The sequence below is a fragment of the Parasteatoda tepidariorum genome, chromosome 4 (assembly GCF_043381705.1).
Source record: "Parasteatoda tepidariorum isolate YZ-2023 chromosome 4, CAS_Ptep_4.0, whole genome shotgun sequence".
Taxonomy (NCBI): domain Eukaryota; kingdom Metazoa; phylum Arthropoda; class Arachnida; order Araneae; family Theridiidae; genus Parasteatoda; species Parasteatoda tepidariorum.
In genome coordinates, this window is record NC_092207.1 from 27,911,129 (window position 1) to 27,977,032 (window position 65,904).

At 27.3% G+C, this 65,904-nt stretch overlaps 3 protein-coding genes across 5 annotated transcripts; 2 read left to right on the top strand and 1 right to left on the bottom strand.

Annotated features, from left to right (window-relative positions):
• The first annotated feature begins 6,905 nt into the window (after window positions 1-6,905).
• LOC107441817 (WD repeat-containing protein 55) lies at window positions 6,906-13,161 on the top strand. 2 transcript variants are annotated; one of them, XM_016055201.4, is made up of 2 exons: window positions 6,906-7,054; window positions 11,963-13,161. In XM_016055201.4, the coding sequence occupies exon 2, from the start codon at window positions 11,966-11,968 to the stop codon at window positions 13,094-13,096; it is 1,131 nt and encodes a 376-aa protein (XP_015910687.1). In that variant the 5' UTR covers window positions 6,906-7,054; window positions 11,963-11,965; the 3' UTR covers window positions 13,097-13,161. The 2 variants fall into 2 exon arrangements, with proteins under 2 accessions (XP_015910687.1, XP_015910693.1); XM_016055207.4 differs by having other exon boundaries at window positions 6,912-7,059.
• A 5,996-nt stretch (window positions 13,162-19,157) lies between these two features.
• Window positions 19,158-21,672, bottom strand: LOC107441739 (lethal (2) k10201). Its single transcript, XM_016055109.4, has one exon. It carries the CDS (start codon window positions 21,394-21,396, stop codon window positions 20,695-20,697), a length of 702 nt encoding a protein of 233 aa, XP_015910595.1. The 5' UTR covers window positions 21,397-21,672; the 3' UTR covers window positions 19,158-20,694.
• Window positions 21,673-21,905: 233 nt separating this feature from the next.
• Window positions 21,906-60,007, top strand: LOC107441714 (Phosphatidylinositol glycan anchor biosynthesis class N). 2 transcript variants are annotated; one of them, XM_071179579.1, is made up of 26 exons: window positions 21,906-22,324; window positions 24,329-24,549; window positions 25,351-25,454; window positions 27,914-28,038; window positions 29,363-29,490; window positions 30,557-30,673; window positions 31,576-31,676; window positions 32,530-32,678; window positions 35,357-35,378; window positions 35,456-35,512; window positions 36,952-37,031; window positions 39,247-39,434; window positions 39,929-40,001; window positions 41,007-41,109; window positions 42,314-42,406; window positions 45,156-45,247; window positions 47,391-47,441; window positions 47,525-47,603; window positions 47,681-47,789; window positions 48,673-48,775; window positions 49,989-50,076; window positions 50,180-50,278; window positions 51,871-51,926; window positions 52,048-52,123; window positions 54,626-54,742; window positions 59,852-60,007. In XM_071179579.1, the coding sequence occupies exons 1-26, from the start codon at window positions 22,104-22,106 to the stop codon at window positions 59,870-59,872; spliced, it is 2,673 nt and encodes an 890-aa protein (XP_071035680.1). In that variant the 5' UTR covers window positions 21,906-22,103; the 3' UTR covers window positions 59,873-60,007. The 2 variants fall into 2 exon arrangements, with proteins under 2 accessions (XP_071035680.1, XP_042903668.1); XM_043047734.2 differs by lacking the exon at window positions 59,852-60,007 and adding an exon at window positions 55,521-57,053.
• The last annotated feature ends 5,897 nt before the right edge of the window (window positions 60,008-65,904 follow it).

Consider the following 65,904-nt stretch of genomic DNA (forward strand, 5'->3'; position numbering starts at 1 on the left):
TGGCTTACTGCATTTTAAAGGTTCCTTTTTAATACCTACTACATACATAAATTCTGGTCTTTCTGAGAAATGTTCTGAAACGATTCATTAACAATAGGTTTATTACGTTAGGCATCTAAAGCATACCAAAATTCAAAAAAAAAAAATTTTTTCCAGCCCATATTGTGCTAAGAAAAAATAGTTTGCTTGAAAACTCCTGACATTCCATTTAAGCATAAGAAGTAAAATTTAAATAAAATCGTGAATTTAGATGAATGAGTTACCAAAACATCAATAAATTGCTTAAATTAAACTCAGTGGCACGACAGCTCATAGAGGGCCAAGGCCTACTGTTCCCATCTCAGTTTCTTGACCTTTGGGATCTGGAGTGCAAGAGCAGATGTTCCGATATGATGATCAACCCAACGCGGAACCCCCATTGTTCCCAAGCATGCTTGATACCCATTTTATCGACCCACTGAGAAAAAAAGAAAGGCTGAGACAAACTTGCCCTGTCCGAGGATCGAACCAAGGACTTGTGGCATAAATTGCCTATGAAACTATTTTTAAAAACACTTTCAGGGTCAGAAAATTCTTGTGATTTTCGTTAGAAAAAGCGAATTTAAAGGAAGGAGAAATCAAATGTGATGGAAGCTAGAATTTTGCGCGATTTCAAAAACTTATTTTGGAGAAGAACTGATTAAAGTTGAAATAAGATATCAATGGTGTAGGTTATGTAAAGTTTCATTCCTTATTATAACTCTTTTTCCCACCTACAAAACTTTTGTCTCCTTATTCTTTAAATCTTATTTAAGCAAAAACAATGAGATTAACACTTCGACAGAAAATTGTTTCTAATTAAAATTCATTTGATTTCTTGCATATCTTTCAACTTTTTTCATTTATTGCGTTGGAAACTATTCAATTAATGATGAAATTATAAGATTGTCTTACGATCGGAAATAAAGGAAAAGAAGACCATGGATTGAATAAAATTATTTATTGTGTTTATATAAATTAATTTAATTTAGAAATTGTTTGAGAATAACAGGAAATTAAAGCCATTTTTCTTAATAAAATATTATCGTTTTGATGTGCGTAGCGGACACAATTTTGTAATATTTCTATCTGTTGTTTTTGGATCCATGAATTATTCGGTGTCCATAAATAGAACAATCTAAATTAGTTCGAAACAATAAATCTATTTATCTTTATCAAATAATAATCGTTGCAATGAAAAAATTCGATTTCTATTTTTAGGAATGCAACGGCCTCTTTAAACACTATCTTGTTCATAAAAACAACCATCATTCGTAGAAATGAATCGGGCTGTGAAATTATGTCTGCCTGAAAACATATATCTCTTTCAACATATAATTAGATTAATTTTCTTAAAAGCTTCTTTGTAAGATAATTATCATTTTATCCATTTTTATGTTTAATATAATCAGAGTAAAAACAAAAAATGTTTTTTTTTTTTTTCGTTGGCAGATAAAAAATTTTTTATTCATCATTCTCAATTGGGAAATTCTTATCCATGCATGCAATGCTAGAAAAAATTGCTAAGACCACNCACACTGCAACCTCAGAAAAAATAAAAAAAAATTTTTTTTTTTTCGTTGGCAGATAAAATTTTTTTATTCATCATTCTCAATTGGGAAATTCTTATCCATGCATGCAATGCTAGAAAAAATTGCTACGACCACACCAAAAACTAATAACTTTTAGAAGGTAAGAATTTTGAAAAACTTGGCACAATGCAGAAAATTAACAAATTTTAACATTTTCTAAGAAAACTCAAACATAATTTGCAATTTTGTGTTAAAAAAAATTCCTCTTTCTTCTTTCTACGTGTAAAATACTTAAAAAAAATAAGAAGAAGACAAACATCAAAAACACATAATATTTTCTTTATAAGACTTCATAATACAAAAACTTTTTGTCCATCAAACTAATCATTAATATATAAACCAAACAGAAGGTGCAGCACAATAGTTTTAACAAAAAAAGATTACAAAATGAAACAGAAAACGGAAATTATATATATTTGTCATTACGTATATAATTTCCTTTACAAATATTTTATTTAAAAACCGTCGTTGAACAGGTAACCCAATTTTGAGTTTATGACTACCTATGTTCAACTCCGTACCCTTGTAATTTTGAACCCCATTCAGAAGACAAGGTAACTTCAGGATCAAATATTAGGAGAAATTCGCCATCAATGCAGTATTTGTAATGGATCTAAGTCATATTTGCGTTACATGGAGAGGGAAACCACAAAAACCTCCCAAGGCTAGCGTGACGGCAAGGGGATTCTAACCCATGATCTAACCCAGGATATTTTACATCAGCACTGTGGTCGGGGCAAGCCGGATGCGGAATTCCCTTTACAAATATAGTCGTATTTGAGCCATCCATAACATAGTTTGGTAAATTATAAGCTAATGAATAAAATAACAGCGTAAGCAAATAGAGGGCGCAGCCCGATAGTTTTAACAAAAAAATTATAAGCGTATTTTGAGATGCTTTATTTCCAATTATTTTGAGTATCAGCTTTACTATTATCCAATTATTTGAGTATCAGCCAATTACTTTGAGTATTTGAGCTTATAACAGTACAGCTACAATTTTGCCGCTGTTTTTTCCATAAACATCAAGCAAAAAGAAATGCTCGAAATTAATACAGCGCTTATTTTTAAATCATTTCGAGAATTTTAAAAATTACATTACATTATTTTTAAAGAATAGTTAATATATTGTTCTTCCAATTTTATTTTTCAGTTTTAGTAGAGCATTTTAGGGGTTTTTATACCTTTCTCAGTTTACGAACAGAAACGCTTTATATAGAAATGCATATCTAGTATATCTAACAAAATATTTTTCACTCAGTTGAGGGGAAGATAATGCACAGGGTGTTCTGTCTGTAATGACTACCCCCTATATATCAATATTGAAAATACTTGTCAAAAAATGTTTCAAGAAATTATTGGGGCGAGTGTCGAGCCTTAGATCATATCTTCTCGGAACCAGTACTGTTAGAGATGAATTTTTGCATTCATTTTTTATTGTTAAAGCCCCTACTATGGACTGAACAGGAACTATCTTCTGTGTTAGCCACCGTTTCAGATTTTTCCCGGTTTGTGTTAGAGAACTTTTATGATTTTCTATTTGCTGAGTAATTTTTTCCCATTCTGTTTGATTTGATAACAAAGCCAATTAAATGTTACATTTCATAACATGTCATTTATGTCAACATGTCTTTCTCTTTAAGATTTTTTTTCCAAATGCCCACCTGGATAATTACCTAGGTCATACAAGCATCTGAAGGCAGATTTGTTGGTCACTCTCGCAGGGACACCATATTAGGTGGGCCAAATTTGCTCCCACAGTAAGGACATATAGTACAGAGAACGAAAGAACATCCATGCCTTACTCAGGGATTCTAACCCAGAACCTTTCTGATGCAAGGGCAGTTCCCTAACCCCTACACAGGCCGGTCGGCAGTTTATATAATGTGAAAAATATCATTTTAAAATTCTCGTTGCTGGTAATATACGAAAACTAATTTAGAATGACATAGGATATTTTTAGATTATTGTAGATTTTTACCTCTGACTTCATTTTGTTTTTCAAATAGTGCAGACTTTTTAACTAAGTGAGTCGGACAGGCGAATCTGTAAGATAAAATATCAGTATATTTAGAGAGAAAAGGTTAATTTCTGTTAGGCTTCATAAAATCAAAAAGTGTATGGGTGTTGTACTTTGAACCAGTCTCAGTATTGTATTTTGGACCTGCGCAAGCTGTGTGCAGCACAAATATCTTTACCTGGTAAATGGCATTCACAATTCGCAAAAAACTTTAATATTCTTAAGAAAGCTGAACGTTTTTTAAATAATACAGTGATACATTTTTTCTTATTATTTATATAGTTAATTTGATTTGTTTCACTATACAAAATACCAGATAAGCAAATTTTCATTCCATGAATATCCAAATTCAATCAATTGCAGCATATCTGAGATAATGTTATGGTAATTCAAGTCATATTGTACCTTGAACCAATTTTTCTTCCTTCGAAAAAAACTTTTTTTGAAGTGTAAGAATTTTTTCACAGAATAAGTATACTGATAATACAAACGTATATTTTGTATTTCCCGCTTTAATCTCTAATTTTTTCTTTAAATTATTCATTTAATTTCGACATAAAAAATTTAAAACTGATCCAAGATGTAACAATTTCTCCCTTGAGCATAAAGAGTTGAAAATGTAAGCAATGTTATACAAAAAAACCAGGAAAGTCAGTGAATTTATACTAAGGAAGGTGGAACTAAAAATCTGTTCGAGTACTGGAAAAAACAGAGTAGTTGAAACGCGAGTCACCTACTTTATTTTTCTTCTGTTTTCGGTTCAGGTTTGATTGCTTTATGCTACAACTTGATTGCTACACCTTCAAATTTCATGAGGATATAAAACTAATTTTATATTTTCAGATCCATCTTCCTCAATAGAGATACGCTAGAGTATAAGAGTAGTTTTTTTCTATGAAATACTTGTTTTCAACCCTTTATATGTATACTTTTTTGGATTCATTTTTGACAATGATTCTGTAAGTATTGATTAAAGGGGATCAGAAGGAGACATGACTGTTCAGAACAGAAAAGTTTTATTGTTTTATTTTCTGTTGATGAAATTATTTTTTCTTTTTTTCTCACTCTTATATTGTTTATCAATGCTAGAACTACTAGTATAATCCAGCGGATCCCAATTTTTTTTCTACTATGTACCTTTAAATTATCAACCTTTTTTCAACGGAACCCCGACTTTATTAATAAAGTATATAGGGTCGTGGTGGCTCAGGGGATAGAGCCCTCACCTCCCAATGAGGTGATTCGAGTTCGAATACCATCGATAGTTGGTCAATTCAAATTTCTCATCCGTCTCACACCGACCACAGTGTTGACGTAAAATATCCTCTCCTTTCCAAGTAACGCAAATGCGGGTTATTTCCATCAAAAATGACCCTCCAAGAAGGCAAATTTCTCCCAATACTTGATCCTGGAGTTACCTTGTCTTCTGCATTGGATTCAAAATTACAAGGATACAGAGTGAACATTTCCGCCCAGCTAGTTGTGGGAGGTTTTCGTGGTTTTTCTCTCTATGTAACGCAAATGCGGGTTAGTTGCATCAAAAATGTCAATCAAGAAGGCAAATTTTCCCTCAATACTTGATCCAGGCAGAAAATCCAGGCTTGATCCAGGCCCTTGTCTTCTGGATTGGGTTCAAATTACAAGGCTACGGAGTTGAAAATCTGTAGTCGTAAATACAAAATTGGAAAAGCTGTTCAGCGACGGAGATAAATAAATAAATAAGAGGAATGAATGACAAGGTGGCTCAGAGGATAGAGCGGTACTGTTTACGATTGGTTGGTTAATTATGGTATTTTTATGGCATTAATATGGTATTCTTTGAAAGGAATTGCTATAAATTTTGAAAATGTTTGTTAGGGAACATATTTCTTTATTAACGAATATAGTTATTTTTATTTGAAAAGCACGAAAGAAAATACTTACAAATTTTTATAAACACAACTCCTTTTCATAATTTATTCTACAAATTGATAGTAAAAAATATACATATGTTTGTTTCATTAAAAAAAATTTTATCTAAATTTACTACTCCTTTTTCATTGGCATTTTACTTTAAGTTATTTCATAAGGGCGCCGGAAATATTAAATAAATAATGGATTATTCATTGAATCTAACAATAATTAAAGTTTTCCAAAAGCCATTATTGAGTATTTAAAAAAAATTCTTACTCTCAGAACCACTTCAACCCATTAATGATCACATAATTTTGAAGAAAATGAAGACAAAAGTAATTATCTTACTATCTATAACTTACAATCTAAGCCACAATAAAGAAGGGACGTTATCATGCTACACGAAGATTTCTCCAGTGTAGCATGTAACGTTCCTTCTTTATTGTGGCTTATTAAATTTGAAAAAGAAAAATGTTTGATATTCTTTCTCATACAAGATAATATTTTTTTTTTTTTTTTTTTTTTTTTTTTTTTTTTTTTTTTTTTTTTTTGAGAAGGAACATTTGAAACATATGAGAAAAAATATTTGTATATAAACAGAAACAGACAAAAATATTTATCTTATCATCTTATTAGAGTTAAAACCTTGTGCCTGAGAAATCGTTCTATATTTTCGCTAGATAATTGGTAAAATATATAACAAAATTTTTTAATTGTAAGATCTCGATATGAATTACAATATACAACTTAAAAACCGAATAGCTGATTTTTTGTTGAAATAAATCATTCAAACTTAAAAAATACTTACCAAGAAAACAATAAAAAATAATTATTTGTTATGATTCCTTATTGTTAGATTCCGAATTATATAGATACAGAAATATATGTCATTCTATGAACAAGACGAATATTCTATTACTATTACAGGTCTGCTCGCTCTGAAATCACATTTATTCATTGGAATGAAGAAAGCCATGTGGACTTTATTTCATAATGAATTGAAGACAACAAAAAAAGTTTTACCGTAATACACTTATCTGTAACAGTTTACAAATCTGAAGTTATCTATTGCAAGTTGGTTGTTAATAATAGTTGGTCGTTAAAACATTTAAGAAATTATTAATCAAATGTTTGGCGCGTTTTGTTTCAGAAGGATATACCAATGTTCTGAATCATCTTTTCATGTTCTTCTGCCCTTTCTTAGTCAAATTTTGCTTCATATTTGCTGCTGAATAAAAGCGTCCTACTCTGCCAATGATTCTGATAGCCTAATGAACCTAATAAATAGGTTTATCGCCTGAAAACCTAATAAATAGCCTGAAAATATCATCCCACTAGAGGGCAGATTCGAGCGTTAAGTTTGTAAATTGCAAAAGTTCCTGTGCCTTAGTGCATATGAGCTTTTAAATAAAAGAAATAGGCAGTCGGAAACGTTATCTGCCATTTCCAATTCATTTAATTATTGTTTACTATTGACGTCGTTCACCAAACAACGTGCCGTTAAAATATTAAAGTTGAAAATTGCTATTTAGTAAGGTTACATATATCATTCAATACATTATGTTTAATTTTATAACACTTTAGGGAAACTTTTTATATTCTTGAATAGCTTAACTAAATGCATATAATATGTGCCTACATTTGCTTAATAATATCTTGATTAAAATTTACTATGTATTTAATCGTATTTATAACTCGTTGTCAAACATGAGCAAATCTGTACAGGCTCTTTTTTGCAAGTTTAAAATCCATTTGGTGCCTTGGCAGTTATAGTGGATGCAACAGATCATGATATCCCCAAAATTTTAAGTATAAAACTATTGTTCTTACTGAATTCCATGCATTCTTCATTTTGGAGACATTTCCCGATCATGATCTGTTGCACCAACAACCCTCGCCAAACCGCCAAGTAGATTTTAAGCTTGTAAATGGTTTTAAAAAAATCATGATGAGGTTTTCCTGATAGTGTGTAAAGAGTTATTCCCTTTTAAGTTGTCCCCTTTTGGGATTTTTTTTGTTTCCTGTGGCCTGCTGGGGGAGATTTCCGTATCGTGATCTGTGGCAGAATAATCGCCAAGTCTTGGAAACTTCGGGCAGTGGCCCGCAAGAAACTAAAAAAACATCACAGAAAGGGACCAACTCGAATGGTCTAACTCGTAGTAACCCCCGGGCAAACATCTACATGATTTTTATAAAAAATCTTCAAGTTTAAAATCTATTTGGCACCTTGGCAATTGTAGTTGGCGCGACAGATCACAGTATGAAAATATCCCCGGGCGCTGCTCGGAAGTTACCAAGATTCGGCAATTATTCTTCTACAGATCATGATACGGAAATCTCTTTAATTTGTGAGTAGCCTTATACTAGCAAATATTTGTATGGGACATTCATAAATCTTCCCTATTAACTTATCCCAGGGGTGTTAAATCTTTTACACTTTTAGGAGAACTTTAAAGGAAGATTTACCGATCATGATCTAAATGAAAATAATCAATAAACCTCCAGGCAGTGGTCTGCCAGGGAAGAAAATATCACAGAAGGGGACCACCTTTAAGGGTATAGCTCGTAGCCAACCACATACCAACCTCTACATCATTTTTTTAAAGCAAAATGTGCAAATTCAATGTTTATTTGGTGATTGTAGTTGGCGAGACAGATCAAAATCTGTCATGCAAACTGCAATTACCAAGAAGTTATATGGATTTTAAAATTGCAAATTAAAAAAATATATATAGTGGTTTACCCAGGGAAACTTTGATCACAAAAATACCTCTTTTAGAAAATTTGATCACAAAAATACCTCTTTTAGAAAATTTGATCTCAAAATATCAAGATTAGATAATTTTTCCTTCCTTAGTTTGAAAGTTATAAATTTCCTAAGTTTTGAGAAATTATTAAGATGGTTTTGACTCCTTCCCACAAACTCTTTTCGACGTCTGTGGAAAGAAGATTCAGCATGAACAAGAACATTAAAGTTTTAAGAATTTTTAAGTTATGTATCCTATATTTTGTCGTGAAGTATTTACAATAATATAATAAAATGTAGGGGGCTCTGGGAAGTAAAAATAACCAGAGAAATGGTTATTTAATGTAGCAGTACACTTGCCCAGTATAAAGTGTATTTAGAATCTCAAAAGGCTAGAGAAAAAGAAAGGAGAAAAAAATATTGGGCTTAAAAAAGAGTAAAATAGATTTAGAGAAAGAAATCGAAAATTGTACAAAGAAACGAGCAAGCTGGTTCACCGAGCAGAAATAGAAAGTTCTCTATATTCTTATCCCTTATTGCAATAAAGTGTTCTCCTTATTTTTATACTTGTAATTATTCTTATCAAGCTACTGATTTATCTTATAAAAGCTGAATATGAAATTATTTGCTATGAAAATTTTCCGTTTTTAATGGCATACCTTTCTCTTACTGAAAAAAAAATGATCTGATGCTCAAATTAAAATTCAATTTAGTGTGTGCGCTACAAACTTTTTCATGAGCAGTGTATACATCAAATATTTTCAGTATCTATGTATTGAATTATATCAGTTAAGTGAGTAAATATCACACAGTTGTTATATGATTGAAATCAAAATACCATTTTATTATTTTAACAAGAGAAAAATATTATATCCTGCTTAATATACATTAAATATACTATTCATTCAACTAGAAGAAATTATATTCGTTTGGTTAAGTCATTTGTGATGTCATTCTATCATTTAAAATTATTTCAAGCATTTATGAAAAGCACAATAAAGTGTTGTCTTTCATAAAAGAATAATTCAACACAATCACTAAATGAAATATTGTCATTTTTATACCATATATTCCAGAGCTCATTCTAGGCAGGGTAAACAGGGTGCAGCACCCTGCTTTTCTTTAGTCAAAAGAATCCACCCTGTTGCCCCTGATGTAATAGACTCCATACCCTTTTTGCCCTTTCTTTCCTCAACCCTTCTTTATTTTCAACTCTTTTTATTTAGTTTGTCATTGCTGTCAATACATAGATTTATATGGGAGAGGGAAAATAGCTATCACACCCCCTTGTTGCACTTGTCTTTGAAAGTTTGCAGTTACTTCCACTATCATTAAATCATAATTNACAATATCAAATTATTTAAACAATCATTTAATTAGTTTTATTTAAAGATTTAAACATAAGGACTAATTTAGCTGCCTTTTCTACACCCAATTGATTCCGTAGTTTAGTATGTACAAGTCCAAAAGTGGAAAACATCCTCTCTATCCCTGCAGTTGTTCCTTTTGCAGTACATAACAACTGTATTGCATCAAACTCTTTTTGACCTACACAGTTCTTTAGAAGCGCAATTGATTTCCACCATTCCAAGATGTTTAAAGATTCTAGAGATTCTTTATCAAACAAAGTTCCATTAAACGGAGGAGAGCGTACAATGAATTTTAGCAAAATACTTAATAAGGAGGTTTCTCCATACTTTTCCTTAACAAAGTTTACAGCTTGATCTTTTTCATTTAGTGTTAATGTAGTTTAGTGCAATCATATGTAAACTGTTCAGTGAACTATAAATATAATATGTAAACTGTTTTTAAAAGCAAATGAGTCACATTGAAAGTAGAAATGTTGAATTATTTGAGTGAGATCTGAGAAATATATAGAACAGTCTACTTACTTGTTTATGTTTGAAACTTAGAAAAATATACAAAAAATGTTCAAGACTATACACAAAATTGTTTTTTTTTTAATTAAAATCAGTGATTTTTTTAAAAAAATCATGTGATTAAAATCATGATTTTAATCATTTGATTAAAATCATTTACACCCTGCTTCACAAAGTTGAAAAATGTGTGTGAAAGAGAGTATAAATTCAAAAACATTCCTTAAACCAGTGTGCTGGATTATCTTCTATTTCTTTTAATATCTAAGAAAAGTTTTAAATATAGATAATAATGTATTGTGTGTTCATCAAAAAAAAGTAATAAAAAATATTCGACGGCAAAGAAAAGTTCAGTGATTTTTTTTTCTATGCTTATTTCTTCATTAAGAGCACAGGCGGGACAAGAAGTCTACTCTTAACCAGTAAATCTTTAGTAAGGTAAAACATAAGTCCAATGACAATGGGAAAAGCAGACAGTTTAAGAAACTGTTGATCAAGGAAACTGGAGAGAATCATAAAATCATCCTAATAATGTTCTGATTTTTTTTTGTGTGTGTTGGAAAGCCATCTTTATTATCCATGTCTAGGCACCATGTATGTGAAAATAATTTTGTAGTTGGTGTTGATAAATATTTGAAGTAAAAAGATTTGTTAATTGTGGCAGAAATGACAAGTTGATGGATGATACTTCACATAGCAATTGTAAACAAAATATCATGAAAACAAAATAGTTAATGATGAAAATGGGATGTTACTTAGAAGGAAGCTTATTATTTGGAAGTAATAACAATGAGCTCAAGTTGCAATATTAAGAGGATGTCTTATCCAAATAACATTTTAAGTAAAAGAATACATTTTGATTGATGATATCATTAGGGGCAGGCCATGGGAGACAAATCCTCCATGATCATAATCCAATTCATAAAGTGAGTACTTAATTGGCACTTTGTAGTACATGAGAGTTCCATTACAGTGACGTTGTTGAAAAGGGATTCTGCCAAAACTTATAAGCTAATTCAGCTAACCATACAATATCTAATGTTAATATATAAATGAAGGCCAAAAAGTTTGTTAGAAATTAAAGTAAACCTAATTATGTATTACTAGTGTTTAATGTGGTTGAAGAAAGAAAGTTTAAAAATAATAGATTTTGATACTCAGTTGCGACATTAAATTATAATTTGTTGCTGTTGCATTTATTGAAGAATTAAAATATTTGCATTTGCTTTTTATAAAATTGAATAAAAATTAACTACTTCGTTCATTTAAAGAGGGATTAGGATTGATTAAATATGTATATGATTTTATGAAATGAGGGAAATTTTAAAGCTAGGAAATATATCTAACTATAAAGGTCTGTCATACCTATAATGGTGTGACAGACCCGCTATCACTCATAAGCAGAGTTGCTGCTCTTTCGAGAGGGTTGGTATTATTTTCAAATAGAATCTTCCAATTTTTCTTACAAATTTGAATTATCGAGAAAAAAAGTATATCAATTCTTGGTGGTTTTTTCATTTTAGTTTGCTAGCAATCTAGGCCTATAACCAGCAAACTAAAACTGTGCTAATTGTTTCAAATCTAAATAATTCAAGAAATGCTCATCAGAGCAAAAATATAAACACAAGCATATTCGATTTTCTTTTTTTAAAATTAAAAAAAGAGCCCAATTGCTCAAGAGTATATACTTCCCATTATTTTATGATCTAATTCTTAAAAGCCATGACCATTTATTCATAAAATTCTGTTTCTAAAAGTTAAAATGACGAAATATTTTTTTTGTCCCTTTTATCTCATGTTTCTATTTCTTTTATAGACAATGTCTTCTAACGATGATGAGCTTGCTGACAACCAGCCAGATGTCTCTGGTGATGACAGTTTTGATGACTCTGATTTATCGGATTCATCTGACGATGAAGAGGGTTTTCATTTTGATGAAGATGATACAGGAGATATAGAGCAAAAGAAAGAAGTTCCTAAAGATATTGATTTCAAATATATGGTAGTTGGCATTTGTTGTCATCCAAAGAAGGATTTGGTAGCCGTAGGTACAATTAGTGGTCCAGTCGATTTATACTCCTTCAGTCGAGAGAGTACTAACAAAGAAATCCTTTCATATGTACACCATAAACATTCTTGTAGGGCAGTTAAATTTTCTGAATCCGGTGAACATTTATTTACTGCCTCCAAGGATACCACTATATGTGTTGTAGACATGGAATCAAATTCAGTGTACCGTAAGTTTAGCAGAGTGAGTGGACTACCTATCTATTCTCTGCTTCCGATTGATAATTACCTTTTAGCAGCAGGAGAAGATGAAGGTCAAGTGGTGCTTTGGGATTTCCGAATGCAAAATCCTATTCAAGTATTTGAAGATTGTGAGGATTTTATCAGTAGCATGGCGATGAAGAAAGAAAAAAGGGTCGTACTTGCAGCCAGTGGTGATGGAAGAATTGTGTCTTACAATCTTCGGGCCATGAAAATGGATAAACAGTCCGAATATCTTGATGTTGAGTTGTTAAGTTTGGGAATTTTTAAAGATGGAAGTAAAGTTGCTGTTGGAGGAGGTGATGGAGCTATAAACATCTTCAATTTTGGTGAATTTGGAAACATCAGTGATAGATTTCCCGGTCATCCGGGCTCTGTAGATTCGATGGCTGTTCTTTCCGATGATGTTCTTTGTACAGGATGTGAAGATGGAAAAATCCGAGTGGTCCAGTTATTTCCTAACCGCTTTTTAGGAGTTTTAGGGGGACACAAAGGTTTTGCTGTTGAAGGACTCTCACTATCTCACGACTCTTCTTTACTTGCCAGTTGTTCTTATGATCAGAAAGTCAAATTTTGGGACTTGTCCAGTGTGAATGAACTAAAAGAGCAAGATGTAAAAGAAACTAAAAAGAAGCATCAACAGGTTAATAAACAAGTCAACAGCTTTTTTGATGATTTGTAATTATGTTTCATGGACACTGGACTCATTTGTAAAAATTAGAAATATTAAAAGAGTTTTAAAATATATTTTTTTGTTGTTATTGCCTTAATGTTTGATAAATTTTGTATAAGTGTGCAAGACAGTTATCAATCAATAAGCATATTTTTAACGACTACGATAATTCTTTTTCACTGACTTTAATTTTTTAGATTGCGAAAGATACCAAGTATTGATATAGCTTTTTCTTATAAATCAGTAAGTTTTGAAAAATGTAATTTTACAATGAAACTTAAAATGTTTTTCTTTTCTGCAGTATAATTTATACTAGTGACGCAAAGAGCTGTGGTTAAGCATAATAATGGACTGCTAAATATGATTCATATATTCTAATATTAGTGATATCATCAAAGTTCTTAGTAAACATGTTCAGCAAACAAGATATAAGTAGTACTAAAAATTTTATTTAGTATTCATTTTATTAAAATTAAACAAATATTGTGACTTAAAAAATAATGGTTTATCAGAAAAAGCTTTGTATTATCACTTTTAATGTAATCTTACCAACTTATGAAATGGGTCTTAATGGGCTCTTATTCAGTTATACTTCAGTTTTTAGAGAATTTATTACTTTATTTTTACTTTAAAATATTTTATTCATAAAATTAAAAATTATAGTTATAAAGTTAGATATAATATTAAAAAATATATTATTTATTACTTTATTGTCTGAGGTCAATTAAGTAAAGCTTTTCTTTTCAGCTATTTTGAAATAATTTTTCTGTATATTTATATATATATATACAGGGTGCGTAGCGTTTTTAGAAAGTGTTTATTTTCGTTTTTTAAAAGCCTTTAAAGGTGCATTTTTCATTGGGTGTTTTTAAAAAGAGCTTAATTTCCCTTTTCCAAAATGATATTTTTTCCTTTACCATGTTGATTTTCGCTACGAATTATGCAGAAAGACGCTGTTCACATTGTTCTATTCAACGTTTTCACAATTAAGTCAACCCCAATCTATTTCTGCTTATCATCAGTCCGTATCGTATGAAAACGCTATTCGATTTACATGATTTAAAAAATTTGACAATTGTAAAAAACAATGCTGAAAGTTTTTTTAATATTTTTTAATATGACGGTTAAAACCGTCAATCATCAAAAACTTTTCAATCCTACCTATTGTATGAGTGCTTGAAAAGTGCTTAATAGGTGCTTATTTTTTGTTGAATAATTTGGCTACGCACCTTGATATAATTGTTCATTTTTATGTTTCTGAAATAATTTCCTGAAAATTATTCCTTTAATTCTCTTAATTGAAATGGAACAAATATTTCTTTTATAAATAACCTTTCCCTTAAATATTTTCCTGTCTTAAATTTTTTTAATTTAAAATACAATTATTTTATACAATTTTTCATGTATTGCACATTAAATAAAATCATGTTAAATTCGTTATTATAGAAATAAAATGTTATAACAAATTTAATAAATATTTTTATTGTGCAGTGCTCAAAAAAAAAAATAATAAAACCACCCTGAATAACTTGATTTAATGATTGGATCTCTACTTACATAAACTCAATCTTAATGATTTGAGGGGGTAACCTCAAATATGCTAATTAGTTTGTGCAGAGAATATTAAAGTTAAGAATCAGTCACAAAAATGTACTTTCTATGAATAAACATAGTTTTTTTTTTAAATGGAATTTGATTTCTGGCTCTCAAAATCTAAGAGGTTGCTACAATCTGGAAAATATCTGAATAGTTTGTTCAGGAGAGCTATTCAAAGTTGATACACCTTAATGTTAATTTAATGTTTCGCATATTTAGCCATATCTGGAAAAAATTTTAAGAGAATTGATGAATTATGTTCTTACAGTCATAAAATTCATTTATCCAGATCATTTCACGCAGAAAATAATTTTTCCTTATTACTTTATTTTATATTGTCAAAAAAACTTTTGAATTGCAATGTATACAAATTTTTACATTATTTTAAAGAATGTAATTTTATGTGTCAAAACTTGAACGAAATGTTTTAACAGTTCCTGAGAAATTGAATTTTAATTAGAAGACTTCTTTAAAATTTGATTTCTCAGGAACTATTGATTTTGTTCATATTTTGACTTATAAAATTACATTATTTTAAATGTCAAAATTTGTATACCTGACAATTAGAAATTTTTTCAACTATGTTAAATATAATAATTATTACAAATTGTTTTTGAACAAACAAATTTTATAATTGCACGCAAAAAAATTTGAGATATAGAGAAATATGCAAAAGGTAAAATTAACATTAAAGGCTCCAAACTTAGAATTGCTTTCCTGACCAAATTATTCGAACCATATTTCCCAAATTGTGGTTACCTCCAATATTTTGAGGATCAGCAATCCAAATCTGTCAACAAAAAAAACGGTATGTTTATTCTGAGAAAGTATGTTTTTGAAGTTTTGTTTTTGGGCTAAATGTTCCTTGCATCCCTAATTCATACTTTTAGTGATGAAACAATGAACTACGATTGCTCAGGCTCAGTGATTAAGGTACAGAACTGTCTTTGTGAAGAACTGCTGTTTGTTCCCAAATGGAGGCTTGAAGCCCATCCAGCTTCGTGTGAATGGGCATTAGCTTGTCTGGGAAGTAAAAGCAGCCTGCTGTCGCTCAGTGCTGACCACATTTGTCACAATCATGACGTTGGCCACAAAATTGTGGAGCCTTAACCTTACTGCAGGGCTGATTGTGCTCCGGAAAAAATCCGGATTTCCGGATTTTTCGCTAACTGTGATCCGGAGGTCAAATTTTCAAAGGTGGAACTTATAAACACAGTTTATTTTATTAGTTTGTAGGGGAAAGCCAGATACTTTATAAGCTTATATTCAAGATTAATATTAATTTTTTATCAATAAATAGTTATTATAATCACAAACTCAAGAAAGAAAGACATATTTGTAAATTTTAATTACTTCTCCAGGTCATCATAGGTATGTGTAAAATTTTAAATATATTTTAAGTAAACTAAGAAATATTGAGAAAAAGGAAAAAAACCTTGTTAAATTTTTTTCTAAGTTTTTGATTTAAACTTTTTTTTTCTTATTTTTTTTTACTTAAGAAATTTTCCGGAATTTTGACTTGGACTCACAATCACCCTTGCTTACTGGCCTACAACGAGCTGTAGCATAAATGTTTCAGTGGTGAAAGAAAAAACATTAAAATGTGTAAATGCTTAATGGTACAGAAACCATTTCAAAATTGGTTTTGATTTAAACTTGAAAGGTTAAAATTGCAAAAAATTAAAAAAGCTTGAATCATCTCATATTTTGACCCAGATTAATTTTCGAACCCTCATATTTATGTTGTAGTAGGGGTGCACAGCCTATGACATCCTACTTTCTAACCAGAAGTTAATTGGATAAAACTATTTAATGAGAAAAAAGTATTTTCTACAAAAGAAATTTTATAACTTTCCAAACTAATTTCAATAAGCTTAAAAAAAATTATAACATTAAAATTCCAAAATACAGAGTTACTTATTCAAGCGGATAGCCAAGACGGTTTAGTCAGGTTTAAGCTATAATACACAGTGTGAGTTAAGCACTTTTTGTTGAAAATTTTATCCATGCGTGTTAGGGAAAGAGTCAAGACCATTTATAAAATGATTTTCCAGTGTTTAAACATATAACCATGTGATTATTAAGTCTTTGTTTAAATTTGAATTGTTTATATGTTATGTTGGTCAGTGGGACCGCCATAAAACTTTTTTGAATAGGGTTTTAAAACTGATAACTATCTATAAATTTTCAATGTGTCAGTTAAAATATGAAAAATTTTAAATAATAAACTATTTTTTATATAATTCTTGAATTACATCTATAAATAATTGAGCATTAATAGCTATATGAAATATTTAATAAACGCTATATCATGATAAAAGTAATGAAATAAAAAATTCATTCTTGTTTCTCAGTGAGTTGATTTTAAACATGTTTTTCCGATAAATTTATTTCCTTGTAAGAAAATACAGCAATTTAATCAGATATAGAATATTTCAGAAATGACTTCAAAATTTTTAACATCGAAAGTGTGTTTTTATTTTGCATGTCCTAGGTCATAAACAAGTGTATTTCAGATGAAAGACTCTAGCTACTACAGCTAAATACTTATCTCCCACTTTAAATTTTGGTTCAAAGTCCAGTTTATTTTACAATTATTGTACCTGGTGAAATGTTCTAGTAATATCAAAATGATGCCCATCTCAAAACAACTGGAATTTCTATTCCAGCTGACTTAGCTAAGCTGAAGCCAGGCTGAAGTTTATCGCAGATCCCTTCCTCATTGATTAACAAATCTTAATTTCATATTTTGAAGAGCCTTAAAACAAAATTGTAGTTTTTATATTTTCTCGTAGAAGTATCAGAGGATTCTCTGTAATCTTTTAGAAAATTACATGAAACACACAATATTTTTTGACAAAGGCACCTTAGCAGTTCCATGCCCTGTGACAGTTTTCCACCTTGAATATGGCCTTGTCTGTCTGCTAGACCAAAATTAATCTGACAATCACTGTGTTAACTATGCTACAAAAAAATTACTTTAAAATTTAGTATCAGTCAACTTGTAAAGTAAATTTTCATTGTTGTAGAGCCATTGAGTCAAGTGCTTGGTGAAATCAAAGCTGAACAAAAATATATCAATTTTACATATTGTGTTTAAAAACTATTAACTATATTACAACACATAATAATGACTCACTAAATTCATGGGGAAAAAAATTAGTCTAGATGAGTATAGTTTTAAAGAGTCATGCAGGGGTAATTATGAGCCCAATTCAAAAATCCTGAAAATGTCTTGAAAAAAATCATTAATAACCCATTTCAAAAAATTAATGTCTTTATAAATTTAAATCATTGATATTTTCAAAATATGAAATCTCAAATAAATTATATGCAGCATAATTTAAATGAATAATTATGTATAAGTTTACTTTTATAGCTAATCACATTTATTATTCGACCAAAAAAATATTTACAAATGAAAGAAATGCCAAGTATAAATTCCAGTTCTTATATTTTTAAATAAAATATACAAGGATTTTTATACATAAATGTGATTGATTATTTCTTGAAACTTCTGGATCGCGGTTAGCACAATCATCTCTGGTCATATATGTCAGAGGTCTGTTTAGAAGAATAACAGACCCTTCACAAAATATCTTTTCATAAAAACGGACCCTTCACAAATTTGTTTATCTTCATTATTGTCTTGTTAATCGAATAAACCCTTCCCGAGGGAGAGAAAGACGGTTCGAAACGAACTAAGTTTTCCAAGTTTCCGTAAGTTTAAATTCCACAAGAAAATATATTTCTATATTTACACACATCCGTGTGCACATTCTTATTGATACTAAATTATTATTTTTTTTTTGTAAATAAATAATTGACCAGTTTATATTTATTCATAAAATTAATTAATAGAATATTATGTAAATAAAAATTTATTTCTGGCAATTTTTTAAATAAAATATTATAAATTTAAGAATTGTTTAAATTTACTTAATGCTTAACACATTAAAAGTGATACATAACTAAGTTGTGTTATTTAAAATAAGTCAATTGGAATTATTAAAAATGTGAGTGATTTTGTTTCCATTATTCGTCCGAAATGAATATTCTGTGTTGAGCAGTGTAGGCTAAAATAACAGCAATTGTAGAGCAGAATCTTGTATCTTTTTACATTTAAAAACTTTTTGAAAAGGTTTTTAGCAATTTTTGCAATAACAAAACCCTATTTGCACAAATTCTCAAAAGCAGGACCATGGTTGAAAGAATGTGACTTAACGCTTAATTTATGTTCACAAATTATGAGTAGTTTTTTTACAATTTTAAATAAACGGGACCTTTCACAAAATATCTGGACAGACCCCTGTATGTATAAATCATAAAATTCATGACACACCAATGTGAAGAAGTAGCATTAACTTGAATTGCACTTTTTTCAAATGTGAAAAAAACAGCTGGGGTAGAGCATGCTGACTAAGAAGACTGCATAGATTCATTTGATGGACAGTGGAGACTGATAAAAACTTCAAAGATTTTAACATATTTTTAATGAGGAATACAATACACAATGAAGAATAAATGACATAACAACAAACATTGTTAACTTATAAACATATTCCAATGATGGATGCAAGACAAATAAGATATCACAATAACACATAAAAACAATGGTGATAGAAACAGCATGTATGAGTAAGGTTTATTTATATGCACCCTGATATGCATAGTCTATGCAAAGACAATCTAACCAAAATAAACTAATATATAATTAACTCTAAAAACAAATGCAAAATTTCAAGCTATAATGTTGCATCTGGCAACTCCATCCCTCGGTGACATATGACGTGTTCACTATAAATGAGTAAATAAAAAATTCTAAAGTAAGCAAGCTTAAGAATTTGATTGGAGATGTCATTAGATCGGCATGTTTGAAGTCATCTATCGATGGAACATTATGAAATATAAATTATATAAGATTCAAAGCAAATCCTAGAAGATTTCCTTATCTACCAAAAAAGTCACCAACTGTTAAAAAAAAAAACAGAAGAAATTTTGCAATAAACTAAAAAACACATCACAGAATGGCTATAACTCAAAGCGTAATATTTGTAGCCACTCCCAAACAAACTATTACATATTTTATGTTTAAACTTTACAAGTAAAAATTCCTTTAGCGTCTTAGCAATGGTGTGGACAGTTACTGAGATGAAAATAACCCGACAAACCCATCAGAAAATAAGTTAGTTTTAAAATATAAACAGCAAAAAAAATCAAGGTACTTTTCGGTTAGCCAGACGCAAACTAAAAGTCACCAAAAAATGTAGACGTCAACCAACTTTTTTTAGTATTTTACCTTTTTTTTTAAATTTATTTTTTTAAACGCAGAATAAAGAAAAATATTCACAAAAAATAAAATGAAAAAAAGCAAAAAATATATATACATATACGAATTATCTTGCACCCGGCTAACCGAAAAATACCAAAATTAGTATATTATGTACCTATTATAACATTTAATTAAACATTATCGGTATTAATAATAGTTTTTCAATTTTTCAGGCTTTTTAAAAATGGAATAGTATCTCAAATTTTAATAATGTTGAATAATACACAGGGTGCATAGCCAGATTTTTCAACAAAAAACAAGCACTTTCCAACAACAACAATAAAAATCATAATTAGGATCTGTGCAGTAAGAAATTTTTTTTCTCACCATTTAAAGTTCTTAATTTATAAACATAGTATAAATAAAATTCCAAAACGTTTCCAAAAACTTTACATAATCACGATAGAATAAATAGTTTCTGATAGATATTGTAGGGAAACGATAGATATTATATTAGATAGATATTAGAACGACAAAAAATCTTTTTTCAAAAAGATAGAAAATTAAGCACTTTTTACAAATCCTGAATAAAAAAAAGAACCTTTAAGGACTTTTAAAAAACGTAAATCAAAGATAAGCACATTTAAAAAACGCTACGCAGCATGATACAATACAACAATTAGAAATAAATTATATATCAGAAATTTATTTAAGAAAACAGTTAACATTTCAATTTATTCTATAAGGCATCTCCTAATTCTTTCATAGAAATATCACGTACGTAAGGTTTTTTGTTCTTTTTATTAAAAGCTCTTTGAGAACCCTGTCCAAAACATATGAAATGAGGCACTTTCTTTGACCCAGAAGCCTTAGCTTTTGTATTAGTAGAAGTTCCAAGTTCATCACTTTGAGACACGTCCATAGCTTCGAAATTCCTTTTTGAGTTCTTCAAGGATTGGAATTTAAAATCGGGTGGGTATTTGTGCACTCCAATTATATGTTCATTGCGCATTTCAATTGAAGAAAATTTGTGGTCACAACCCTCAACAAAACAGTCATACAGAGCAACACTTTTGCATGCAGCAGCTTCGTGATAAGAATCATGTTTTTCAATTATGTGTGCGTCAAGCAAATTATACGATGGAAAATTCCGTTTACATTCCATACACACAATGTGATGTACACTGTTGTAATGAATTTCATAATCATGAATAGAGGAAAATACAGCACGACAACTATCTTTACCACAAGGAAATTCTTGGAACGATCTATGAAGTAGACTCTCATCATCAATATCAATCGAAAGTTGCTTCTCTCCAACTTTGCAATATTTATTCCCTTCGTGAAAATAGCCACTCTTTATGGAATAAATTATTTTCTTGGGTTCGAAAGGATATTTAAGTAAGGCTTCAAAATCACTAATGTCTTTTATACAATGCATTCTTAATAGAAATATATAGTTACAATGTTTAAAAGAAATATTAATCAATTAATTTGCGGGTCACTAAATGTCTTCAATGAAGCACAAACTTTGTTATTATTTAACCTATTTTGACAGATACTAAGATCGACGATATTGAATTCTAATACGGTATAAAAAGTTTTCGTTCTTTATAGTACAACTTTCAAATGCAAATTTTTATCAAATACTCCTCAAACACAACCAAAATATTCTTTCAGTTGATAATTACGAACGAATGTGATTCTTACTTCTGGTTGCCTCAGAGATTCTTTGAAGTTTAAATTTCTTGCTTATGTTAACCTGAATATTATATTTCCGAAAGTCATAAATGTAAACATTTCTTGATTTTTCCTTATTATTTATAAAGAAAATATTTTTGTAAGAAAAATATATTAATTTAGAAAATTTTCCTACCCTTTTCCTCAAGCGAATTTTCCGAAAAGTTTCCTTGCTTTTTAAATTTTTGGATGCCAACTATAAATTGAAATGAATTTAATAAATTCGGCTGCTTGCTGACAACTGGAGAAATCGAAAACACGCGTGAATTTTTTGGAAATACTAACATTTATCTATCTAAAGAAAGGAAAGACTTGTTGATCGAAGATTATGTCTTAAAACATTTAAATTACTTTTGTGTGAATAATTTTTCTTTATGTTTATGGAATAACTAGTTTCATAGTATCAAAATGATACTCTTTGGTATTTTAGCAATTGTCTTCCATACTATATTCTTATATTCAGTATTTGATATCTATTTTAAATCCCCTATTATCCATGGCATGACCCCATATTCTACACCTCTTTCACCTCCTGCTAAAAGACTTGTTCTCTTTGTTGCTGACGGTCTCAGGGCAGATAAATTTTTTGAAGTCAATAATGCTGGTGATACTAACTCTCCATTTTTAAGGTAGAAATAAATGTGTCAATGATTAAATGAATTGTTGATATAGTTTCTTTTTCTAAAACTTCATATTAATTTAACATCATTTGCTTAATAGTGCTTAATTGTATAAGCATGATTTAAATTTAATAAACAATGTTTTTACTCTCTTGTATAAATCTGATTTAAAAACCTCATGTTTCAATGATGTGAGGTTTGCTATTCTATTTGGAAAAGTCTCCGAGTAGTTGCTTGCGCAAAAATAATCTCCAGGTCAGTAGTCGGAAAAACTACATTATTTTTGTAGTTACTGTAACTACTCTGTTTCAAAGGTTGTTAATTATAACTACTTTTCTTTTATTGTAGTGACTAAAAAGTTTTTGGTATTTTAGTAACTACTTTAAGGAGACTAACTTTGCTGGAGAACTTAATTTACACCTACGTTTAAAATAGTTTTGAATAAGAAATTGACTAACATTAAATGTAAGGGAATAATTAAGAAATACTTATTGATGCTTACAAGAACAAGCTTGTTATTCCAAAAAAAAATTTTCAAATTTTTTCATTTAGCCTTCAACTCCTTATGCTATTTGTGACAACAAATATATAATTTAAGAAATGCAAAATTATCAAATAATTGGGATTTTTTAATTGTTTGATGCTTTTTTATTTCCTTCAAAATTAAGTGCACATCGAAAATACATTAAGTTTCTTTGAAATAACATGAGTGTGCATTCGAATGTGAAAGTGTGACCAAAGTTATTAATTATCTATTTTTCGTAAAAGCTACTTTAAATATTAGTTATACGTTATGTGATTTTAAAAACGTAATTTCTGTTGAAGCTCATAAGTGCAGGTTCATTTTCATTGATGTACCTACGAAGCCATCAAATTCGAAACATTTGTTATGATAGAACCGTGATTCTTTTCTAAACTAACATTAAAAGTAGTTGCCAGGAATTGCTAAAAACTACTGTTTTTTGTATTGCACCTCTCACTACACTACTTTTTTTAAAAAAGTATCGCACTACACAACAAAAAAAGGTAATGACTACAGTAGTTTCAAAACTTGTAGTGCGCTTCTTCCGACCACTGAACCAGTCAGTAGAGCATGAGAAATTAAAAATAATCAAATAAACAATACTAAATTGGGGTGAACTTAAAAATTGTAACCTCTTGTTAGCATGACCTGTTTACTTTTTTTTAAATTAATTCCATACATAATACTGTAGAGTTTTAGTTATGGTACCTGTATGTGCCAACTACATTCAAGTTTTTACTAGCAAAAATTTAAATTATATTAAATTTTTGTTATCAAAAAAATATGTGATCACACATTGAAAATTGAAAGTACTCCTAAAAAAATTAGTCAGGTATATTTTCATCCTTTAATTTTTTTTAAAAAAAAAAAAAAGCAGCATTAAAATTAAAATTTTTTTCCTCTGCTCGAAACACCAATAGATCAGTTGCCTCATCAAACTCCACTTTATAAAGGACAGTATCCATGTCAACTGCTATATTTGAAAGAAGGTTTTCTATCCTAAATAGCACAAAAAACTACTAAAAGAAGCTGACAGAAAAACTGTCAGAACTAGGACCTGAATGTATAGAACCAATATTGTTTCAAGTTTGATAATGTTGTAAAACCGTAGAAGGTGAAAAAAAAGAGATGCTATTGAAATTTTAAATTTAAGTAATAAACCACCCACTCTGTGACATTTTTGTGTTGGGTGAATGTAAAATAAATAATATGTATGAAAACAAGGTGTATACCATGAGCTCCTCACGTTATTTATATTTTCTTTATTAAAAAATTTACTATAAATCTCATTTGAAAGAGTAAAGTAAAGGTATCTCTTTATCCAAAGCTAAGTTTTGCTTTCTACAGCTTAAAAAATGTAAGACTGTATTTTTTTTTCTCCAGATTTTCAGAATTTCGTAAAAAAACTCTTTTATTTTGACCCAAAAGCATACTACAAGAAAGAAAGAAATTTTTTAATGCTTGTTATTAAATATCCTTTTTTGTTTCAGAGAAATAATAACTAATGTTGGAGCTTGGGGTATATCTCACACACGTGTTCCAACCGAATCTCGTCCTGGCCATGTGGCTCTTATTGCTGGAATTTATGAGGATGTCAGTGCTGTTACCAAAGGATGGAAGGAAAATCCTGTTGAATTCGACTCAGTCTTCAATGAGAGCAGGTATACGTGGGCCTGGGGAAGTCCAGATATTTTGCCAATGTTTAGTAAAGGTATGTATACAAAAAAATCCTCAAAATATAATTGTATTTATTTAATTTTAATATTCTTACTTGCATAAATGTACATTTCTCTTTATCAGTGAATTAAAATCAATGACTTGATCATATGGCATAGGTTTGAATTCATGACCTAACAATTTCTTTTGAAATTGGAAGTGTAAAATGTTTGTAGAATTTCAGGCAATGCTTCTAATGAAAGTTTTTTTTTTTTTTACATCAATCAATTATTAAAATGGGCGATTATTATTTAAAACTAGATATATAATGGTTGTTGCTAGCAGGTCTAAGATAATTAATTAAGCTTAGTTGTAATTTTATCTTCCTTCTTAAAACTTTTATAATTTGGTTGCCACTTGGACGTCGGAATTTGCATCTGGTAACTAGCAAATAAGTACCCTGTGTAATTTATAAAAATAGTTGAAAATAAATATGAAATATTTCATTCAAAGTCGGCCAGATATAATGTGTTGAATAAAAGCTGGATGAATCTACAATACTGTTTTACAAAAGAGTAAGGAGGGTTCTATCTAATTTCATCTAAATCAATAAATTTGTTTTGAAAATGCTTTTAGTTAGGCAGAAATATGGTTTTTCACTGTAACTCAATTAATTACTGGAACAATCAAAACTTAAGTTAATTATATGAATTTCGTTGAAATATTATATTTAAACACGAGAAATGTTTAAAATAATATTCATTTCAGATTAATAATTTCCTTGTTTCAATTAAACTAACCTGTATCTTCTTAAATTCTTTCTAATTTTATTTTTTAATTAAATTGTTTATTTTAGGAAAAAAGAAAAATGTTCTCATCGATATGTATTCTCCAGCTGAAGAAGATTTTGCTTCTGCAACTCCACATCACCTAGATGAATGGGTTTTTAAAAAACTTGAGGTTTGTAAACTGGTAACTAAATGTTTTGAAAGTGTTTTTTTATTTTATTTTTTATTGAAAATGAAGCCATCTAGTAATGAAATACAATTACATTTGTTTGTGTACAGATGTATCTATATATATACATATATCTTCTTATCTTTTCTTTATCATATCTATATATCTTCATGTATATATATATATAAATCCTGTTGTGTTTTAAGCAATTTTGTTTATCGTTATTGATCTAAATTTTATACAGTTGATAACTAAGGATCTCATCTAGAACAGTACTAAAAAATGTTATGCAGAGAGTTATCAAATCAGGACCAGTCTGTGCTAATTTTCAATTATAAGCAAAAATATTCTTGGCGCCTCCCTACTTTAAGGATAATAATAAATGTATGCAAAGTAAAATAAATTTTATTCATAATTTTAAAAATAAGTTAATCTACAAATTTTATTTATTTATTTTTTTTATAAAAATGTGGTACACACTACATATATAATGTATTTTTATTTAAATTCCATAGAGCAAAAAAAAAAAAAAAAAAAAAAAAAAAAAANAAAAAAAAAAAAAAAAAAAATGTCCTACCCTAAGAAATTCCAGAAGAGCAATCAAAATAATAGATATCTATATGCATTTACATTTTTACCTACTTATCATTTATGCCTGGTATTCTGAAATGTAAGAAGTATTGTTTGCATACAATTATAAATCTTACCTATTTATATTTTGAAATTTATTTATTTCATAAGGATCAAAAAACTTGGATAATAAATTATATCATTTTGTTTTGCTTCATATTTTAGTACGGCAACATACAAGACATGAACAAAATATTGCAAAGAACTTAATATTGCTCAAAAGTATGCATATTGGATTAATCAGATGTATACAGATGTTCTTACTTGATTATGTGAATTCACTGCTAAATTTATATGATAAACATTAGTACATTTCTTTCTTTCATTAATCCACCCCCATTCATAAATTTTTCATTGATTGTTTGAATAATCATGTAAAATTGAATAAAGGTAGGACTATTTTAATCACCCATCATAATTAACCGACTTTACACAATCAAATTTCCATGTATTCTGATCACTGTAACATTTCAAAAATACCTGTTCCTAATATTTTGCTCAAGAATACAAATTATTTTCATCAATCCAACATTTAAATTTTGTAGGCTGGGTAAGCCAAAGATTTCTGATAATGTGGACATTTCTATCATTGATTAAAACAAAAAAACTATTTAAAATATATTGTACAATTTAATGTAATAAATTTATTAATTTCCAGTACACCTAATATATAACCCAAAAAAATTTATTCTGAAACTTATTGAATAAATAAAACTTAAAAATTAAAATTTATGTGATGAAGGTCTTAAAAAGTAATGTCTTAAAAATAAAGTCAAAATTTGAAGCTTTTAAAAAATTTCAAAATTTTTATAGGATAATAGAAAAAAAACTAAATCATTTATATTAATATTAATTTATGTGTTATAATTTTTACTTTGTTAATATTTTAAAAAATTTTAAAAATATTACATTTGAAATAAAAACTTTTAGAAAGCAAAAATAAACTAACTCAAATATAAATGTAATCGCTAAAATTTAAAACTGAAATAATGATAATTAAAAAAAAAAACAATATATTGAAATTTTTTTAAAAACATTTTTTTCCATATATTTATGATTTTAATTTATCGATAGGAGAGGTTATAAGCAATATTATAATTTCTAATTTTATTCAAATTTGACATAAATTTAAGTTAAGTATTGAGAAAATTACAAGCAAGGAAAATTAAGACAGAAAAAAACACAATCACAAAACAATAAAAGAAAACCCAATAGATAAAAAAAAAAACTAATTTAATAATTAATTTCAAAAAATCAATGTTCATCTAACTAGCCTACATTATTTCATTCTAATTAAAAGTAAAACAATTTTATATTTTAGAAATTTTTTTAACTAAAAATAAAGCATTATTAACAAATTATATACTGATAAAATAAAGGAAAACAATATGATTATAAAGCTTTTAATTTAAAATTACATTTTGAAAAGTGAAAATTAAGAAATTATTATTTAATTTGGAGGAAAGAAAAAAAAATTGTATTTACTTATAGAATGAAACTAAAAGTAACTTGAATCTGAAATTAATGTTATATTTTTATTAATGTAACTTTTATTAATATTTGAAATTAATGTTATTATGTTATACTTTAGAATTTGAAAAATTTATGTAAATTTTGGATGGATGCTTTCTTTAAAAGCACTCTGCAGCTGGAAATTCAAAGAGTGTCTGGTATACTCTCTCTCTCTCTCTAACATAATAATTATAATTTTTCTGACAAATCTGAACCACCTGTTCTTCCTATTATAAATTTTAAGTCACTATTTTTGTCATTATTGCTATGCACTTTTGTCAGAAAGACAATATTATAAAATGTGTGTCTTCTTTGTTTAGGAATTTTTGGAAAAGTCAAAAACTGATTCAGCATTGAGAAGTATGTTGGCTCAAGATAAAATTATCTTTTTCTTGCATCTGCTGGGAATGGATATTAGCGGTCATTCATATAAGCCTGGTTCCCAGTAAGTTTGAAGCAAAGCTACCTCATTTTCCTTTTTCAACTTATTTGTCAGTTACATACATTTTTATCACATGGTGCTGCTATTTACTTTCAAAACTAATCAGACAGCTCTTGAAAATATTATTTAAATTACATTTCCATTTAAATTGTTTTGAAGTAACCTCCACCTGCTGTAATGCACTTCTATTTAAGGTTCTGTTTCAAAATGCTCTTCAGCTCTTTCATTGGGGTTCCCTTAATGCTTTCAATATCTTTAAACCTTGTTCTGTCTATAAATTTTCCAGTTTCGGAAGTTAAAAGAAGAAAAAGCGTACCAGAAATTTTTTAAAGTGGGAAATGTTTCATTTTCATTACCCCCAAAACTAAAAATAAGCAAAAAAAAGAAGAAAAAAAAAGTTTAAGAATGAAGATTTTCTAAGACAGCTAAAGATTACTTTGAAAACTTATTAAATGGGTATGTTATTTAACGTTTTCAGGAGTTACTAAACCGGTCCACCAGTCCTGGAAATTAATAGCTGTGCATTATATTTTGTTTAACTGTTAATTTACTTTTATGAGAAAATATTTATCTTTTTTTTTTCTTTCATTTACTATACAATGACCCCTCATTATTATGAAACGTCTGTTTGGAGGTAAAGGGATTGTTATGTTGAGCATCAACTACAACTCGGTTGTTTAAATTGTTGTTTTTATGATGTTATAAAATGATCTAATCACTCAAAAATTAACCATATGTGCGGAAAAAAATCTGTACTAATACCACCTTTAAGTAAACTTTTGAGTCTTGCCCAACTGTAAAATTTGCTCTCACAGTTATAAATTTCTGTAACTGAAATATATTGTTTCAGTTTTAAAATTTCTTGATAATTCTAAAATTTAAAGCAATATATTTCTAAAAAATTTTTAAATTGTCATCAGTTGAGAAAATCAAACTACTGAAAAATTTTTGTTTTGAAATCTTAGCAAATAAAATTGCTTTAATGGTAGTTAACTGGGATTGAATACAATTATTATTATTTGTATATAAAGTTATTTCTTTGTCCTAATATTTATTAAAAAAAACTGATTATTTCTTGCAATATAGTGATACTTTTAATTTTGCAGTGTATGTTAATGTTGCACTAAAAATAAAGCATATATTTTTAGGAAGATGCTTATTTTATTATACTTTTTGTTGTTGTTAATTGTGTTTCTCTAAATTTATGTAGAAATTACTTCTACTCTACTATCATTTTCATATTTTCTTCATTACAAACTATGCATTGTCTAAATGAATAAGGAATCTAAAAAAATTTGAAGTTGTATTATTTATTTATTTTTTATAGAGAATATATAAGAAATATTAAAGTAGTGGATTCTGGGATTGAAAAATGTGTCGGTTTGATTGACAGCTATTTTAATGATGGCAAAACTGCTTATGTGTTCACATCAGATCATGGAATGACTGATTGGGGTAAGTTATATAATATTTCTCTAAGTTATTTATGTTGTATAAAATTTTTCTGATGAATAATTTCTTAGAATTGAGCATTATAATAAAGAAAACCTGTTCAGCCATTTAAAAACAGTCACTAACTTTTAAACTTTAAATATGCCAATATGTATATAAATAAATCTTCTTAAATTTCCGTTTTTCGTTCCTTATTTATTACCTCATATATATATACAAATTATCTTTTACTTTTTTGTTTTCTGATTTATTTTATTAAAATTAATAATTGTATATCCCTTGTTAGTTTTCTGTAAACAGAAAGTGCAAAGATATAATAAATGGTTTTTAACAAATTTGTAGAAATAATAATACTGTTCAATTAAAACGTCAAATTAAATAGTATTATTATCATATGAGCATTAAACAGTATTATACCTGCAATTAATAATTCTAAGAACGCTGAAGCGATATTATGTACTTGAAAATTAAAATAATTAAAACGGAAGAATGGTCAACATGTTTCGGGCTCCTGAAGCATGAAGTTTCTGATCATGATCAAATTGTTATCTATCTGTTCATTTATAATTAATAATTAATTTGGAATTTTGGAACTGCTGTTCGAAATATGAAATATTGTTCTTGTTTAAAAAATGTTACTAGTTTTTACCTTGAAATTATTTTCATTTAACATAATTAAGTATTCAACGCAGGAAAGGGCATGCTTTGTGCTATGTAGACTAAATTAAAAACCATATGGATGAAGCACAAATAAAAGTACATAAATTGACAATACTATAGTTTCAGTTCGATAAACAAGAACCTTCCTCAGTACCTAAATGTCAAATGCAACTTTGCTATTTCCAATTTACATACTTTCATTTGTGCTTTATTCACGCTATTTTTTGCTTTAAAATTTAGTATTATTTTAAGTGTTTAGTTTGATAGAAAAATAAAACTTTGTAATAAATTAATGAATTCAACATTGTTCTTATTTAATTGGTATTGATAGCTGTTTCTTCCCTGTAGCATTGTTACAAGTATTTCTCGATGTTATAATTGTTTTGTAACTTATTTTGATATTTTTCAGGTTCTCATGGTTCAGGTGATACTCAAGAAACCTACACACCTTTTGTTGCATGGGGATCTGGAATCAGAGGTCCTATGGGTGAAGGCAAAGATATTTATCATGATGGATTGTCTGAAGGTTGATAATATTGCACCTTCACTCTGTTATATTTAATTTTGACATATTTAAGTTAACTATAAGTTTAACAATAATGTATTTGATATTTCTCAATTATTATTTGGCCCAGAAATTTTTTTTATTGAACTGCTTGATTGAAAGTAACTAAGCTTTTATTTTTTCGCATTGTCATAATTCTCATGAATTCCACATGGATAACCCATAATAAACCCATTATAACACAATTTAAGTTAAAGTTGGATATACAATTTCCTGAATTATAACAGGTTTGGATTTGAATGACTGCTCACGAAGATCGAATTAGAGTTCTTCTTTTGTAAACTGTCATATTGTAGGCTTTGTAGCTGTCCTGATGAAAAATATTTTTTCCTTAATTGTCCTGATTTATTGCTTTTTATCCTGATATTCATGATTTTCATAACTATATTTTTTTCGACACTATGACTTCTAAAGTAACAAAATTTATATCACATAAAATATTTAATGCTGTCTATCAGTTTTTTTTCTTTTTAATTGCGAGTAAAATTAAAAGTGCATTTTTGTTAAATAGTTGATCATAATTTAAAAATAAGCAATAAAATTTTTTTTCATATGACGATTTATCATTAAAAAAATATGACGTCAAGTTTTAAAATGAAATTTTTTTATGGAACATATCTATATTAACAGATATGTTCGATTCACATCTTTGACATATCATTTTACAGATGTTACACTTCCACATGCTCTTTTGCGCAATAGCGGTTAAGGAGCGTAATTGAAAAAGTAGCTAATTTAGATGTTTATGTACTTTAATGTGTATGTGCATGTTATAGTAGTTAAGAGTGAAAATTTTCAATTACATTACTTGTTTTGATTGTTAAATTAAAATGTAGAACAAAATTTTATGTCCCCTATTTCAGAATGGAAACTTGCCCAGATTAAAAGAATCGATATCAATCAAGTGGATATTGCTCCTTTGATTTCCACTTTAATTGGAATTCCTTTCCCTATTAACTCATTGGTGAGTTATTATTTTTATTAAATACTCTTGCAGTTTGTGTTAGTCTTAAAAATACTTGATCAACAAAAAAAAAAATTTTTTTTCATATTGCTATTTAATTTACTAATTGATTAGACATGTAAATTTAACTGAATTGAGAATCTAATATTTGTCTCTATTTCAGAGAAACATTTCAGATTTTATTTGATTTAGAATTTTGACTCAATTTACATAAGTTCATATTCTTAAAATAAAGTAGTTGTACAACTAAGCTAGTACTTTATTATCAGGGGTCTGTCCAAGCCAAATTTACTACCATTTAGAGGTACCTTCACAAATTCAACTTTAGGAAAAAACGGTAGTTTCACAAAATACTTTTTCTTCAAATTTTATTTTTGTGTCTCGTAAGAAATGATAAATCAATGTTTTAACCATATTTTTGTGTCGATTTTTTAATATGATTTTTAATTTTCACAAATTATGTATAAATTTTCACAAAATAGGTACCTCACAGAAAAACCTAGACGAACCCATGATTATTGCATTTATTGGTTCAACGTCTTTGTTTAAAAAGCATTTTAAATATGTTTCTTTTATTTTAAATTATTGTTTTTAGATTTTTAAAAGAATTAAAATCTGAGCTTTTTCTGTATCATTAAAAAAAGTCTATACAAACTTGATGATGGATTGCTCATAACAGAATTGTATTGAAATATTTTTATTCTTAATCTGAAATGATCAAAATTTTCCCAATCGTTATTCATGAATATTTATTTTTAAGCATTGAAAGTTTCTGCCCTGTCTGTTTCATCATTTATGAATACAAACATTTATGAATTTCAATTGTTTTCTTATGTCTGTTTTATGCTTTTAGGGAATCTTACCTGTTGAATATTTAGACACAGAGTGGCCTCATAAAGCCCTCTCTTTATTAACAAATGCTCGTCAAATTCTTGCTAATTATCAAAGACAGATGCAGTTGAAGAAAGAAAATACAATACCATTATTCTTTTGGAGCTTTAAGTGAGTTGTTATCTAAGTTTAAAAGTTCTTGATCAAAATAGATACTTAGATGTTTTGGGGGTCATAAGAAAATCATAACAAATATTGATGCTGGTGATGCTTAGTATTAGTAATAATATTATAGATACTGTGACTATAAATTTTTATGATACCTCAAAACAGATAAGTTTTGCAAACTGTTCAAATACTATAAGGCTTATGAATATAAATTCATATACTATTCTAGAATTTTTTTTTTTTTAATTTTTACAGTAGGAGATCTTTATAACACAAAGCTTCACGTTTTATTTAAAAGACTTTTAAGTTTCATAATGCAAACCTTAAAATGTGAAGCTTTGCATAAAGTTTTGTGTTATATACAGATCATTTTTTCACATATCTTTAAACTTACCTACTAAACATGCTAANTTTGTTTAAAAAGCATTTTAAATATGTTTCTTTTATTTTAAATTATTATTTTTAGATTTCTAATCTAAAATCTGAGCTTTTTCTGTACCATTAAAAAAAATCTATACAAACTTGATGATGGATAGCTCATAACAGAATTGTATTGAATTATTTTTATTCTTAATCTGAAATGATCAAAATTTTCCCAATTATAATTCATGAATATTTATTTTTAAGCAATGAAAGTTTCTGCCCTGTCTGTTTCATCATTTATGAATACAAACATTTATGAATTTCAATTGTTTTACAATCTTCTTTTCTTTCTGTATTTTGATTGTTTTCTTATGCCTGTTTTGTACTTTTAGGGAATCTTACCTGTTGAATATTTAGACACAGAGTGGCCTCATAAAGCCCTCTCTTTGTTAACAAATGCTCGTCAAATTCTTGCCAATTATCAAAGACAGATGCAGTTGAAGAAAGAAAATACAATACCATTATTCTTTTGGAGCTTTAAGTGAGTTGTTATCTAAGTTTAAAAGTTCTTGATCAAAATAGATACTTAGATGTTTTGGGGGTCATAAGAAAATCATAACAAATATTGATGCTGGTGATGCTTAGTATTAGTAATAATATTATAGATACTGTGACTATAAATTTTTATGATACCTCAAAACAGATAAGTTTTGCAAACTGTTCAAATACTATAAGGCTTATAAACATGCTATTCTGTAATTATTTTTTTTTTAAATTTTTACAGTAGGAGATCTTTATAGCACTAAGCTTCACGTTTTATTTAAAAACCTTTTAAGTTTTATAAGACAAACCTTAAAACGTGAAAGCTGCATGTTTTATTTAAAAGACTTTTAAGTTCCATAACGCAAACCTTAAAATGTGAAGTTTTGCATAGAGTTTTGTGTTATATACGGATCATTTTTTCACATATCTTTAAACTTACCTACTAAACATGCTAATATTTGTTTTGAACAGATCAATCTTAAAAGGCTTTTAAATAATATTTAGTTACGAATACTTAAAAACACAAAATTAAGTATTTATTGTTTAGGGAGAAAAAAAATTTTAATTTTCTAGAGCATTATAACTAATAACAAAAATATTTATCAATTTTAATCTGCTTAGATTTTTGAAATTGTTAACTATTAGTAAATAATGTTAAAAGTTAGTTTTTGCTCAGTTATAGAAACTTCTTAACTGCAATTCTTATTGTTTACACATGCAAAATTATGCACTTTATGGGAAAATGTAGTTTATTATAGAATTGTATTATATACACTGTGTTTGTAAATAAATTTTGAAATTTTAACAAGCTTTCTTGATGTGTAGAATTTAGAATTTTTATATTTTTTCTTGCTAATTTCGTTTTTTGTTTATGACAAAGAATTCTCGTTATTTCTATAATTTAATTAGCATTCCTCCATGTCTGCTTAACAGGCATGAGAATTTTACGAAAGGTGTAATGTGATTCTTTTCATAATTTTTCTTTTTTTTTTAAATGGAATCTAGTGAAATGCTCTAGCTAAAAAGCAAAAATGTCTTGTTCATTTTAGCATTTTTTTATTATTATTTATTAATTTTTTCATAAATATTCTAACTGAAACTCTGGTTTTTATTATGAATTTTGATAGAAGGAGCGTTATAATTTTAATCAAATAAAAAAAATACCCAATTTCAACCTAGTAATTATACTTACTTCAAGCAAATTAATTGGATGTTTTACTGTTTTTAATTTCCATCAATATTGATATCCAGGCTTAGATAAAATAATAAATTTTCTGCGAGCACAAAATCTAAATTTTAAAAAAACCTTCTGAAAACAATTAATTGACTCTTGTAACTAATTTCAACCCCAACTAAGTTTAACAAATATCACTGATTTTTTTAAAAAGCGTTTTAATTTTTATGAAACTTACCTCAACCTTGGATTTCCTTGTATATCTAAAATTTAAGTTACTCAGAAACATTTCAATGCAAACATTCAACAAATATTTTCTTAAAACTCAGCTGCTCATTCAATTTTCAATACCTAAAAATCAAATGCAATTTCAGCCGCTTTATATATAATGAGTAGTACTAAAAATATTTCTATGAAAAATCCTTGCGCTTTCATGTATATTATTCATATCTGTTAATATCTCTGTTTAAAAAACATTTTTTTTTTATTTTTATTTTTTTAATTATTTAATATTTTTTTTTATAAATTATTATTATAAGTTATTAATTTTCATTCTTATGATTTCATTATTTACTAATAAATGATTAAATTTTTCTTTTAGAGATCTTTCGACTGCTCGTCAGGTAACTATTTCCATAAAGATATCTCATTTTTATTTTTATTATACTATTATATAAACCTTTATTTTTTATTCTTATAGGGAGAACTTATGGCAATGGTGGACACTCTTTTGAAGCAAAATCGATATAAGGATGTTGTAAGCTTTATTTCTTAAAGTAGAACTATGTCATTTTCACTTAATTTTTCACATTAGTTTTTTTTTTCAGTATTTATATTTTATTAGTTTTAACAAACAAGCCAAAGCATTTTATTGACGTGGTTTAACTTTCCGTTATCTAATACCATTCATTATTGCAAGATTAATTATCTATTTTTTCTAAATTCTCATTTGCTTATACCGTTTATTTTTACTGATGATTAACTTAACTTAGTAAATTCTAATATCTAATTGAGGAGGGAAAGATTACTTTTTAGTTTTTAACTTGATAATTATCTAATACTTTTTGCATAATTGCAAAATAATTTACATATCCTTTTCTAGCTTAATCTTTTTTCTAGCTAGTGTTGAAACTTATTATCTTGTATTTGTGTAATTCCAGGAAATGTTACAAATAATCTTTTTATCCTAATTTAACTTTACTTTTTCCTTTATGAGGAGGTACATTTAATTAATTCAATAAAAAAGGCATACTTTTAAGTAAGTAATAACTTTTAACTTAATTTGTTAAGGATATTACTTAACAAATTTTCTTTTAAAATGAACTATTGATTTAATAATTATATTTTCACACATTAAGATATAATCCAAATTCATGGAATAAAAAATATCTATATTTAGAGAAAGCATGTTGTGCATTGTATGTAATAGAAAGTGGACTGTAGTGGTTTGATTTAACATTTATTAAACAAAACTTAATAAAACAAATTAACTATGTACACGAAGAAAATTATTATGACTACTGCGCTGCAGTAGACGTAAACAATGAAAGGTAGCTCAGGAGAGAGCTGACAAGTGAACTTCCTTGTTCGAATTTCTTGAGTGAACGAATGCTTGCCTCTCTGACAGAGATGCAAAGTGGAGTGGGGGTGAGATAAGGGTAAAACGCGTAGGCGTATATTTTTGAGATCTATAAGATTTGAGATAAATAAAATTGTGTGTTCACAGAGCAGCACTTCATCAGGGGATTTTTAATATTAATTTTATTTTAATATTATTTTTACAATATTTTTTTAAAAAAAATTTTAAATCATTTTTAAGTAATTTTATATTGCTACTAGTTTATATAATTTGAATTTGGTTTTAGTTGCCTTGTGCGCTGTTCTAATTTGAATTAGTGTAGTAATGGTTATTTATTTTTCCTACCTCCTGTTTAATAATTTTGACTTAAGAATTTGAATTTATACATGTTTTTTTTTTTTTGTCTGATTTCTTATCTTAAAATATCATGTATACAAATATTTTATCATACTTAAGGTTAGTTTCTCTAACAATTAAGATTTATATCTTAGTAAATAAAAATCCAATCAAAAGATATTAAAGTTATCTTTTTTATTTTGCACACTGTGCACAAGCTTTACTTCACAACAGAGACTTAGCATAATTCAAATAAATAATTTTATTTATTTCTTCCTCAGATTCAAGTGGGTTTAAAATTAATTGAATTGGCTCTAAAAGGGTTAAATTATTACCAAAGACATGACAGAATAGCACTCTGGTAAGTACTTATTTTATTCTTATTGCTTAATCTACAGAAAATTATGGAAAGGCATTAGCATTTATTTTTCATTTTTTCTGCGAAAAATTAAAATTTTTGTTACTTGAATATTTTTGAAGTTAATATTAAGTATTATTTAGAGAATTCTCTAATTCATATTTTTAAAAAAGATTCAGTATATTTTAACGCTTTTTAAATTATAAAAAAAAAGGTGAAGTTTTTTATAGTTATCACAAAATATGCTTTGGAAACTAATCTCTTTTGTTTGTTTATTTTAATTTTTATTATTACTAAATTTTATTATTACTTTACTACTAAATTTTACGTCTAATTTATTTTGCTATTTATTACTACTAAATATAATTTTTCATTACTATAATTTTTGAATCCATACCCAAATGGTGTGAAATTATAATCATTTTAAACTTTTGCTTTTAGGTTCAGAATTAAGACATTTTAAAAAAGCATTTTATGAGATTTTACTATACTTTACTGTTTATAAATGGGTTATGCTGACATTTTAATAGCTTCATTTATAAGCTATATCATCTTTATCAGAAATTCACTTTTTAAAGAATATAAAAATTCATTAAAAATGTAAAAATTGAAAACTAATTTAGCATGTGACAATGATGATATTAACTTTGAAGTGAATTAATTCTTCTACAGAATGAATGGGCTGTCAAAGATACTATTTATAAGATACTATTATTAGTTGGTAGCATATGCCAAGTTAAATATTGAAATCAACCATATATGTGTTTATAAGTAAAGTTTACAGATTACCTTATTTTACATTATGTATATAATTTGTTTAAATCTATTTAGGTAACTAAAACTACTTAAAATTAATTTAACAGTGCATGCTTTCTAAGCTACAAAAAGCTTAAAAGTGCATGCTTACTAAGGATGGATCATTAGCTACAGCAAACATTGGTTAACCTGGAAACTATCAGCAAGTGCTTTTGATATCTCTCAGAGCACTTTTACATTTAAACCACTCCAAAACACGCTTTTTACTCATTACTTCTGTGCTGTACCCTTTAAGTAACATTCCACTCATTTTTGTTGCTGTTTTATTTAATTTGAAAATAACTTTATTTCACTTGGCTATTATAATTTTAACGATGGTAGTCCTAGTTGTCGTGTCTCATAATGCATGTGCACAACATCCTAGCCAGCTTGCTTATTCTACTATGGAGCCATTCACCAAACTTTTTGAACATACCTTGTATGATAATATGATAAATTCTCATTATAAAACATATTAAGATAGGTAGAACTCCAACCCACTCCAGGGAGATATACGGAGATAAAAAGTAAAATTATTACATTAAAAAATTACCCTAAAAACTAAAAATACAGTAAAATTTTGCCAAATGACAGTGGTAGTGATCAGTTAAAAGTGAATTAACTAAAAATATTGACAATTAAAAACGTGTTTTCAAAGCAATAAAAGCTAAAAGCGCCGGTGTAAATGTCGAGAATTAAATGATTATAATAATAAGGAAACAAGAGATGAAAATAAAATCTCAAAACTAAAATCAATGAGAACTAAAAGTCCTATCTGTAAATGTCTAAAAGTAAAAGTCTGAATAGTAGTCGATGAAGTCTAGAATCACAAGTAGATAAAATTTCAAAATGTAGGCTAAAAGTTGATCAGTATAAAATGATGATGACATCTTCTATTGTTGGGGTTCATGACTGGGGTCAATTGATCTGGGGCTAAAATGTCCTCGAGGGTTTGTCTTATTAATTTGAATCACAATTTTCCTGCAACCCAATATAGCAAAGAATTGGTGTTCCTCTTCGTAGTTATTCATGCTGGTTCCACAAAGTGCCTGGATAGTGCTTAATTAGATGTTTAATGTCCTGTCTCACTCCACAGTTATTGCATGAAGCTGATTTCCTAAAATATTTTTGTTGATAGGTCCATGACCAGTAAGGAGCTGGTTTAAGTAAAAATTGGCCTGCAGGTGCTTTATGCTAGGGTCTTTAAAGAATTTATAGGTTTGTCTTCCCTTGTAACTAGACCTCCAGTCATCTCTCCAGTGGTTAAAACTGACGTATTAAACAAAACTTATTAAACAAAAAACGCTCTTAATGTCCTTACATTTTAAAATGTATTCTCTAACCATTTACTTACACTTCTGGTCTACTTGTTATTCTAGCAAAAGTTCAATGACTGTTTTCTAAATAACATCTTTTCTTCTAGCATAAGTATATTTCTTGGCTTTATTGGATGGATGAGTTATGTCATCGTGCTGCTAATGAGAGATTATACAAACTTTGGTCACAAATCCATTGAATCAAGTATTATAAACGAGGAAGAAAACTTCTTTACTGTCAAATGTGTTCTATCATATGGTTTTATAGGATTTCTCATATTTTTCCTCCTGTATGGTATGAATTTTTCGTGCTTATTGTTATTTTAAAAAAATGGTTGAAATTACATAGATATAATAGCTGTCTTTATTATGCTGATAAAAATATACATTTTTTAAAAAACTTGATTTTTTTTATAATTAGTGGTCTTGAAATATTAATAAAACAAATGATATTTGATTCTTTTTCTTAATAGTCAATTAAAATTTATAATATTTAAGTTAAACAAAAATTTTAAATGTACAAATTATTTAAATATAAATATATTCTTGTTTTCAAAAACTGTTTTTAAAGGTTGATGATTTTTTTCTCTTTTCAACAATGATTAAAAATTCATTATAAACTACACCTACAAGTTTTTTTTTATAGAAATTTGTTTCAAAATATGAAAATATTTTAGCTATTTATTTAGTTAGTATATATAGTTTACCTAAACTAATGAAACACTTCTTTATTATTATCCATATGATATTATTTTTTGTACTTTAATTGCTTTATTGTACTTTTTTTAGTTCAAAATTCTCCTTTCATGTACTACATTTATTTCTTGATTCCTGTTTTCATCTGGCTTATGGTCAATTTGAAGTAAGTTTCATTTCCAAAATGTGTTTTTATAATAGATGTTTGTTTTATGGTGTTGATTTATGTGCGAGCTATCCTTAATTAGACTGGCAGCTTTCAAAAAATATATAATGTTAAAGCAGCCTTGACTTTTAAAAAAAATTAAAGTTACGGGACATGATTTTTTTAATTTTTTTATCTAGAGTTGTAGTTTAAGTTCAAAAATTTTCTATCAGATGAAACTGCAATCTCTTTAATTTGATTGCTTTTTAATTTGGTTCTCCAATTAAGGACTTTTATATCCAGTTAATAAGAGGCATTTCAAATATATTATAAATAAATTTTTATTCATTAAAAGGTTTCAGAAATGATGTGATTTTCAATTTTTCTCTTCTTAATTTAAAAGTTTTGTATGTATACTCTCATCTGTTAAAAAAGTTTGAACTAAAACAAGTATTTCTGTAAGCAGAAAAAAATTTAATGTGCTTTGAATCTGCTGCAAAAATTGCTATTTTTTAAATTTTTTGATTGTTTGTAAAGTTTTTGAATCCGTCAGGCTAATTTAGAACACCCTGTAGAACCTCTATTTACTTTAAAAGTGAGCCTAAATATGCAATGGATTAGATCTTTCCACCTAAACTTAATAGATCTTTGTTTTATCAATAATCTTTGCAAAAGAAAAAAAAGACTTCTTGTATATAAAATAGCAGCTATTTATTAAATATTACCTATTCATCGAAGTTAATGTTTTATTCACTTCAAGGTGAAAAGGTAGCATTCAATTTACCATTAAAATATAACCTTTTTACAAACATATATAGTACCTTTACTTGTTAAAAAAATCTTCCTGAATATTTTTATTTGTGGTAGCTTTCCACTTAATTTAAATTTTCAATTTATGATAATTTATGTTGCTTGTGCTTGTCTGCAGTATTTTTTTTAAAGTAACATTATAAAAGAAATGCTACTTATTTAAACTAATGTTAAAATATTGTTCATTTTGTACAAAATAAATCGATTATTTTGCAGCTTGGAAATATTTTACTCTGCCAGATTGCATCTTGAACGTCGAAATACATTCTACAAATTCATTGGCTTTTTAATTATCAGCTTAATTGGAATGGAATTTTTGGTAAGAATTCACTTTTAGAAGTATTCTTATTAGTATTATAGATATGCGTATTATTATGTACAAAAATTATTTCTTAATTAAAAATTATTAAAATTATTTCTTATTAAAAATTATTTCTCTATTTATATTTATAGATGATTTCATATTTATAGGAAATACTTTTTAAATGAAATGACACTATGATTGTCATATAAATTTAATTATGTTCTCATCATTACAGCTTGTTGAGAAAAGCCTATATATGCTTAAAAATTTGACTTTATTTATTTATATTGTTTTCATTATTTTTATCTCCAATAATATATTATCAAATTTCATTAAAATCATTATCTTATAAAATCTTAATAAAAATGATTTTAATGTTTAATTCAAATAAGTTACATAATATAATTTACTTTTGGGTTGAACTTTCTCAAGAATTTGAAACTGAATTACTACTTCAATTATTGTTTTTGGTTTGAATTTCATTTTACTTGGATAGCTGTTATTTTGAAATTTTCCTTTTAATATACCACTTATTTTGTTATGTATGACCCATTGATAAGCGACATTAAAAAAGGCTTACCATACTTTGCACACTTTTAAAGGTGATCTATATCTTTACTAAGGCACCTTTACTATAGTGAAGACAATATTATGTATGAAGAGGAAGAAAAATTTAGTATAGAAAGTATTTAAGTCTTGATGTGATGCAAAAAGATATCCCATTGGATGTGTTTAAATTTTGCTAAATATTCTGCTCGAATGCTGATTAGGAAGAATTTATGATACTTTTTTCCTTTTGATGAATTAGTTTTCTATTGTTATATTTTTGTAGAATCACTGCACTGCAAAAGTATTATATTTTTGTTATTGTAATTATGAAAAAAATACACAATTAACTGTAATATATTTTTATATTCCTTTCATTGCGGATTTTTTTTTTTTTTTTTTTTTTTTTTTTTTTTTTTTTTTNTTTTTTTTTTTTTTTGAACACAGTATTTATATTTGCTGTTATTATTGCTTGCCAAAGTTTCACATGTGTTGTGGTAGGACTTTATTAATTTTATGACATTTTATTCACATTGTGCAATGTTTTAGTTGCTTGTCACTAATAATTTCTCTTTACTTGAATCTAATACATAGTTATTAGGCATTGTCGTAAAATTTGGTATCCATAAATTACTTTAACACTAATCATAAATTAATTCATTGATTCATCTAGGTTATTTCTTTCTTCAAAAGAGAAATACTGTCTTTCATTCTTTGGGCTATTGCTTTTTGGCCATTCATGTCTTCTGAGTTGCATTGTCCTAAAGTAAGATACTGAGTTTTTAATAATTTTAAATATTTAGTGTTAATAGATTTTTATTTACTTATTTATTTATTTTTTATTAAGTAGGTATATCTAATTTATTAATTATGAAATAAGTTCACATTGTATTATTTTCTATGTTTGTACCTTGTTTTTTGTTGAAACATCTTAAAATATGTATCTTTAATCTCCAGTAAAAGAAAGCTCCTAAAATTAAATTAAATAAAAAAAGACTTTATAAAATTATACAACTTTTAAAAAGAATTGATATTTCAAATAAAAAAATGTACTAAGCTGCTCACATTGTTGAAATGAATGAAAAAAATTTAGTAAATATTATTGATTTTAATCCTTTAGCTTTTCGGAAAAGAGGAAGGCCAAATTAAAAACAGCTTGATTCTGCGTCATCAGACTTTAGAGTGATTGGTGTAAAAAACTGACAATTCAAATTAATTGTTCTGGAAAAATCTTTAACAGAAGATCTTATGGCCCACCCTGGGATGTAATGTAAATATTATGATAAATGAGCTTTTTAATTCTCATGTCACTTCTATTGCTTTAATCTCAAGTCCTTATGTACATGTCAGGAGTGTAGTGAAGGGGTACTTGGAAGAGCGACATGTTTCCACTGGGTTTTCTTTTCTTCAATTTTGCAGTTTTTTATTAATTGTAAGTTTTATTTATTTGTGTAACTTTTTTATATACTGTAAGAAAAAAAAATTTAAAAATAAAAAGTTCTGTGTTGAGTAAGTAACTAGAAAAAGAAATTTCATCCCACAATAACTTTGTTTTAATGATTCGACTTTCTATTTTCAAGAAAATAATCTATATTTTTCAAAGGATTAACTTCACCCATTGTGATTAATCAATTAAATATAGATTACTATATAAATGTTGGAGATCACCATCATCATCATTTTTTGGTAAACTTATTATTTCTTCAATATCATGTTGATTATTTAAAGTATCAAAGCAATTGTTTGCATCAAACTTCATAACCTTTAGTAAAACCTTTTCCTATCACCACTATATAATATAATTCCAGTTTTAAAAAACTATATCATGAATGGAAGCCCAAATTCCGATGATTATTTTCTTGATTTTTCTCTAATTTTCTATTTTTGTCTAGTGTTGACAGAAATTCTTCTAAACAGCATACATAAGAAAACTAACTGAATGTTTTACTAAAATGTGTGTTAATGTAACTAGCAGGCTATTAAAATATGGTTAAACTGAACACGCTTTTAAATGTAAATCATTTTTGTTAAATCACTGCCATTTACATATTAAAATCTCTATTTTTCAAATAGCATATATAAGGAAAATGTGCCATTAAAAGCTCTTGTAGGATTATGTTAGGGCAAAGTTCTATAATAAAAAATACCTTAATACAACTCCTACTATCTTTGTGAGTAAATATCCTTACTTGGACCAAGATAGCCTAGTGAGTAGGGCACTGGGCCCATGTCCAAGAGTTTGTGAGTTCGATCCCTGCCGCAGAACATTCCCTATGTAGTAAATGGCGACTGATGCATGTTAAATCTGTGTAGGCGCAAGGTCCTCCATGTTCCCATAACAAATCAATATCCCTGGGGGTACTGATCCAAAAGATTCCTTGTCTTTTGGATTGGTTCAAAATTATAAGGCTACAGAGTTGAACATTAGTAGTCGTAAACTCAAAATTGGGTCGGCTGTTCACCGACGGATATAAAATATAAAAATAAAAAATATCCTAACTTAAGGATTCTCTTATTAACTTTTTCAAATTTTGCTGTGTTTAATACAAATGGAAAAAAAATAGTGTTCTTAAATCATCGATCAAGGAAGAAGTATAATCTATCTTCTGCTGTAAAGGACCTTGAACAATCTAAACTTTAGTTGCACCTAAAAACAACCTTAAACTGTTTTTCCTGCTGAGAAACCAGTTTTCTTCTATATTATTCAACAACAAAAAATTAATAAATAATTTCTTTTTGCAATTTTTCTATACAAACTTACACGTATATGGAATAGTTGGTCTATTAAGTTCTGTGCATAATTTTACTATTTGAAATTACATACTTGTATTTTTATTTAAAACCTAAATGAATTGTTGGTCAGGTATTTGAACAAATAATAAAGATTCCTTTTTAAAATGAAAAAGCAAATTGTTTTATGATTAATTTAGCTATAAGGCATGCTTGTGCATTCCTGTTATAATATGTTTGAAATATCCTGTTATGTAACATTTTTTCCCTTTATTTGTTAGAAATTTTCATTAGCTGTTAAAAATTAAATAGAATATTAATTTAAAATTTTTTTACCTTGCAAGCAGCTATAATTATTAAGATTGTATCTAGAACATTTCTGTAGTAAATGCTACTAAATATTTAATTTTCTTTATTTTTCAAATGAAATATTGTAAGAATAAAATAATTTTATGATATTTTAATTAAATTTCACTTTAAAGACAATCTAGTTTGCGCATTTGAAAAATATAATTAAATATTGCTTAGATTTCTTTTGTAGCTATTTTTTGAAGAAAACATTGCATTTACAGATTTATTTCAAGCTTTTATTGTTTTTAAGTTAAAATAATAGTTATTCTTCTGTAGCTGTCCTAGTTTTTGGTCCATGTAGACTTTTAAAAAAAATATTTGTAACTTTTAAAATGAATCATTATATTCAAAGCTTTTAAAAAAAAACTTTATTTGACTCGATTTGTACAGATTATGTTTATATGAATTTCTTATAGACATCTTTTTTTTTTTAGAAACTTAGTCTCGCATGGTGTTTAAGTTCTTTTGCACTATCAATATTTCCTATGATGCCTGTCATTGGAAAAGATACTCATTATAACTCTGTGTAAGTATTTGAATTACAATGAGACAGTGAGAATAATTCTAATTATAAAATGCTGTTTTGTGCTGAATTTAAGTTTAAATAACTCATAATTTTATAAAATTTAAATTAAAAAAATTATATGTGTGAGGCATTTTATATTAAAACCAATTTATCTTTTTTAGTATTTTTATTGGAGAAAAACAAAGATTACTTTAATAAACTTTTAATTCAAATCAAGTTTTTTATTGTCTTAAGAAAAATTGGATTCTGCGATTTTTTGTAGTTAATTCATCAAATACATTTTAGTTTTTATGTAAATCGTATTGTTTTAAAGTTATTGGCCTAGTTTGTTCAGTTGTTTTCATTTGAAAAAAGGCGAAGTTTTAATATTAAAAATTATGTAACTTAATTTTCATATAGTCATTTCACTTAATTGTTTTTATTAGTATAATGTTGTAAAAAGATGAATTTATTATGTGAAACATTTGTGGGAGAGTAGATATTGGCAATGTCAACCTTCTTCTATAAAAAGGTACCCCAACATAGAATTGAGTTAACGTGTCTTATATACTAGGAAATTGCAATTGTATTTTTGTAGTGGTAGATATACACTTTTTCTTTTCTTCCAAACGTGGACACGTACCTAGGTTTGCAAAACCCTTAACCGTATAGTCCACGTCTGGACGACAGTCTAGCTCGCACAATACGCGTCACATAAGAAAACCATATACACTACTGTACTCCCCCACAAGAATTTTATCTGTGATAGAATTCGATGAATGGGATACCACTAGTTGATTCATTGCTGTTTTGTGAGAAGCTGAGAGAGCTGTATTAAGAACACCGTACTTTTTGAGTGCTGATCGTGACAGCTGTATTAAGTTAACGGTCTTGGTCGCTCCTGTGTTGCCTATAGCAGTCGAGTGTATGCGTTGTGTGTGATCGAGACTGAGAGGCAACAGCGTGAGGAGTACAATGTCACAGTCACAAGTAGCAAGTCAACCCTCCAATGTGGACCATCCATCGCATCCGGATCACCAATGTGGGAGAGTAGATATTGGTAATGTCAACCTTCTATGAAAAGGTACCCCAACGTAGAATCGAGTTAACATGTCTTATATACTAGGAAATTGCAATAGTTTTTTTGTAGTGGTAGATATACTCTACACATTTTTTAAATAGTTCTTTCTCCAGAAGCAGCTGCTGTTAGTCATTCTATCTCAAGATGCCTAAAGTTCAGTTATATAATTTTCAAGAAATGAAGGGGAAAAAATAGTTTTTTTTTTAAGTATATATATTAAGATTGTGCTATCATCTTTTAATTTCAGTCAAGAAAATGGTTTTATGAAACCAATAAAAATTGAAAAACATACTGGAATTCATTTTTAAAGTACAAGAAATTTCTTTTTTTAAAAAATCATAAAAGAAAAAAAATCTTGGTCATAAAAAACAGAAATCAATATCTTAAAAATCAGCAGCTCAAAAAACAGCACTGAATAACTGAAAAGCATCACTCTATAACTTTTTCATGTATCTTTTCTTAATATGTACAGTAGTTATAATTAGTTTCTTATTTGGCATGTATATTTACAAAAAAATGTTTCTTCTGATTTTTGTTTTTTTCTGCCGTATTTTTTTTACTATAACCTAATTTAAAAAAATTGAAAATTAATAAAAAAATATGCTTGAAAATTAATTATAAAATTTTAAAAATAAATTCATCCAAAATTTGGCAAGATAAGGGCTGTACACTTTAAATACGTTCGAAGGATGTAACTAAAGTGTGCAGCACTAATAATATATTATTTATTCATTGTCGTGGATCTCCTCATACTTTTTTATTGTGAAATTTATAGTTCCTAACATCACAATTTTGAAATGGAATAAATTCAATTATAGTGTTTTCAATGGTTTCGTATTATGACAAGACACGCACACACACAAAAAAAATAATAATTATGTTGCTGATCAATGATAACTTCTGAAAATTAACATCTTAAGATTTAAAAAATCTTTATATTCATTGAGCTATTTAATATATTATAAATTTGCATTATTTAACAGTATTTCATTGGGGGTGTTTTCTTCCTGTTTTTGGCACTTGAATTATGTAAATAAATACATAAGTTGTTTTAATTAAAAGTTGATTTATTTTGTGTTTTAGGCTCTTAGCTGGATGGTTGTTTGTGTTTGCTGTTGCTTTCTGTGCTAGAAGGTAAATTTCTAAATCATAAAGTTTGCTAAATTTTATCAATATTATGTTAAAATTATATTTTACGAAACCTATTATTTATGTAGGCCAGAAACTGGATTAATTTTCAATAATCGATTGTCTAAAAGAGAGCCCCATAGAATTGTTGTTTTAACTGCAATGCAGGTAAAGTTCACTTATAACCTTTTTTTTATATCATATTATTTTTTTTTTAGAAATAAATTAATTCAATTCTAATTTAGGTAGTGATCCTTTGCATTTCTACCTTTACTGTACAAAGTACTTCTCAAAGTATAGCCATGAAAACTGGCCTACCATTTATAAATCAAGCAGTATCCTGGCTCATATTAGGTGAGTCATTAAAATTTATTAAGAATATTGATCTTGTTTCATTTTTTTATTTACTTTTATATGTTATTTGATTCAGATTTGTATTATATTGAGCAGTAATTTCAGTCCTTAAATATATCCATTATTTGAAAAAATTTTCATTTATAGTTTTATTTGCAGTAGCTCCTTTAATATTTTTTAATTCTCAATATCAGCGTTATTGAGGCAACAGCCTAGCTTTAGAACAATAGGTACCATCTAGTCTAGGAAGTAAAAGCTAAGGGTGTGCTGTTGTTTAAAAAATTATAGAGCTTTAATCCCCTGACCGGCTTACAATTGACTGTTGCAGAAGGTCTTTTTGCTTTGCTGAAGTTATATATGGCTGTTCTGTTCTAAAGTTTATAATTGTAAAAAAAAATTGAAAAAAAAACTGCATTCATATTTATTAATGTTAGAATAATTTATTATCCAAAAGTTTTATTTTCTTATTGAGTAACATTTAAGGGGTGAAAAAGGATGCTCTTTTTATGCACATTTTTTTTTAAATTATGTATTACCATGTGATTTTCTTTGATAATTATGTTTTTGAGAAAATCACAGTATACTAAGGCTAAGCTTGTGGTTTTGATTTGTTTTACAAGAGTTTATGTGTTGCTACTTGCTTTAAATATTGTGATGGTTTGTAAGTTGTGTAGTATAATTTCTAATAGAAGATGTAAAGGTTGCTTATACTTTAACATTTGATAAAATAATCTTAAATCCACACTACTAAAACTATATAAATGTTACATATTTGTGTTAAAATGAATGCATTTTTTGAAGTTAAAATTTTAAAATTGTTGTTCATATTTAACTGTTGTAGCTTTATGAAGTATTGTAGCTTAAAATATATATTTTTTTATAGGTGCATCTCTATTGCTTCCGTTGTTTGGTTCTCAATCAACACTAACGCGTCTCTTAAATGTTTCCACTTCTTTATTTGCCCCTTATATACTTCTAAGCATTTCGTATCCTTTACAATCCAAAATTGTTTTTTGTTATACTTTGTTTGTACAAAATGCACCATAGCATTAAAACTCATTTTTCAGAAACTACAGTAGAACCTATCTTAAAAATTCACTATCGAGATAGTATCCTATATAAAATCTTGCCGTAGAGAATTTAGAAAAGTTTTGCAATCATTTAGGTAAATGTTGCAAAAAATGTTTAGGGGTAAGTTCAGAAGAAAAAAAAATTTTACTTTTAATTAAGAATAAAATAATGCATGTTATATGTTATATAAATCTAAACATGAAATTCTCCTATTGTTATGATTCCTCAAAATTATATTATGGAAATCTAATTTTTCTGTTTTAACTTTCTTCAAAATTGACAAAAATTTAAAAAAATATTATTCTATATTAACCGCTTTGTTATATGGAGCATGTTTTAAATAATATTTAGCATTCTAATTAAAAATTTCTTTATAGAGAGATTCCCTTGATCGGGAGACTCTACTGATTTTACAATCTTTATGTTTCTCTCTGTTACAAAAGTACTTCTAAAGCAAATAGATAATAAAATAAAGAAATAAGAGAATATATATTATAAAAATATGACTTATTCATTAAAATCATAGTTTTTCTTAAGTTTTCTAATTTTGTTTTTAAGATTACATTTTAAAATTGTTTTGTGTTATATTAAATTAAAGATTTTGTCTCAGTACCTCTGCAAAAGTAGAGAATAATGAGTTCAAAATTATTTGATATATTTTCTTCAGCTCCTAGTAAAATATGCATCTAATGACTTTTTTATAACTGATTTAATCTTTTTTTTAAAAAAAAAAAATTTTTCAATTGTCACGTAAATCATTTAACGCTGGTAAAGGCAAAGTAACAGTAAATCCAAATACTGGCAAGCTAGCAGTTGTGTCCAAACAATGTCTGTTTATCCAATACTTTATAAAATTATATTGATTTTCTTTCTATTGCAATATATCTTATTAAACTTATATAAATTATCGCTCAATATTTTTTAACTAAAACTAGTCATAAGAATTTACTTTGCTACTTCCTTTTATTTGCCAGTGGTATCCAAGTTTCATTTGTGATTTTTAAAATAATTTAGCACTTTGTACATCTATTTTTTTTCATAAAGGCATGTTGATGGTGTTTTAGTTGTAATAAATCTAATGAATTGCATATGTTATCACTTGACATGTTATCTTTAATTATAAACTAGTCATGAGGGATTATTTTGTTTCCTACTTTGTATCCAAATGGCATTGTGGCTTACACTTGAGCACTTGGGCTCTTGCAATTATGTGAAGGTAAAGAAATATTTAAATTAAACCAACTTATTTGCACTTTTACATGTTTGTCAATAGTATTAAGAGTTAAAACCAGCATTTCTTTGTAATTCTGCTTGTTTAGTTACAGGACATGTGCTTTACACATACTGCTACTGACTTATCCAGAAAAGCATTAAGTAAACAAATATCTTTTGGTGATTTGAGAAGAGCTTACTTTTTTGTATCCTTTTCCTTGTATAAGTTTTAATTAATTTTGTTTTCAGTTTAATTTTGCTAGTTGCTAAGGTTTAATATGATTTAAAACACTTAATGAAATCACAATTTAAATCAACTGTTTTTAAAAAAAAAATTGATTTAAAAAAAATCATAGACGACTGTAGAAAATATTTTTCTACTATCTGATTTCTTTAATATTGAGGATTTTTTGCAGAGAAATATTGCCTAAATTATTATTCGGTGTTTAAAATAGACTAATAAATAGAAAAAAGTGAAGATAAAAGTACAGTGAAACTTTTATATTTTAATTTTACGTAAATTGTTTATGCAAAATACTTTACTGTTTGATAGACATACAGCTCAATTATAATCCATTTAGTTTTATGGTTATTAGAATTAAACAGACTTCCTTTAAAATTTAATAAATATGTAGTTAGCATTTATGAATAATTAAGATGGACTTGTTCCAGCAACGTGTACTTCAAAATAATTTATTATTTTATGTTTCCTAATTTAAATTAATTTATTTTTCATTTGAAATGTAACTGGCAAATTCTGCTTTGTCATTCCCATTACATGAGGATGTTTAACCTAAATAAAGATTAATATGATTTTTTATTTTTTAATTAGTGGTTAGTTGTAAGAATAATTTTAACCATTTTACTGAGAAATATTAAATATTTTAGTTATAATATTTTTTTTCGATAATATTTTGCATTGCTAATACATTTTATCAGTGTTTTTAATGTTAAAAAACTCTGTTTTAAATGTATTAAAAAATCATGATTTTAGCCAATCTAGCTTGTTGTAACATTTGTCTTTTACCTACTTGAAATAAGAGTGTTTCAAATATGATAAAAATATATGATCATGCAAATTTCAGATATTCATAAGGAAAAAGGACCTATTTATTAAATTTCTTAAATTAAAATGAATATTATGCTTGTTACAAACTCATTGAAATGTCAAATTCTGTGTTATATTTTTTAAAATAAAATTCCTTTTGCTTTTCTATAATCAATATCTAAATTTAATCTGGCTATAATTCTCTACTTAAAAACCACAGTTTTTAATATTGTTTTGGTGTACTTGTGAAATTAAAAATTTAGCCGAATACCTTTAAATGCAATCATGAATTTTTTTAAATGTTTTTCTATTGCTACTTAATAAGAATCTCAAAATTTTTATCGATAAATTTAAATATTTAATTTAAATAATCTTTACTAATCTAAGTTTACCCAACCCAGTAACTAGAATAAATGTGGCACAGTGGAGGGCACTTCATTTATTTTTGATTTTTTTCCTTTCAAACAAATATTAGTAATTACAATCATCTTATCACAGATGCAGAAAAATTATAGTATTTTTAAATAGTGTTGAAAATCAATAACGAATTTTTTACTATTAAGATACCCAAATAAAATTACTGTAATTTAATTTTATAATTTCCAAAAAATATACTTGATGCATTAAAATCCAATTTAAACTTTTTGTTGTTTGTTAGCAAAAATATGTGTTTCATTTGTTTAATAACTAACTTGAATAACTAAGTCGAAGCTTTTACTGAGTTTTTATAGTTCCTTAATGTTTTGACAGATGTTTTTCATTTTACTATCCTTTTTTGGTACTGGAAACATTGCAAGCATCAATAGGTAGCTGAATTTTGTTATTCTTCTTAAATTTCATAATAATTTTATTTAAAGATTTGTATACCTATGCAATTACATTTTTTAAATATATATATTAAATATTGATGCAATAATTGTTTTTCAGCTTCAATCCTACGAGCATTTATTGCTTCCTCACTGTGTTCAATCCATTTGTTATGGGCATCCTCATGCTTATAAAGGTAGTTTTGCTTTTAATTTATTTGTTTATTTAAATTATATACTACAGTTCACTCTTTTATTCAAAATCAAAGGAGAACAAAAAATTTGAACTATTTTAAATCTAATATAAAATTATACTTTATTGGAAAATACAAAAAAAAGTGTTAACTTTAATTGAAGTAAAGTATTAACTTATAAGGATTTTAATTATATTAGTTGGTAGTTATACTTTTTCATAACTATATATTTCATATTTTTAAACTGTGTTACTTTTCTTTTTATGCCATTTCTCACTTTAAGAATTTCCATTTCCTCTTTGAAATTTATTATCTTTTTTATTGATTTCATTCTATTACTTCTGCTCTTTTTCTTTAATAATAGCTTTCCAAGACCTTAAATAAAACTGATGTCTAACTAATTTTAAAAAAGAAATATTTATTTATGAAAACCTATTTATAACAGCATTGATTTTTCATTTTTGTCTCATCTAAATTAAAAGTTTAAACTATAAATTTTATGAATGAATAAAATTTGTATAGTTTTTTTTATGTTTTAAGTTTTATTGTTGTAAGGAATTATTTATTCAATCATCAAAATAAAATTAATATAACCAAACTGTTATTAATATGCACTTATATATCTCTATTATTGCTGACTTAATGACTGTTTTAATAACCAAACCGTTTTATTTCATTTCAGCAATATATTTGTTCATTATTGAATACACTTAGCACCTTTATTCTTTTTTCATGTACGCTAACGAAATTCAACTTAAATTAAATAACTCTTAATTATTGTCTTTCCTCCAGTATAATGTTTGTGTAAATATAAGGGTAGCCACAAGTTGGTTGTATGGCGGCTTCAAAGCGTCAAAGGGTCATTCTCCATGGTGTTAATTTGCTTTTTCACTCTCAGTGATGTCTTTCAAATTTCATTGTGTAGAAATGTTAATGGAAAGTTTATTTACTTGAAGTTGTTTTCACATAAAAACATTCTCTATTTATTAATTGTTTTATTATTTTTATAATGTTATAAAATTATAAACATAAGATTACAATATTTTTTATAACGTGGTAGTTCAGGGTGGCCACTCAGTCTGGAAATCGGGAATTCTCAGGGAATTTTGAAATACCACTGGAAAACCGGGAATTCTCAGGGAATTTCACGTCGATTCTGGAAAATAATTTTGTCGCGCGTCGCCGTTTTTTTTCTTCCCATTCCGTTATGTTTAGTTTTTCGGATCGAAACGCATCTGCTTCATCGCGATCAAGCATCACTTGATTATCCTCCAATGAACGCTTCGTGTCCCCGCGAAAAAGCGGAAATCCGATTTTTTTTCTCCCAATTTTGAACATTTCTGACCATGTTCCAAAAACTAAAATTTTTGGTAAGTCCTATTGGAGAAACCCAAGCCGCCCGAACGGTAGTCGGATTACTGCGACTTCTGCTATAGAGTGAAAAGGAGTCTAAGCGTTTCGTTTCGACCGCCGATATTTATTTATTTATTTATTTGTTTTTTTTTGTCTGACTGATTTTTGGAATTTTAAATATTAGGAACTGCACCGGAATCTGCTAAAATCGCGATTTTTAATCAAACGATTTTAATATCAATCATCGATTTTTGTATTTAANTGTCTTTCAAATTTCATTGTGTAGAAATGTTAATGGAAAGTTTATTTACTTGAAGTTGTTTTCACATAAAAACATTCTCTATTTATTAATTGTTTTATTATTTTTATAATGTTATAAAATTATAAACATAAGATTACAATATTTTTTATAACATGGTAGTTGCACTCTGTTGAAGGAAGTATAGGACGTGATATAGTTTTTATGTATACTATATTTTTTATTATTATTATTATTTCCAATGGCTAGGCAAAAATAAAAATAAATGAACAGGAACAGAAGTAAAGATGACACAACAATAAATTGACCGAAGTCATTGCCTCATAAGTTCTCTGGCCTTCCAATAAAGCTCAGTCTCGGAGTCGCCTCTAAGGACTGCACAGTGGTGAAGGTGGTGTCTATCCATAGGGATATTACAGTTACAGGGGGGGCAGTAAGGGCTTGAGAAGATCCGAATACGGTGAAGGTGATCTGCAAGGCAATCATGTCCGGTTAGTAGACGGAATTGGGCCGCACCGTGCCGACATGGACTGCCAGAAACCCTCAAAAGATCTTCAGCTTTCCAGCGCTTAGATTTTACTCTATTATTTATTTGTTTACTGAATTGCCCTTTAAAGTTTGCTTTAAATAAAGCTTCACAGAATGAAAAGAAAGTGGAGAGGAACTCGATTGAAGAAGCCTCAAGCCCTTTTTTTGTATACTATATTAACATATACAATTGATTTTCAAATCTTTTTTTTCATTTGTGAGATGCCTTTGACATTATTCGTGAGATGCCATTGACCTTAAAAATCTATCTTGTAAAATAAAGTGTGTACATTTGGATTTGCAGAAATGTATGCAAAAAAATGGTTCTTGTTGAATAATTTTGGTATGTATTCTTATTTTTGCAGATTCTCATACCATTTCTAATCGTCAGTTGTGTTTTAAGAGCAATTAACATAAGTCTAAAGGCATCACCCAGAGCACTCTTCTTACTAGTGCTGCTCATGGGAGATTTTCTAGGTTTGGTGAGTATCACGTCAATAAATTATGTAAATTTTATATTTATTTTAAATTTGGCTGCTGTTTATTGACTTGCAAGTAGGCATATTTTAGAATATGGTTCAACTATTTTTATATTTTTTAGCATTTATTTTCTGTTTTAAATTTTTATTTTGTTAAAAATCATGGGCTCTACAATGAAATCTGGGTGAAGTTTCACTAACAATGCTCCTCGAACCGCGTGATAATAAATAGAAAGAGGAGTTTCAAATTAGGTAATAGTGTTGTTTCCTAATCTTGAAAAAGAAAGTCACTAACCTGAGAAGACAAGAATGGGGAATTCTCATTATTATTTTTTCAAGAAAAGAAGGAATCTTTTATAATTGCCCTTTGTATTTGTTTTAGTGTCCCTAAGCCGTTGAGTTTATGTTCTTTAGACTTTATTTTCTGTAAATTACATGAAATCTTAATTTATGCTAATTAAGAAGTTTTTGTTTACTTGTTTAATTAAAATTCTGAGAATGCAATAGCTTCTAGAATTATTATTTATTTTCATCAGTGAAGACTTAGATCGAGATAAATTAATTTAAATATGATTTTTTTTCTACAACTTAGATTGCTTTCCTATATATTTAATTTAAATAAACATGATACTTTTATGTGTCCAATATTGTAAAAGGATTTATTTTTCTGAATGATCATTTGAACTTTTTATATTCAGTTTACTTTATTTCAAAGATATACTTTCTTTTTTAAAGTTTTGTTTTTCACTGTAATATTGTTAGAGATGTTTTTTTTTTTCAGCATTTCTTTTTTATGGTTAAAGACAGTGGCAGCTGGTTGGATATTGGAACTTCTCTGAGCCATTTTATTATTAGCATGACAATGGTTATTTTCATAATGTTCTTGTATGGAATTACTTGGGTACTTACATCTGTGTCTTTAACGTTGCCATCTTTTAAAAGAAAACGACACTTCTTATGATTATTGATTATGCTAAATGAAAATATTTTGTAATATCATTACTCACTTGATATTTGGAAATAGCTCAATACTTGGGCACTTCTCAAAATGTGGGAACAATAATGTTAGCAACAGCTAATTACGAATTTAATTTATGTTCTATGCACAACAATAATGTTAACAACAGCTAATTACGAATTTAATTTATGTTCTATGCACTAAATATTTTTTACTTATGCAATAAATTTTTCTTTTTAAATAATTAATAACTTTGAATATCAGATTAAAATTACAAGAAAAACTATTCCTCCATTATATGATTTAGACAATGCTATATTCACGTGTTAGAAAATGACATTTTATTAGAGAAATATTTTATAAAAATATTTAAAAAAATATTTTAAAAATTTAATAAATAAGTTTAAGGGACTAGCATCAAAACACTTATTTGCTTTTTTAAAAACACTTCCTGACAGTAAAATATATTTTATTATTGCTGCATCTTTAAGGGTGTTATCAAGTAACTGTCCTTTTTAAACTCTATATTCTTAATCTTGTTTTTAATGATCAAAACGCTATGTTTCTAAAACAATTTGTAATAATTTCACTAAATAGAATTATAATTTATTCATGGTGCATAGCGTTTTTAAAAAGTACTTAAAGGTGCTTATTTCCAACTTTCATTTTTTACAAGCCCTTAAAGGTGGTTTTTTCATTGGGTGTTTTTAAAAAGTACTTACATTTTTTCCTTACCATGTCGATTTTCGCCATGTATTAAGCAAAAGCATGCTTTTTACAGTGTTCAATTCAACGTTTTCACAATTCATTCACTCACCATCTATTTCAGCGTCCGCGTATGAAAGCGCCAATAATTTTACGTGTTTGATGAAATCCTTGAAAGTCCATATGTGCGTCTGCTGAGCTAGGGGGTATGATGAGATTCTTGCACTCCCATGTGCAACTCTGCTGCATTTTGAAAGATATTCTCAATTTCAGAATGCATTTTCAACTGTCTGATATCGAACAGAAAAACTTCATCTTTTTATAATGACTAATATAATCAAGAAAAGATTTATTTGTCAGAAACTGGTTGTTTTATCATGATCATGTAAAGTCTTTGAAAATTATTTTGCACTTTGTCAATGTATATAGTGCTTAAAAATATTTGAGTACTTAAAAAGTACTTAAAAGGTGCTCATTTTTTGTTGAAAGATTTGGCTATGCAATTTTAATTGACAGAATTTAAAATTAAGATCTGTGTTATGCTCCCTTTGAGAACTGCCCACTTACATCTAAGATCGATGAAAAATTCTCTTATTATTCTATATATTGATTTTCCAAAACCGTATGTTCCAGCTTTATTTTGCCATTGTTCTTTTATACAAATATCGATGTCTGTTTGGCTTCACAATGTTATTGAAAGGTATTCGATTTTAATGCACTTTGTTACCAGTGATATCAACTTTGATATTTACAATTATGTATGTATGAAAATTTTTGTTCATAAATTATGTATAAAATTAATAATTTTTGAAAATTCAAAAATTTTCTATGAAAACTTTTTGGAAATTTTTTAACTTTCATTTTTAAATTTGTTTCAAGGTGAATATTATCATTTCCCATATTTCTATCCAAAAAAAATTCTATATTAGTTATTCACAAAACTGGGCAGGAAAGTTATTCTACAAACATATGTATATATTTAAACAATGTTATATGTCTTAGGCTATAAACACAATATTTTTCATTTTTTCAAAAGATTTTCACTTTTGTTAATTATATACCTTTGGTATTTATTTTCTTATTCTTTACTATCTATTTATTTTCTATACCTTTCTGTATTTGTTATGATATTTGTGTAGGTACCAGTTTAAGACATTTTACTACTATAAATAATGATAATATTAATTATCGTAAAGATTTTTATAATTCAATAATATCATTAAATTTGAAATTTTGAAAGTTAAAATTAAAAAGAATTTAAAAAATTATATTACATATTTATTTAGTTTGCAAAACAAAAAATGTTATCAGTTTATATTTATGATAATGTTTTTAATTTTTATAATCTGTCCAAAACTTTCAATCACAAGGTTGTATTATTAAAATTCATTTAACTTTTCTATTTAAGTTATTAAAATAATAGTATATAGAAATTTGATGGAAGTTGTAGATATATTCTTCTAGTCATTGTGAATTTTGCACAAGTATTTAAAATGTTTATTTATAACTAGTTTATTAGCGGACTTGATGCCTGTTATTTTGTTATATGTTTTTACTATTATTAGATCTGAGTTAAAATTGGAAATCCGAAAACATTTCATTGTGATTGTGTCCTTTTAAATTTGCTGAACCTTTCTGAGTTTCTTGCAAAAACTTTGCGTTTGTTATATTTCATGCATGCTTTAAAAAATTATATACTTGTTTTCATGTTTCTTTTAATGTTTTTATATTTTTCTCTAATAATTGAGTTGTTGTTTTTTTTTAAATGCTTTTTTGTAGTGAGTGCATTTTTAATTAAGTTTGAAATCAACTATATTAAGTGAAGTGCCATAGAATAATAATAATTCAAAGCATTCCCTACTATCAAATCTACAATATATTTTTTATTTGGGATTTTTAAAAAAAATGTCGTACACATTAAATATTCAAACTTAATATTTTTTTTTAAAAAAGTTTATACTTTATTATCAAAAAAGTTTAATGAGTTCACTATTAAAACTATTCTGACACTCATTAACTTTGTTCAGCATTTTAAATTAGTAAAAATACATTTCAACCATTTAAGCAGCATAATCAGCAGTTATAATTTAATAATAACTGCTGTAACTTTTTAATATTTTTCTGTATTTAATTTTTATTACTATTTCTCAATGTTGCATATGTATTTACTACAGAACTTAAGAGGCAAAATAAATAATAATCTATTGAATGACCTCTCTTGGTATATGTGTTTGGTCCTTAATGTACCAAAATACTAATGCAAATAGTCTTAAACATTTAATAGTTATATTAACATATGATATTTAACATATATTTTTAATAACACATTTTATTTTGAATATTGTTTTGTGAAATATTTTCTTTTTATTAAATCATTTATTTGACTGAATGCTGACATATATTGGCTGTAAAAAAATTTTATAAATATATTATCAAAATAAATATAACTTACCTGAAAATTGACTAACATGTTAATTGTATAGTGATTTAAAAGTGATTATTCAGTGTGTTTATTAATAAATGTGCAGTATTGTAATATTATTTTATAATATTATAAAGAAACATCATTTTTAGTTTTTAACTACTAATTTTTAATAAGACTCATGGTTGTTACTTAACATTTTAATACAAATGTAACAAAAAATAGTTGAAATGACAAAATAAGTTAAATATTAATAGTTACAATAAATTCAGCAAATGTTTATTAAAAATCTCTCTAATCAAAATAGAACTGCATAAATACATTGTTAATAAGAGATAAATCGATAGATAGATAAAAAAATAAACACCATTATAACTTATATAAATTTTATTTTGATTTCTGGAACTCATTTGTTAATTGAAGAGCCATCATGTGATTTTTTTATCCAATACGAATGCACTGACTGCAAAAAGAAATAGTTTTCGACCATTATCTTTTTATGTTATATAGTAATGTTTTTCTTCAAGTAATTATTGTTGTTTTAAATCTTAGTCTTATATTTGTTTTTATTCAACCAATCTATATCATTTATTTTAGCTTAAACTTAGGTTTCAATTTTATTTTGTAATTCTTACTTGAAAATAAGAATTTCAATTATTTTTAATATGCTTAGATATTAAATAATCATCAACTTTAATGTTAATTTTGTGTTCACACTTATCTAAATATAATTTAGATAAGTGTGGCTTTTATTTCTCTTTAATTTGTTTTTTCTTTAAATGTAGTAAGTAGGTATTTTATTTACCTCACACTAGAGCTGCACAATGGGCTGTATTTACATTGTTTAAAGAATTAATGTAACATAAGTTTTATTCGTGTTTGTTTTTATCAGGCATAATAAAACGATTAATTTTATACATAAATAGCAAATATAAATTTATAATATTGGTTATCATATTTTTTTCTGTTGATTTTAATATCTAATAAAGTACTTAACTAACTGATTTATAACCCAAACTTGAAGCAGGTCCAGACTAAGATGGTTTGACGGTATTAATGAGAATTATAAAGCTGTAAAAGTAAACTACTCGAACTCTCGGGCAAGGAACAGAGCAGAACGGAGAAAAAAATTTGAGGAAGGGCTTGGTCTATAAAGCTTTTTTATGTCAGTAAAAGAAATACTTAAGTGTGTTGCAATTTTTATACATATTTATACAGTTTACTATTCGAAAACAATAATACGTTTTGTTTTAATTTTATTTATTTTGAGTGTATTTTTAAAGCTAATGAGTACTTAACTAATTTTTGACATATATTAAAAATTGTTTTAACATGGTCTTTTGCTTTAAAGAGTATAACTAAACTGTTATAAAGGATTAAAACTAAGAATATAATTAGAGCAGCAGAAATTTATTTTTATATCTTTTTATCACTGCTACTAAGATTTTATTTTTCAAAATAAATTTTAACATTTTGAAATTCTGAAGGTAATAAATTTTTAGCTCATAAAATCAAAAATATTTAGTATTTCAAATTCTTTTAAATAATTCATTGACACATTTCTTGTAGCTTTCTTATAAATTATTTTATAGTTAATTTTTTTTTATAATCAATTTTTGATTAAAAAAATATTTATACTTAATTTAATAAAAAGTTAAGATACTGTGATTAATTATTACTCTAAGCTCTTAAAGATTTTAACGGTAAAGATTCTAATGGTATTTTAATAGTTTTAAATATGTTTAACTATGTATTTTTTAATGTACAATTATGGGAAGATATAGATTTATGTAACTTCTAAACTAAAGTGTAAGTCTTAGATAATTTATCTAATCATTCATATGAAACATAATCCAGTCAACTCTCAATTAACCAGGATTTAATTTTCCTGGACGACAGCTCCCAATCCCCCGAACAGTAAAAAAGCTGTGAGATTTTACACAAGCGAAGAAAAATCTTAGGAGATTTAAGAACGTTTTACTGTTCTAAATATATTTTAAGAGTATCTTCTGCACATAGGACTGTTCTTCTTATCTAAAAATGTAGGTTTAAAAAAAGATTTGACATTGAAATGCTGTGAAATTATAAGTGGTGATTATATTCTATCCTGAGTAAATTGCTAAGTAGAAACGAGTAATTTGAAAATTGACCTGAAAATGATCTTTTAATTTAATTTAACTAATAATGTATTTTACATTTTCTTTCCCTTTTTTTCATAAATCAAGTTATTCTGGATATTCGCTTATTTGGGACAAAGCTTTTCCCGACCATCCTGGTTAATTGAGAGTCTACTGTATCATATGAATATTTAACTATATTACTAATTACTTATTAATAATTATTAAAAAAATTTAATTGATAACTATTTATAATTATAAAGAACAAGGGAGCTGACATTATTTTGTTTCAATTGAGTCATGTTCAAATTTAATCATCTCAACTTCATATGCAAGTTGCCAAGATATTAACCAAGCATATTAATATTTTTAGAATCCTTGACTAATAAAACTTGGATCTGTTCCTTCCTGTTTCCTCCTGGAACCAAACAGGTTTTGACATGCTCAGTCCCTCTTTCCTTACTTGTAATTCCCTAAGATTTTAATTGCGTTTTTGTTTTTTTCCCTCTTAAATATTGATTTTCGACCACTAATGTGTATAATTTTTAATTAGGATTTTAAAAGCTTATGTTAAAGTTGATCATGAGAAAACACGCTTTATTTTTAGCCAACAGGCATGCATACTAGGTTCAATAACAGTTAGTCTATTTTTTCCCTCCCCTCGAAAAAAAATTTTAATTTATATAACTCTGTAAATAATAATAAATAATATATCTATTAGTTAAAATGCTATAATTGATTTCTTCTGATTCACAAACTTTGATTTTCTCTCAAACTTTAAAATAAATATCAGCTTCCTTGTTTTTCTCTAAAAATCACAGATATGAGGCAAATAGAAGGCCTACATAGTCTATATAAATTTATTTAAAAACGTACTGAGGCTTAATTATGTGTGCCAAATACTTAGTAGTAAAAATAATTTAGGTAATACTTGTATTTCCAGGGGTCTTAAAAACCTATAAGAATAGTACTATTACTGTCACAATGCCTATTACCACAAGTAGGCATCTATGGTATCAATAATAGTTAGCCGATTTTTTCGGCCTCCTGAAACAGTTCTGTCATTTATATCACTTGTAAATAATACATAAATTAGGCAATATACTTGTAAGTAGTTATAATCTTTTTTAACTGCATTAAAAGATCCAAATTCAGAATTTTATAATTCGTTTTTGCTCTAATATGTCGACTTTACTTTCCAAACTTTCTCTATCTGTGATTAAATCTATGCTTGTGAATATGGTTCCTATTTTTATGTATTTCCCATTTCTTGATAGTCTATTTTAATCAAGTTGGGTCTCACTTGCTATCTTTAGTACAGGAAATTATTTAAGTTCAGTTTTACATGCAATTGTCTTCCAACTGTGTAATTAGTACTTTTCTGTGTGTGAAATTGCAGTGCCACTTGTTTATTCTGTCCATGAAAATAGTAATAATAAAATCAAAAAGTTTCAAATTAATTCCTGTTTTAGTTTTATTTATTCTTAATTCTTTGATGATTTAAAAGACAAATTATTTCTTGACATTTCTAAGTAAAATTTTAGGTATAACGTAATCAATTTGAATCGTTAAAAAAGTGGATTAATTATTATAGCTGTTTATGTAATTCTAAATTTACCAATTCAATACATTAGGGTTGTAGCTTCTGTTAATTCTAAAACTTCATTGTTATTACATTTTGTTTGCGTTTTTGAAACTTAATTAAAAAAATAAGTTTCACAAAAACTGTTAATGAAACTTGAGTTATCATTAGCAGACTTTTCTTGTAGTAATATTAATTATCTTAACAGATTTAGAAATTCCTTAATAAAAAATTTATTATTAATTTTAAAAAATTTCATAATTTCAGATAAAAAGAAGTTTGTTAAAAAAAATCAATCTCTATAATAAGAAATGTGACAATAAATAGAGTAGAACTACGATTATCCGACACCCGGGGTATATTCGAAAATTGAAATTGTTGGATAATCAGGAGATCTTTTTTAAATCAATTTTGTGAGTATATTAAACATTGCACTACACTATGAGTGAAATTACTCAAGACAATGACTAAAAAAAAGTCTAATTGAAACCCTCATTTGTTTTTTACTTTTTTTAAAAACTGATACAATATCATGGGGGAAAAAATCATTGATAATTTTTTGTTCTCTTTTTTAACCCCTTCTCTGCCGGATTATTATTATTTATTTATTTTCGAATTTCTGACTCAAAAGAAAGCACTTTTATTGCTGAAAATTAATTTATGTTCTATCCTAAATTCGAAAATGCAAAATATTTTTGTCATCAGGCAGTTTTTTGCTTGACCTATTGATGTCCCATCAACTGATCTCCAGTTTTCCTGCAATTCACCCAAGTTTTATCTTAAAAAATACACTGTTATAACATATTTATTAACTCTATTGCTTTAAGTAGTTTAAGATAAATATCTGCTTAAAATAATGATTAAAATTTTGGAAAATAATTTTCCAACCTTACTGTTAAAACAGTTTTACAATTAGTCTTCGGCATCAGAGCGTGAAAATCATATTTATCACAAAACTATCATAACTATTTTGACTTGCAAAAGCAACACTAATGAAAGCAAAAATACAAAATGATTTTGATTTCAATTCAAGGCTGAAAATCTCACTGCGTAAATTGTGAAGAAAGTAGAACTAGTTGCGCCATCTCTTAGCAATAATCAGAAATACAAAAATAATTGTGGGATTTAAAGCAACGAATTAAATTTTAATGATTCAGTTTTTCTGTTCGTCGCATGACATGCGACGCCGAAACAGCAGGGGTTAATTGAGATATCACCGCAATATCCTGGTTGTTAATGGGTGATCGGTTGTGTAGACTATTTACTTTGAAATGGAATGTATCATAATTGGTTACCTGCTGAGTGATCATTGATAAAATTTCATTAGGTAAGTAAAATGACGCCATCTTAATCATCTCTATTTGCCGTCTTCTAGTAGTCAAATAATGAAATCGTCGTCGGAGGAGCAATCGTATCACCTCAATGATGAAACGTGTGTCGGGAAGCATTTAACGTTTTGTAAAAAGGTGTATGATCGGGCATCAAATAATCGGGGTTCTACTGCACTTATTTACTAATATTTAAAAATAACTAGGGGGGGTTCGAAATATAATATACATTTCTATCTCTTTAAATTGCTATTCTACGGATTTCCTTCTTGAATTTACTATACATAGCTAGCAGTCTGCCTCGAATGGTTTGTCCGCCTACTCGAGCTGTCTGTTTTGCGGTTCCTTACTTGTTCTCTGTTGGCTTCAGTAGCATTGGAATAGTATTTTCAGTGCATATCAGAGGATGTAGAAATCATCCATGGACTAGTTGCTTCATTTTGTATTTCGTCATCGTGTCACCACGTTTCTCTAAATCTGTGACACTGCGTAATTTCAGTGTTACGTGCAATTGTACGTGGGAATACTTCATGCAGCAGCCAGCTGGACAGCTTACGCGATTGAAAACTATCTGAAATTTTTTTTTTAAAAAAAGTAATATTAAATTTTATTTTTTTTTTTACATTTATTCTATGATTGCAAAATTTTATAAAACAATAAGAGCTTTCGAAACAGATGTTTAAAATCTCAAAAACGTTCTGACTTCAAATTATTTCGTACTCAGAACTTAATAATAATATATAGAAAGAACCACTCGAAAATAATATCAAAAGAAAATAAAAAGTGGGCACGTTTTAAGAATATCTCGAGCTAAAATTCCACCGGTAGCCTCCCAGATGGTAAAAGGAAAAGAGGAAGACTCATAAAACGCTTAAAAAAATAAAAAAGAAACAAGGAGAACGATAGGAACCAGACTGGGTGTTCAGAATCGATGGAAAACCTAGGTGAGGTCTTTGTGTGCCAGTAGGCACGAAGAGGTTAAGTAAGTAGGTAAGTAAAATATTACTGGAGTATTTTGAAATTATTGATTACTAACAAAAACCTTTGTTATAGATTTTCCAAAGAGTTCCGCCAGCCTCGCTTCGCTCACCAATTTCTGCGACTGCTTTTCAATCATTTTAAACTGATATCTGAACTGAATTCTAAAACAGATTGTTACATTAACATTAAAAATTATTTAATTAAAAGTATCCCAAAATTTTCTTTCTATAGAAATTTAGTTCTACGGCTTTACTTTGTGATTCTGTTGCCGCTATAGCTCGAAACCCGTTGCTTTGTACCATTATTTAACTAATCGGCAAATTAGTTGATTTGCTCCAACAAAGTGCGGAATTAAGAGTCTTCACATTTTACCTAGGTAATGTGCACATTACAGCTTTCATATCTTTAAAATTCAATAGTTTGTTTCCCTCATTTTCTTATAATATTCTCAATAATTTATTTATTATAATATTTTAAACCGTTTGATTTTATGTAATATAGTTATTTAAATGATTGGTGATTGATTTTATCAACTAATTTGTTGATTGTTTGCTTATATTAATTTGATTCGTTAGATATCGAAAAATAAATAACATTATATTAATTTAAGCTTACAGAAACATCGCGTTCTTTTTTTTTTTCATGGTATACGTTTGTATTTACGATTTTCAGGTTACTATTCTCTAAATACTATTTGCCTACGCTAATTCTGGGCGACAACCGTAAAAACGTCGTTTTGTCTTTAGCTACAGTTTTGCGACATTTTTCATGGATGTAAACGAGCTACATATAAATTTTTATGACATACCGTATTAAAATTTATAATGTTAACAGGATTACTTGATAAAATTACGAATTTTAACAAGAACCATTTTTAAAATAAATAAGCGAAATCGAAAATATATATATATCATAGCAAGTACAAATCTATGTATTAAAAAGAAAATCAAATGAGTGCAGCTTTATTAGTTTTCTGCTAATGACAGTATAACATATTTGTAGCTGTTTTGTTTTTTGAAAATATCACGTGAGTGTTCTACTCTAAGATAATCTACGAAACAGGCATCATTTC

Excerpts from the sequence above, each read along its gene's own strand:
- LOC107441739 (XM_016055109.4), bottom strand. The coding sequence starts at position 21,396 with ATGCATTGTATAAAAGACATTAGTGATTTTGAAGCCTTACTTAAATAT.
- LOC107441817 (XM_016055201.4), top strand. The coding sequence starts at position 11,966 with ATGTCTTCTAACGATGATGAGCTTGCTGACAACCAGCCAGATGTCTCT.
- LOC107441714 (XM_043047734.2), top strand. The coding sequence starts at position 22,104 with ATGATACTCTTTGGTATTTTAGCAATTGTCTTCCATACTATATTCTTA. Across the intron at positions 35,513-36,951 it reads AAAATCGATATAAGGATGTT|ATTCAAGTGGGTTTAAAATT; the intron begins GTAAGCTTTATT and ends TTTCTTCCTCAG. Across the intron at positions 52,124-54,625 it reads GCATCCTCATGCTTATAAAG|ATTCTCATACCATTTCTAAT; the intron begins GTAGTTTTGCTT and ends TTATTTTTGCAG.